We start from the raw sequence: 72,089 nt of genomic DNA on the forward strand, positions 1-72,089 counted from the left end.
GCCCCTTTTCTGAAAACATTTCATTAAATAACAAAAAAATTTTTAAAAACTAGCCACTTATTTGCCTTCATAGTTTGTTTTCCTTAAGGTTGACCATTATCCACATATCACATTTTTACCAAACTTTTTTTTTGCATCAGCATTTTAACATATTTCTTAGGGTGTCTAGTTACACCATGTTACCCTACTTGCTGCAAAATTTATGTCCAAACCTAGCCTACCTATTATGCTGTACGATTACACTACTATTTTTAACATTATCATTTCAGAACAAATGTCAGAAATCGCCAGCTCATAATTTCAAACTTTCTGCGCTTCTGATGTCATGTGCACTTTGGCCGCTTCCTGTAGTCTCTCCCTGTTTGTTATTTTAATAATATAAACGTGAGTGAAATTATTTTGAGGTGATGAATTACAATTTCCTCTATTCTAATTCTGTATGATTATCATGCAAGCAATAGGTCTACTGTGATTTAGTTTAAAGAGATAATGTCGTCTTTCTGGCTAATTGAGCTGGTATAATTGAAATTTTGTAACCACAATTTTGTAACCACTCCTTCTTTCAATTAGGACTAATTGGAAAAGCTGTTCAAAAGAGGACATCCTTTTTTTTGTACTCCCTGATGAAGGCCATGCAGCCGAAACGCGTCGGTTTAAAAAAAACGTTGTTTCTATTGAACATGCCATACTAATAAAGGCATTTAAATTAATTATATGAAGAGTGCCTTGGTCCTCCTTTCTTTTTGATGACCAAGATATATTAGTGTTGTATTTTTCATTATTCTTACAAGTTTTACCATCGCAATTGGGTTGAGGTCAGGGGATTGTGGAGGCCAGGTCATCTGATGCACCACTCCATCACTCTCCTTCTTGGTAAAATAGCCCTAACACAGCATGGAGGTGTGTTTTGGGTCATTGTCCTATTGAAAAACAAATGTTAGTTCCATTAAGCACAAACCAGATGGGTTGCGTATCGCTGCAGAATGATGTGGTAGCCATGCTAGTTTAGTGTGTCTTCAATTCTAAATAAATTACAGACAGTGTCACCAGCAAAGCATCCCCACACCATCACACCTCCTCCATGCTTCACGGTGGGAACCACACATGCAGAGATCATCCGTTCACCTATTTCACTTCTCACAAAGACACAGCGGTTGGAACCAAGAATCAAAAAATGTACCTCATCAGACCAAAGTACACATTTCCACCAGTCTAAATGTCCATTGCTCATGTTTCTTGGCCCAAGCAAGTCTCTTCTTCTGATTGGTGTCCTTTAGTAGTGGTTTATTTGCAGCAATTCGACCATGAAGGCGTGATTCACACAGTGTCCTCTGAACAGTTGATGTTGAGATGTGTCTGTTTCTTGAACTCTGAGCATTTAATTGGGCTGCAATTTCTGACGCTGGTAACTCTAATGAACTTATGCTCTGCAGCTTCCTTTCCTGTGGCGATCCTCATGAGAGCCAGTTTCATCATAGCGCTTCATATGGTATTTGCGACTGCACTTGAAGAAACTTTCAAAGTTCTTGAAATTCTCCGGATTGACTGAACTTCATGTCTTAAAGTAATGGACTGTCGTTTCTTTTTGCTTATTTGAGCAGTTTTTGACATAATATGGACTTGGTATTTTACCAAATAGGGCTATCTTCTGTAAACCACCCCTACCTTGTCACAACACAACTGATTGCCTCAAACACATTAAGAAGGAAAGAAATTCCACCTATTCACTTTTAGCAAGGCACACCTGTTCAATGAAATGCATTCCAGGTGACTACCTCATGAACATGGTTGAGAGAATGCCAAGTGTGCAAAGCTGTCAAAGGCAAAGGGTGGCTACTTTAAAGAATCTCAAATATAAAATATATTTTGATTTGTTTAAAACGATATTGGTTACTACATGATTCTGTGTAATTTCATAGTTTTGTTGTCTTCACTATTATTCTACAATGGAGAAAATAGTAAAAAATAAAGAAAAATCCTTGAATGAGTAGGTGTGTCCAAAATGTTTACTGGTACTGTGTGCGCATATATACACACACACACATACACACTACCATTCAAAAGATTGGAGCCACTTAGAAATGTACTTGTTTTCCATGAAAACATACAGTTGAAGTTGGAAGTTTACATACACTTAGGTTGGAGTCATTAAAACTAGTTTTTTCAACACTCCACAAATTTCTTGTTAACAAACTATAGTTTTGGCAAGTCGGTTAGGACATCTACTTTGTGCATGACAAGTCATTTTTCCAACAATTATTTGCAGACAGATTATTTATCTTATTTTTCACAGTATCACAATTCCAGTGGGTCAGAAGTTTACATACACTAAATTTAATGTGCCTTTGAACAGCTTGGAAAATTCCAGAAAATTATGTCATGGCCTTAGAAGCTTATGATAGGCTAATTGACATTATTTGAGTCAATTGGAGGTGTACCTGTGGATGTATTTCAAGGCCTACCTTCAAACTCAGTGCCTCTTTGCTTGACATCATGTGAAAATCAAAAGAAATCAGCCAAGACCTCAGAAAAACAAATTGTAGACCTCCACAAGTCCGATTCATCCTTGGAAACAATTTCCAAACGCCTGAGGGTACCACATTCATCTGTACAAACAATAGTACGCATGTGTAAACACTATGGGACCACGCAGCCGTCATATCGCTCAGGAAGAAGATGTGTTCAGTCTCCTAGAGATGAACGTACTTTGGTGCGAAAAGTGCAAATCAATCCAAGAACAACAGCAAAGGACCTTGTGAAGATGCTGGTAGAAACCATTACAAAAGTATCAATATCCACAGTAAAACGAGTCCTATATCAACATAACACGAAATCAACATAACATGAAAGGCCGTTCAGCAAGGAGCAGATTCTCACAAATGTTTCTCTTTGTGATCCGAACACCTCAAACTTAGATTTGTCTGTCCATAACACTTTTATTCCAATCTTCCTCTGTCCAGTGTCTGTGTTCTTTTGCCCATCTTAATATTTTTATTAGCCAGTCTGAGATGTGGCTTTTTCTTTGCAACTCTGCCTAGAAGGACAGGATCCCGGAGTTGCCTCTTCACTGTTGACATTGAGACTGGTGTTTTGCGGGACGTATTTAATGAATGAGGAATTGTGAGGCGTCTGTTTGTCATACTAGACACTAATGTACTTGTCTTCTTGCTCAGTTGTGCACCGGGGCCTCCCACTCTTTCTATTCTGTTTAGAGGCAGTTTGCGCTGTTATGTGGTAGTACACAGCATTGTACGAGATCTTCAGTTTCTTGGCAATTTCTTTTTTTCTTCTTAATTTCTCAGAACAAGAATAGACTGACGAGTTTCAGAAGATAGGTATTTGTTTCTGTCTATTTTGAGCCTGTAATCGAACCCACAAATGCTGATTATCCAGATACTCAACTATCCTAAAGGCAAGCTTTATTGCTTCTTTAAATCAGCACAACTGTTTTCAGCTGTGCTAACATAATTGCAAAAGGGTTTTCTAATGATCAACTAGCCTTTTAAAATTATAAACTTGAATTAGCTAACACAACGTGCCATCGGAACACAGGAGTGATTGTTGCTGATAATGGGCCTCTGTACACCTATATAGATATTCCATAAAAAATCTGCCGTTTCCAGCTACAAAGGTAATTTAAAACATTAACAATGTCTACACTGTATTTATGATGAATTTGATGTTATTTTAATTGACCAAAAATTAGCTTTTCTTTCAAAAACAAGGACATTTCTAAGTGACCTCAAACTTTTGAATGGGAGTATATACATAAATAAACTCAGCAAAAAAGAAACGTCCTCTCACTGTCAACTGCGTTTATTTTCTGCAAATGAACGTGCAAATATTTGCATGAACATAACAAGATTCAACAACTGAAACTGAAAAAGTTCCATAGACATGTGACTAACATAAATGGAATAATGTGTCCCTGAACAAAGGGGCGGTCAAAATCAAAAGTAACAGTCAGTATCTGGTGTGGCCACCAGCTGCATTAAGTACTGCAGTGCAACTCCACCTCATGGACTGCACCAGATTTGCCAGTTCTTGCTGTGAGATGTTACCCCACTCTTCCACCAAGGCAATTGCAAGTTCCCGGAGATTTCTAGTGGGAATCCTCCGATCCAACAGGTCCCAGACGTGCTCAAAGGGATTGAGATCCGGGCTCGTCGCTGGCCGTGGCAGAACACTGACATTCCTGTCTTGCAGGAAATCACGCACAGAACGAGCAGTATGGCTGGTGGCATTGTCATGCTGGAGGGTCATGTCAGGATGAGCCTGCAGGAAGGGTACCACATGAGGGAGGAGGATGTCTTCCCTGTAATGCACAGCGTTGAGATCACCTGCAATGACAACATGCTCAGTCAGATGATGCTGTGACACACCGCCCCAGACCATGGCGGACACTCCACTTCCAAATCGATCCCACTCCAGAGTACAGGCCTCGGTCTAACACTCAATCCTTCAACGAAAAAACCCTGAATCCGGCCATCACCCCATGTGAGACAAAACCGCGACCCGTCAGCGAAGAACCGTTTTTGCCAGTCCTGTCTGGTCCAGCGACGGTGGATGTGCCCATAGGCGACTTTGTTGCCGGTGTTGTCTGGTGAGGGTCTGCCTTACAACAGGCCTACAAGCCCTGAGTCCACCCTCTCTCAGCCTATTGCGGACAGTCTGAGCACTTATGGAGGAATTGTGCGTTCCTTGCGTAACTAGGGTAGTTGATGTTGCCATCCTGTACCTGTCCCGCAGGTGTGATGTTCGAATGTACCGATCCTGTGCAGGTGTTGTTACACATGGTCTGCCACTGAGAGGACGATCAGCTGTCCATCCTGTCTCCCTGTAGCTCTGTCTTAGAAGTCTCACAGTACGGACATTGCAATGTATTGCCCTGGCCACATCTGCAGTCCTCATGCCTCCTTGCAGCATACCAAGGCACGTTCACGCAGATGAGCAGGGACCCCGAGCATCTTTCTTTTGGTGCTTTACAGAGTCAGTAGAAAGGCCTCTAGTGTCCTAACCTTTCAAAACTGTGACCCTAATTGCCTACTGTCTGTAAGCTGTTAGTGTCTTAATGACCGTTCCACAGTTGCATGTTCATTAATTGTTTATGGTTCATTGGACAAGCATGGGAAGCAGTGTTTAAACCCTTTACAATGAAGATCTGTTTAGTTATTTGGATTTTTACGAATTATCTTTGAAAGAGACAGGCCTGAAATAGGGACTTTTCTTTTTTTGCTGAGTTCACACACACACAATCAAGTTGAAGTCGGATGTTTACATACACTTAGGTTGGAGCCATTAAAACGTGTTTTTCAACCACTCTACAAATTTATTGTTAAACTATAGTTTTGGCAAGTCGGTTAGGACAGTCATTTCTCCAACAATTGTTTACAGACAGATTATTTCACAATTCCAATGGGGCAGAAGTTTACATACAGCAAGTTGACTGTGCCTTTAAAAAAACTTGGAAAATTCCAGAAAATTACTTCAGAAGCTTCTGATAGGATAACTGACATTATTTGAGTCAATTGGAGCTGCATCTGTGGATGTATTTCAAGGCCTGCCTTCAGTGTCTCTTTGCTTGACATAATGGGAAAATCAAAAGAAAATCAGACATGACCCCAGAAAGACAAATTGTAGACCTCCACAAGTCTGGTTCATCCTTGGCAGCAATTTCCAAACGCCTGAAGGTACCACGTTCATCTGTACAAACAATAGTACGCAACTATAAACACCATGCGAGCACGAAGCCATCATACCGCTCAGGAAGGAGACGCGTTCTGTCTCCTAGAGATTAACATAATTCGATTTCGAAAAGTGCAAATCAATCCCAGGACAGCAGCAAAGGACCTTGTGAAGATGCTGGAGGAAACAGGTACAAAAGTATCTATATCCACAGTAAAACAAGGCCCATATCAACATAACCTGAAAGGCTGCTCAGCAATGAAGAAGCCCCTGCTCCAAAACTGCCATAAAAAACAGACTATGGTTTGCAATTGCACATGGGGACAAAGATTGTACTTTTTGGAAAAATGTCCTCTGGTCTGATGAAACAAAAATAGAACTGTTTGGCCATGATGACCATTATTAAGTTTGGAGGAAAAAGCCGAAGAACACCATCCCAACCGTGAAGCACGGGGGTTGGCAGCCTCATGTTGTGGGGTGCTTTGCTGCAGGAGGGACTGGTGCACTTCACAAAATAGATGGCATCACGAGGGAGGAAAATTACGTGGATATATTGAAGCAACATCTCAAGACGTCAGTCAGGAAGTGAAAGCTTGGTCGCAAATGGGTCTTCCAAATGGACAATGACCCCAAGCATACTTCCAAAGTTGTGGTAAAATGGCTTAAGTCAAGGTATTGGAGTGGCCATCAAAGCCCTGACCTCAATCCTATAGAAAATTTGTGGGCAGAACTGAAAAAGCTTGTGCGAGCAAGGAGGCCTACAAACCTGACTCAGTTACACCAGCTGTCAGGAGGAATTGGCCAAAATTCACCCAACTTATTGTGGGAAGCTTGTGTAAGGCTGCCCGAAACATTTGACCCAAGTTCAACAATTTAAAGGCAATGCTACCAAATACTAATGGAGTGTATGTAAACTTCTGACCCACTGGGAATGTGAATAAATAAATAAAAGCTGAAATATATAATTCTATTATTCTGACATTTCACATTCTTAAAATAAAGTGGTGATCCTAACTGACCTAAGACAGGTAATTTTTACAAGGATTAAATGTCAGGAATTGTGAAAAACGAAGTTTAAATGTATTGGGCTAAGGTGTATGTAAACTTCCGACTTCAACTGTACATACTTTTCACCAATTTACAATGTTGGCTATTTTCCCCCTCCTCTCCACCTGTATGGCCATGTAGGGATAGTGGGGATTGAATCCCTCTACACAGACATTCTGCGATGCTCCTCAGTGTCAACGGGTGGAGGGGGAGGAGAGGGGGTAAAGCTCAGGTTCCGGGCTGGGTCTACAGAGCATGCCGGGTGAGGAGAGGATTTGGGGGTCGGGGCAACACCACCACTTTTCATACTGGTAAGATAATCACAAAGAGAGAAAAGGGATGATTGATTTCTCTGTCACATAGGAAGTTTCATGTGTGAAAAAATATATACAAATGACAGCGAATCAAATTGGCGGCATCAAAGCTGCTCAATGACATTTTGTCATGGGCTTGCTATGACTACTAGTTCGTCATTTGTTTATATTTCTCTACTGGCTAGAATATAGAGTAGGTTATGCCCAATGGCCTCTTCTCTCTGTGTTCCTTTTGGTCTGTGAAGACAATGGGTGTTTCTTTCATGCATATTCAGTACAGATTCTGCAGAGATTTTAATTGTGTCCTATTGGTTCCTGAGATGTTAACATGTTTCTAGCAAGACATTGTAAAGATATGATACTCTGCACAGAAGCTGTGTCTGTGACAGAAACACACTCAGTGAGAGGTGGGAGCCAACTAGAGATCACCTCAGCTGGCCTTCTCAGAGCACTGTTGAAAGAGCTCCTGGAAAGAAAGAACATTTATAAGTATTGGAACATATCCATTAGGCCATCTCTTTGGCCCGTTCGGAAACATCACTAGATGAACGAGGAGAAAAGGTCAAAAGTGAATTGCACTGCTCCTTAAGGCCACTCTAGAAAGACATTTCAACCAAGTTCCAAAAAATGCAGTAGCACACTTCCTTGAGGTAATGACTAATGTAATGCATTCCTCTATATAGCTTTCACCAAGTAATAGAACAAGCAATTACAGTACATCATTGAGGAAAGGATTTCAGTTGGCCTTTTTAAAACTGACTCCATTGGGGATCCGTAGAGCTGAAATTTAGTATACTTTAAATGCCGGGATGTCATACTCATTCCTTCTTTTAATCAATTTGAATTCGCTGCACACGAGGAAGAGTCGTCGTCTTTTGAGATCCACGTGTCTTACAGAAGCTGATAATCATCTGAGGGGGACGCACTTCACCAAAATGAACGTATGGTGGGAAATAACACAATTGCACATTAGATGACGCATTAGGCGTCATCACAGTAGGATGAGCCTAGTATCCTGACATGTTGCTTACTGCATTTGTTTTTACAACACAGTACATTATTAACGCTCTAACCACTTGGCTACCTGCCGCCCCAATAGTGCATAGACGCTAGTGCATAGACGCTGACAAAATCACCCTTCTCTAGCTAGAGCGGTTGTTGAAAGAATAATGTAAGGCAGCAGTGGCCAATTGGGTTCATCAGTCAGAAACAAAACACTTCCCTTTTTGTGTGTTGTGTATTTTTCTAACCCATAACCTTAACCACAAGTCTATTTATTAAACTGTGAATTCTTCATCACTCACCACATAAGGATTTCAGCATGGCCAGAACATTTAACTTTGTATGTGTGAAGTGTCATTGCCCACAGGTAGACCTATGTATAAGGATTTCAGCATGGCCAGAACGTTTAACTTTGTATGTGTGAAGTGTCATTGCCCACAGGTAGACCTATGTATAAGGATTTCAGCATGGCCAGAACGTTTAACTTTGTAAGTGTGAAGTGTCATGACGTTTGCCCACAGGTAGACCTATGTTTAGCAGAGTCTAAATCACCCCTGCAGCTCCTGCTTGCCCATATTAAGTAAATGGACTGAACTGTGGGTCAGGTTATAGAGTATTTTACCCCAATGTACACCCTTTATAAAGATTAGCAAAAATGTAGTAAATCAATTAAAATACTGAGCAATATTTTATGCTACAAAAAAAAAAATGGGAATTTACATTTTATACTAATATAAATGTTTAGAGAAATAAAAATCCCCAAAATGTTTCATGAGTCGGAGAACACGTTCAAAGGGATGATAGACCATTCCTCTATACAGAATCCTTTGTGTTTATGGACGTTCCTCTTCAATTCAAACAAACCACAGGTTTTCAATTGGATAGAAGTTCTGAGACAGATTGCCATTGCAAAATGTTGATTTTGTAAATTAACAATTTTTGTGAATTTTGATGTGTACTTGTCTTGCTGAAAGTTCATGATACTGTTGACCTTTTTATTTAACTAGGCAAGTCAGTTAAGAACAAATTCTTATTTAAAATGACGGCCTAAGAACAGTGGGTTAACTGCCTTGTTCAGGGGAAGAGCGACAGCTTTTTACCTTGTCAGCTCGGGGATTCAATCTTGTAACCTTCCGAATCAAATTTTATTGGTCATATACACATGGTTAGCAGATGTTAATGCGAGTGTAGCGAAATGCTTCCGGCTACTAGTCCAATGCTCTAACCACTAGGCTACCTGCCGCCCCCACCTTAAGGGCCCCAGGACCAGTGGAAGCAAAATAGCCCCATAAACAAAGATCCACCACCATATTTTACAGTAGGAATGGGGTTATTTTCTGCATTCTCATTTCAGCGCCAAACCCACCACTGGTGTGCGTGGCCAAAGATATTTATTTTCACCTCTGACCAAAGCAGCAGCTACAATCCAAATGCCAATGTCATTCAGTAAACGCCAAGTGTTTACATTAGTTAATTAACATGAAAATAGGTATTCTTAGCACATTCTTTTCAGCATACAATATAGCTCAGTATTTGATTTATTTTGCTTATCTTTATCAAGGGTGTCAATAATTTCAAACCCCACTGTAAATAGGAGAAGGAACAGGTTGTAAAACACTAACTGAAGATCAGTTGGGAAAATTACCATCTGGGTAAGCTGTCAGAACCGAAACTTCTCCCTGTCACAGAACAGAAACTTCTCCCTGTAGTGTCTAAATGCCAGTGTAGCAAAGAGTGAAGTTCATATATATTTTCGGGACTGTGACTGGCTTTAGACTTAATTTCTTAGGGTCCTCCAGTTTATTGGATTACTCAAAACAACAGCCACCTCCAAGAAGCTGGGTGACATATCAGCATGATAACACTGAGATTGAGAATTTAGGTGTGTTGTGAATATGTAAGTGATATGATAAACTGATACAACAAAACATCTCCAATTTCCACAGCAGCATGTAAACCTCAGCCATACACTTTAAATATTTAAGGGTAAATGTACAAGTGATTGTTCTTTAAATAGTGGTCAGTTGCCATAATAGTCGGTCTCAAAATATCCCTTTAAAGCATCAACCCCCACACCAAATGTTCACTCCAGCCTCTTTCACCACCCAACTAACAGTCTCACATTGATCTACGGAATGAACCATTGAAAATATATACTATTTAATTCCAGTGTAAGTTCAGTGTTCTTTCCTATTGGTTTTCAAGGTTAAAAAGTTCATCAGTGCACACAATCCAGTTTCAGAAGTCTTCTGTACGACACATCTAACGGAGTCTCCTCGGCTGACAAGTTATGTCAGCTTTTGTGTTTTGTTTGGGCGGCTTTCCTTCGAGCCGTCTGGCGCGTTTCGTTTGAAGGAGGAATAGATTTAAGGGATTGGGAAGCCCTACGACGTCACATGACTAAGCTAGAGGGGGTGGAGCAGTAAGGAAGAAGAGGAACCAATTAAAAAAGCATGATCTTTTACAAGGCAGAGAGAGAGGACTCCCTATGAACACGTGTAATGTATGTATTCCAGAGGCATACATCTGATAGAGACGATATGAGGGAGGGGAGGAAAGAAAGGGCAGGGGAGAGTGCAAGGGTACAAGGGAAGGGTGAGAGGAAAGTGAGAGAGTTCACTCCCTGCTCATCGGTAGACCAGGTGTGATATGGTTCCAGACTTAAAGTTGAGCTGATGGTTGGGGACAAAGCTGTGCTGGGGGTTTTTACGTGTGCACAAGTCTTTGCCGTACAGGCTCATGCACGAGTCACACGATACCTTGGAGCAGTTCACACAGGTGTGAGACGCGCCCGGCTTGTTACAGAACCCGCACCGCGACCCCCCCAGACTTGCTCGGTCAGCATTGGCTACCGACTTGCTGGAAAACAGCTTGGTGGCCATAAGGGGTTTCTCTACCATCTGGGGGTGGGGGTGGGTGTGCTGTTGGGTGAGGGTGAGGGGATGAGGGTGCATGTGGGGGTGGGGAGAGTGGGTGTTGGAGTATACTGACAGCTTCTCCTTGACGGGGAGGTAGCCATCCATGGGGCGGGGTGATTTGGGGGTTGGGTACTCCTGCAGGCCACAACAGGGGGAGGGGTCGATGTCGCGACAGGCCGGGCACAGGATCATGTCACACCTAGGGCAGGAGGCCAGGTTGGAGCAGCCCAGGCCACAACCCTGACACTTTACCCCCAGAGAAGAGAGTCCGCCATGGGCTTTGAACGCCCAGCCATCCCTGGCATCCCAGGGTTCCCTGGATGAAGGTCTGGAAGGCGTCTGTCTACCTCCAACCCCAGGCCCACCCCTCTCTGTGTACAGATCAATCTCATCCAATGAGGAGAGGTGGTAGGAGGAGTAGGCATCAACCGAGGGCGGTGATTGGATAGGGAAGAAGTCAGCCAAGGGGCTGTAAGAAGGCGGGGCAGCCACAGAAAACATGGATATGGAGGTGCTGGGCCTGATGATCTCATCCTTCATGTCCTCCTCTGCATCCACAAACAGAGGTTCCTTCCTAAGGCTCAGAGAGGCTTTCAGGACAGGCTTACTGGCTGCGTGCCAATGCCCAGCTCCATCCGTCACATCCACTGACTTGGACGGCCTTCCCCCTCTCCTCAGATGGTGAGGGTGGCCTATGTCCACTGGTCGCACAGAGAGCCGGGCCATGTCAGCCCCGAGGCTGTCCCGCCGCCGAAGGACCTCGGCACAGCCGGCTGCGTCGTCCCGGCAGCCCCTCCGTTGCTCCAGGGCCTCCAGCTCAGAGGCTGAGCCCCGGGCCAGAGCCACCACCTCCCCAAGGAGACGACACTCTGCCTGGGCCAGGAAGAGCTCAAAGGCTAGCTGCCGGAGGTGGGCCGGGCCACCAGGGTGGTCCCGGACATGGAACTGGAGCTCGTGGTCATGGGAGTAGCCCATGGAACGCAGGAGGGAACGTAGATCGGCGTCGCACAAGACAGCCTGAAGGTGGTAGACATACGGGCCAGTGAAAGTCTAGAAGGGGGAGACACAAAGGAGGACACAATTATTAAGGACTGTTCCAGCAAATTCATTGAAATGCAATACAATGTTTAACCTCAGAGACCATATAGGACAACAATCCTGCCATCAGAACAGTCAGATGAGAGAAACAAGTCCATTCCAGAAGCTTTAGATGATGGTACCTTGATGCAGCGGAACTCTTTCTTCCAGGGGAAGAGCAGCAGGTTGGTGCAGACCGTCTCCAGGGTGAGGAAGGCTCTCTCCAGGCCACGCAGACTGCAGCCTCTCAGGCAGCGCATGGCATTCTCCACCACCTCATAGAAGCGCACCATGCGGAACCTCTGGCCCGGGTCTGGCTGGTAGGCCCCCAGCAGGGCCGTGGCCGTGGAGAGTAGGGCCTCGCTGCCCCTCTGTGATGTGCCTCTCCCAGGGCCTGCATTCCCCCCTCCATCCTCCAGCCGCCTCTCCAGGCATGCCACGTACCTCCGGAACAGGTCCTCTTGCAGTTTAGCATCCATTGGCGGCGCAGCAGTGAACTGCTCAGCCGTGACACTCCTCTCTCACTCCCTCTCTCATGCCAAGGACCGGGACGACACTCAGCAGCCCCTCTCTGCCGCCATCTCAGGACATGCACACAAATAGACTCTGCTGAGGATTTTGAGAAATGGACAAGAACACGCCTCTGGCCTCAATCAGGAAGCCGTCACCATTCTAAAGACAAAAGGGGATCAGTAGTAGTATTGAACTTAACTGCTTCCTGGTTTAGGGTAATTGGGGTGGTTAGGCTTTTGCCTGTAAGACCACCCTCTGCTTTGGGGCATCTCTGGTTATTTCATTAGCTGTCTATGTGGGCTCTCCAGGGAAAATGTGGGAAATAAAATAAGGTCAGAGTGGTTCACAGTTTGGTGGTCCTGAGTTGCACCCGGAGCTCTAGCCTCTGCCCTGTCAAAAGTAGTGAATTCAAGGTCACCAGGCAGAGAAGGTCACGATCATGATGCTGTGCATTTTTTTAAACTCCAAGCTGCAACGACAAAAGAGGGATATGCGGTAGGATATTGAACACACATATGCGCACACCACACACACTTCACTGTGCCAATAAAGATGACGTATTGAGCTTGGGACACTTCCCTTCTTTCTCTGCATTCATGCAATGCTGACATCAGGTGACACAGAAGCAGCAAAATATGTTCCAAACATGCTAAATGGCCCATTGAAACAAAGGGGGTAGAGAACATCAATCTCAGTGTGTGTGTGCACAATTGAGGGGAAGTGAATATGTATCCTAGTGAGTGACACACCCCCTCTGTTTCTGACTCTAAATGTGCAGTGTGTAGCATGGATGGATGGATGTTTTGCCCCACAGTGCACTAAATAGCTAGCTAACCATTTAGCCAAAAACTGCACTCGCATCCACTTTGCATGAATGATCAACAGAAAAAGTAACAGCTCAAAATGCAGATGGCTACATGGAATGCTGATTCATGAATATAGCAAGCTCTGAAGTTACCTATATTACCTGCATAATTGTATTAATTTCAAAATAGAGAAATATAATTGACAATGTTTTACCATGCAGTCTGACCTAAAATGTAATTTAATCTCAAATCTGCATTTCACAGCAATATCCTTTTGACATTCAAATTAGTGTTTGCGTCAGTGTAAGGTTTGGCTAACTATAAGGCTGCAAATATGCTGGCAAATTCTAGGGCAATGAAGTCCAGAGTTTTTCCCCATCCCAAAAAAATCCAGGCCAAAAATGAAAACAAAGCAGACCAAACTCTTTGTCCTGTAAAAAAGCCTGCTGTATGTAAAATGTTGTGCGCTATAGCTTGGAAAATAAATACATGTGACTCTGGATGACAACATAATGATGTTAGTTTCCAACATTTGGGCTGTTTTCCTAAATAAATTAAATATGTTTTGTGTTTCCTTCCCACGATACTAACTACTTTCACAATACTTGTATCATCCCGGCACTTGCTAATTCTGCAATTCCTTTCATCCAGATCGCTGTAAATAAAATGATCAACATGCAACAATTTCAAAATAGAAAGGCATAACTAAGAGATGGCTATATTTGAATTGAAAGGGGAATCAGCAAATCACTGCTACTGCCTTGTTTAGTATTGGCCATCTACCGTAAACATTGTCCCACAAGGAGATGAGTTGATAAATGTTCTAATCTATCGACAGGTAGTATACCCAAGTGTGTTGTGTTTTTTTGTTTTGAAGAGTGCAAATGGCACATAGCAGCAGCCAATTATCCCAGTTCCATTGATTTCCATACATTCTTGACATGAGTGAATAATCTGCGTGTGCAATTGATTATAGTAGAACAACCTACTCAATTTCAGTCTGGAGTCCTGCTTGGTAAATGTTAAACTGCATGAGCAGTTTAAAAAGGTACTAATTTGGCAAAATACAAGTCATCTGAACACAAGTGTGACAGGTGTTTATAGAGAGTATTTTTTTATGCATTGGTCTTCAACATATCACAACATATTTCAGAATAATGATTGTGAATTGGGACATTTAAACCCGTTGTTTCGACACTCACTGCTATAAATTATATTAAAAACAAACAGGAAGCAGAAACAGTATCATTTTCAACTTGTGTTCTAGGAATATAAAAATGGTACTTCAAAAGATAATTATTTTACATGAAACCACTGAATGAACCCAAAAACGTGCTATGATTTAATATTAGTGAAAATGTGTTTGACCTGGCTAAGCTATTTGGTGACCGAAATTGAAGGCAAAGGACCAGCTGCGCAAGGGACGAACTTCTAGTACTCCGCGTAGCAAGCTAGCGAACTAGTTAGCATCTGAAAACACACACCCACCTGGGTTAGCTTGCCGACTATGTTAGCCTGCGTTGTTCCCACCAGTTAACCACGACTAAAACGTTATTATACATCGAATTGAACAATAACGCCTTGCAACGTTAACAATGATCAGCTGGGTACGCAGTGGAAGTGTCATGTACAAGCCAGAGCTGGCAAGCTGTGGTGCTAATGGGCGTTAGCCACAGGAGCTAACTACCGTTAGCTAGGAACTGTTTGATGGTCCCCAGCCGCACAGAAAACGGACATCTCTGGGCCCTTCACACATGTCCAGACAGACGCGTCAAAGGCGAGCTATGCATGTTTAATGTTCTGCTGTTGTAAAACCCGTTTCATCACAGAGAGAGAGACGCCACGGACATTCAGCACCTTACCTTTTCCGCTGTACTGCTGGAAATCCCCGTGGCCTCAGTGCGCAGGCTCCCGGTTGTGACAGTTCATCCGGATCAGCTGGCGCACGGGCACTCTCCGGAGAGGGGCTTGGCCCTGCTCAGGAACGCGCCTGGAGACGAAGGTAGAACGGCCACTCGCCCGGAATAAAGACGGGTTGATTGCTGTGGGTGTCATTTAGGCTGGGAAAAGTTGAACCTTTTCAGAAGGAGGAGGATTGGAGGGAAAGAGAGAGGAGGTTGAAAAGACTGAGGGAGGCAGAGGATGGGTTTGAGTCTGTTGTAACAAGCAATAACAGAAAAAATACTTTTTTTTACAGTGGGTCCGCCATGGTTCTGTATTTTATTAGTGTTGCTGTGGACACGGGATAATCTGACTAAGACACACACACACACACCTGTTTAACCTCCCTGAGATACTGTAGGCATACTTATTTCTACTTGAATTCAAGTAGAATTGAATGTCCTGTGTTTGTGTTAACCACGGCAGCCAGCATGGTAAATAAAGAGATGTGCAGAAAGTTAATCAGCCTCTGTCTCTTTGGATCCTTTCCCCTTAATGCATTTTTATGTCAGATAGGACATCCTTTCAAATAAAAAACTGTTATTTCAATCTCTAGTTGAGTAAGGACGCTTCAGTCCTTGTATATGTTTTGATTCTTGCTACCTGGTAAATTACTAACAACCATGGATACAAGGAGAATAAGGTGAGGAACCAATCCATGTCAACCAGGTCCCTATTTTTAAAGAAACACCATTTAGTTCAATCTTTAGTTAAGTGAAATACGTAGTTTTGTTCTGGTCATAAGATAATTCCGAAAATTGCAGTTAACAGTAGTGTCCCGTCCTCTCAGGTCGTGGGAGTTGGGTAGGATCAGATAGGGTTAAAGTAGTAGAATGAGGTGGTGGGTTTTAATGAGTGTTGGGTAATGAAAAAATGATATACACGCCTACTCATTCAAGGGTTTTCATTTTTACTATTTTCTACATTGTAGAATAATAGTGAAGACATTAAAACTATGAAATAACACATATAGAATCATGTAGTAACCAAAAAAGTGTTTAAGATTTTATATTCTTCAAAGTAGCCACCCTTTGCCTTGATGACAGCTTTGAACACTATTGGCATTCTAAGGGCTATTTGACCAAGAAGGAGGTGGATGGAGTGCTGTGAGTGAGAGAGATGCCGTGGGGGAGATCTTCATGGGCTATACTCAGCCTTGTGTCAGGGTACTACATTGGTGGTTTGAAGATATCCCTCTATGTTTTGCACATACCTATGTTATGTGCTTTCTGTATCCATGTTGTGTGAGGATACTGTCATTGCATCCGTTCCAACATCATGCATTAGTCATTACTTTTTGGTGAGGGGCCACTAGTGAGCTACCAGTGAAGCTAGGTTTAAATGTCTGTAGCTTCCTCTTTCCATGTAAATACATTGAATGGCTACAATAGATTAAAACAGTGGGGCAAAAAAGTATTTAGTCAGCCACCAATTGTGCAAGTTCTCCCACTTAAAAAGATGAGAGAGGCCTGTAATTTTCATCATAGGTACACTTCAACTATGACAGACAAAATGCTGGATAAAAATCCAGAAAATATCATTGTAGGATTTTTTATGAATTTATTTGCAAATTATGGTGGAAAATAAGTATTTGGTCAACAACAAAAGTTTATCTCAATGCTTTGTTATATACCCTTTGTTGGCAATGACAGAGGTCAAACGTTTTCTGTTAGTCTTCACAAGGTTTTCACACACTGTTGCTGGTATTTTGGCCCATTCCTCCATGCAGATCTCCTCAAGAGCAATGATGTTTTGGGGCTGTTGCTGGGCAATACGGAATTTCAACTCCCTCCAAAGATTTTCTATGAGGTTGAGATCTGGAGACTGGCTAGACCACTCCAGGACCTTGAAATGCTTCTTAGTAAGCCACTCCTTCATTGCCCGGGCGGTGTCTTTGGGATCATTGTCATGCTGAAAGACCCAGCCACGTTTCATCTTCAATGCCCTTGCTGATGGAAGGAGGTTTTCACTCAAAATCTCACGATACATAGCCACATTCATACTTTCCTTTACACCGATCAGTCGTCCTGGTCCCTTTGCAGAAAAACAGCCCCAAAGCATGATGTTTCCACCCCCATGCTTCACTGTGGGTACGGTGTTCTTTGGATTCAACTCAGCATTCTTTGTCCTCCAAACACGACGAGTTGAGTTTTTACCAAAAAGTTATATTTTGGTTTCATCTGACCATATGACATTCTCCCAATCTTCTTCTGGATCATCCAAATGCTCTCTAGCAAACTTCAGACGGGCCTGGACATGTACTGGCTTAAGCAGGTTGACACGTCTGGCACTGCAGGATTTGAGTCCCTGGTGGCGTAGTGTGTTACTGATGGTAGGCTTTGTTACTTTGGTCCCAGCTCTCTGCAGGTCATTCACTAGGTCCCCCCGTGTGGTTCTGGGATTTTTGCTCACCGTGATCACTTGTGATCATTTTGACCCCACGGGGTGAGATCTTGCGTGGAGCCCCAGATCGAGGGAGATTATCAGTGGTCTTGTATGTCTTCCATTTCCTAATAATTGCTCCCACAGTTGATTTCTTCAAACCAAGCTGCTTACCTATTGCAGATTCAGTCTTCCCAGCCTGGTGCAGGTCTACAATTTTGTTTCTGGTGTCCTTTGACAGCTCTTTGGTCTTGGCCATAGTGGAGTTTGGAGTGTGACTGTCTGAGGTTGTGGACAGGTGTCTTTTATACTGATAACAAGTTCAAACAGGTGCCATTAATACAGGTAATGAGTGGAGGACAGAGGAGCCTCTAAAAGAAGAAGTTACAGGTCTGTGAGAGCCAGAAATCTTGTTTGTTTGCAGGTGACCAAATACTTATTTTCCACCATAATTTTCAAATAAATTAATTCAAAATCCTACAATGTGTTTTTCTGGATTTGTTTTCCTCATTTTGTCCGTCATAGTTGAAGTGTACCTATGACGAAAATTACAGGCCTCTCTCATCTTTTTAAGTGGGAGAACTAGCACAATTGGTGGCTGACTAAATACTTTTTTCCCCACTGTATATGCAATGCACATTTTCATGATCAACCTTTTTACAGTGGTGGAAAAAGTACCGAATTGTCATTCTTGAGTAAAAGTAAAGTTACCTTAATAGAAATTGACTCAACTAAAAGTGAAAGTCACTCAGTAAAATACTATTTGAGTAAAAGTCTAAAAGCATTTGGTTTAAAATATACTTAAGTATCAAAAGTAAATGTAATTGCTAAAATATACTTAAGTTTCAAAAGTAAAAGTATAAATCATTTAAAATTCCTTATATTAAGCAAACCAGACGGCACCATTTTCTTGTTTTAAACTTGTAAGGATAGCCAGGGGCACACTCCTACACTTTACAAATGAAGCATTCGTGTTTACTGAGTCCGCGATATCAGAGGCAGTAGGGATGACCAGGGATGTTCTCTTAATAAGTGCGTGAATTGGCCAATTTTCCTGTCCTGCTAAGTGTTCGAAATGTAACGAGTACTTTTGGTTATTAGGGAAATTTAATGCAGTACAGTAAATTGTACAAGTAAATTATTTTCTTTAGGAATGGCCAGCGTTGTGTCCAGGGGTGAATTCATTAGTACACACCCATAGCAAAACAGTTTCGAAAAGACACACTTTCCATTTTTCTTACGTCTTCATCTAGTTGTTTCTCAAGGGGAGAAGAGGTAGTACGAGGACACACACAGTAAAACCACAGTAGACTGATCTGCCTAGTCGCAATGAGGTGTGTGTGCCAGTTATCTAACAGGCCCTGAGGTAGTGGAGCAGGTCAAAGTTAGGTGGGTATTACGCTGCAATGAGGTGTGTGTGTTACCTAACAGGCCCTGAGGTAGTGGAGCAGGTCAAAGTTAGGTGGGTATTACGCTGCAATGAGGTGTGTGTTACCTAACAGGCCCTGAGGCAGTGGAGCAGGTCAAAGTTAGGTGGGTATTACGCTGCAATGAGGTGTGTGTTACCTAACAGGCCCTGAGGCAGTGGAGCAGGTCAAAGTTAGGTGGATATTACGCTGCAATGAGGTGTGTGTGTTACCTAACAGGCCCTGAGGTAGTGGAGCAGGTCAAAGTTAGGTGGATATTACGCTGCAATGAGGTGTGTGTGTTACCTAACAGGCCCTGAGGTAGTGGAGCAGGTCAAACTGTCTCATGGCTTTACAGTCGCTGAAAGTCTACACACAACTTAACATTTTGCATCCTTAAAATTTACTCTAGCCTCCCGGGTGGCGCAGTGGTCTAAGGCACTGCATTGCAGTGCTAGCTGTGCCACCATAGATTCTGGGTTTGAGCACAGACTCTGTCCCAGCCGGCCGCGACCGGGAGGTTCACGGGGCGACGCACAATTGGCCTAGTATCATCCGGGTAGGGAGGGTTTGGCCGGTAGCGATATCCTTGTCCCATCGCACACTAGTGACTCCTGTGGCGGGCCGGGCGCAGTGCACACTGACCAGTTCGCCAGGTGCACAGTGTTTCCGCCAACGTATTGGTGCGGCTGGCTTCCGGGTTGGATGCACGCTGTGTTAAGAAGCAGTGCGGCTTGTTTGGGTTGTATTTCAGAGGACGCATGGCTTTTGACCTTCGTCTCTCCCATGCCCGTACAGGGGTTGTAGCGATGAGACAAGATAGTAACCACTAACAATTGGATACCACGAAATTGGGGAGAAAAAGGGGGTAAACATAACATTTTTTTTTAAATACTCTAAAAAGGGATTATATTAGATTTTTTCCCTTACCCATCTACATAACCTACTCCACATTTTCAACATGAAAGACAAATGATAGAACACTTTCGAAATTATGTATTATGAAATATAAAATGAGGATGTATTGACTGCATATGTCTTCACACCCCAGAGTTAATTAAGCAATAAGGCACGGGGAGGGGGTATATGGCCAATATGGCTAACCCTACTTTACTGGTGTATCATGTAGGCTAACGTAACGTTAAATCAATGAGCCTCCACCCAGTCAGTCAGTGCAGGAACGTGATCATTTAAAAATATATATTTAACCTTTATTTAATCAGGTAGGCCAGTTGAGAACAAGTTCTCATTTACAACTGCGACCTGGCCAAGGTAAAGCAAAGCAGTGTTTTAAAAAAACATTTATTTCACCTTTATTTAACCAGGTAGGCTAGTTGAGAACAAGTTCTCATTTGCAACTGTGACCTGGCCAAGATAAAGCAATGCAGTGTGACACAGACAACAACACAGAGTTACACATGGAGTAAACAAACAAGCCAATAACAATAAACAAGTCAATGACACAGTAGAAAAAAGGAAGTTTATGTACAGTGTGTGCAAAAGGAATGAGGAGGTAGGCCATAATTAGGCCATAGTAGCAAAGAATTACAATTTAGCAGATTAACACTAGAGTGATAAATGAGCAGATGATGATGTGCAAGTAGAGATACTGGTGTGCAAAAGAGCAGTGGGTGGGCTATTTACATATGGACTATGTACAGCTGCAGTGATCGGTTAGCTGCTCAGGTAGCTGATGTTTAAAGTTGGTGAGGGAAATATAAGTCTCCTGCTTCAGACATTTTTGCAATTCGTTCCAGTCACTGGCAGCAGAAAAATTGAAGGAAATGCAGCCAAATGAGTTGTTGGCTTTGGGGATGATCAGTGAGATATACAGTGGGGCAAAAAAGTACTTAGTCAGCCACCAATTGTGCAAATGAGAGAGGCCTGTAATGTTCATCATAGGTACACTTCAACTATGACAGACAAAATTAGAGAAAAAAATCCAGAAAAACACATTGTAGGATTTTTAATGAATTTATTTGCAAATGATGGTGGAAAATAAGTATTTGGTCACCTACAAACAAACAAGATTTCTGGCTCTCACAGACCTGTAACTTCTTCTTTAAGAGGCTCCTCCTCCTCCACTCGTTAACTGTATTAATGGCACCTTGTTATCAGTATAAAAGACACCTGTCCACAACCTCAAACAGTCACACTCCAAACTCCACTATGGCCAAGACCAAAGAGCTGTCAAAGGACACCAGAAACAAAATTGTAGACCTGCACCAGGCTGGGAAGACTGAATCTGCAATAGGTAAGCAGCGTGGTTTGAAGAAATCAAATGTGGGAGCAATTATTAGGAAACAAAGCCTACCATCAGTAACACACTACGCCGCCAGGGACTCAAATCCTGCAGTGCCAGACGTGTCCCCCTGCTTAAGCCAGTACATGTCCAGGCCCATCTAAAGTTTTCTAGAGAGCATTTGGATGATCCAGAAGAAGATTGGGAAAATGTCATGGTCAGATGAAACCAAAATATAACTTTTTGGTAAAAACTCAACTCGTCGTGTTTGGAGTACAAAGAATGCTGAGTTGCATCCAAAGAACACCATATCTACTGTGAAGCATGGGGTGGAAACATTATGCTTTGGGGCTGTTTTTCTGCAAATGGACCAGGAAGACTGATCCGTGTAAAGGAAATAATGAATGGGGCCATGTATCGTGAGATTTTGAGTGAAAACCTCCTTCCATCAGCAAGGGCATTGAAGATGAAACGTGGCTGGGTCTTTCAGCATGAAAATGATCCCAAACACACCGCCCGGGCAATGAAGGAGTGGCTTACTAAGAAGCATTTCAAGGTCCTGGAGTGGTCTAGCCAGTCTCCAGATCTCAACCCCATAGAACATCTTTGGAGGGAGTTGAAAGTCCATGTTGCCCAGCAACAGCCCCAAAACATCACTGCTCTAGAGGAGATCTGCATGGAGGAATGGGCCAAAATACCAGCAACAGTGTGTGAAAACCTTGAGTAGACTTACAGAAAACGTTTGACCTCTGTCATTGCCAACAAAGGGTACATAACAAAGTATTGAGATAAACTTTTGTTATTGACCAAATACTTATTTTCCACCATAACTTGCAAATAAATTCATTAAAAATCCTACAATGTGATTTTCTGGATTTTCTTTTCTCATTTTGTCTGTCATAGTTGAAGTGTACCTATGATGAAAATTACAGGCCTCTCATCTTTTTAAGAAGGAGAACTTGCACAATTGGTGGCTGACTAAATACTTTTTTGCCCCACTGTACCTGCTGGAACGTGTGCTACGGGTGGGTGTTGTTATCGTGACCAGTGAACTGAGATAAGGCAGAGCTTTACCTAGCATAGGCTTATAGATGACCTAGAGCCAGTGGGTTTGGCGACGAATATGTAGCGAGGGCCAGCCGACGAGAGCATGCAGGTCACAGTGGTGGGTGGTGTAAGGTGATTTGGAAACAAAACGGATGGCACTGTGATAGACTGCATCCAGTTGGCTGAGTAGCGTATTGGAAGCATTTTGTAAATGACATCGCCGAAGTTGAGGATCGGTAGGATAGTCAGTTTTACGAGGGTAAGTTTGGCAGCATAAGTGAAGGATGCTTTGTTGCGAAACAGGAAGCCAATTCTAGATTTAATTTTGGATTGGAGATGCTTAATGTGGGTCTGGAAGGAGAGTTTACAGTCTAAACAGACACCTAGGTATTTGTAGTTGTCCACATATTCTAGGTCAGAACCGTCCAGAGTAGTGATGTTGGACAGGTTGGCAGGTGCAGGCAGCGATCGGTTGAAGAGCATGCATTTAGTTTTACTTGCATTTAAGAGCAGTTGGAGGCCAAGGAAGGAGAGTTGTATGGCATTGAAGCTCGTCTGGAGGTTAGTTAGCACAGTGTCCAAATAAGAGCCAGAAGTATACAGAATGATGTTGTCTGCGTAGAAGTGGATCAGGGAATCACCCGGAGCAAGAGCGACATCATTGATGTATACAGAGAAGAGAGTCGGCCCGAGATTTGAACTCTGTGGCACCCCCATAGAGACTGCCAGAGGTCCGGACAGTAGGCCCTCCGATTTGACACACTGAACTCTATCAGAGAAGTAGTTGGTGGATCAGGCGAGGCAGTCATTTGAGAAACCAAGGCTGTTGAGTCTGCCGATAAGAATGTGGTGATTGGCAGAGTCGAAAGCCTTGGCCAGTTCGATGAATACGGCTGCACAGTATTGTCTCTTATCGATGGCAGTTATGGTATAGTTTAGGACCTTGAGTGTGGCTGAGGTGCACCAATGACCAGCTCGGAAACCAGATTGCATAGCGGAGAAGGTACGGTGGGATTCGAAATGGTCGGTGATTTGTTTGTTAACTTGGCTTTCGAAGACCTTAAAGGCAGGGCAGGAACTTGATCTCCACTATAAAAAGCATCTAGACATTATTTAACATTTCTTTTCGACTAACATTTAGTTTTCAACAGTGGATATTTGTATAAACCTTGCTGTCTGTCTCTCCAACACTTGCTACATTGTTTAAATTTTCAAATTCGATCTCCAGCAGTCCCGTAGTAATGAATGTGTAGAAGTTGGGTAGGAGACAGACAGGCAGCGTTTCTCAGCCAGTCGAAATCATGAATCAGATGGCATAATTTCTATGGATATATACAAAGACATGTCAATTTACAAAAGGTAAAACGAAATGAAGTGCAGCTAGTTTGCAGTCTTTACAGCTTCCATGTTTGAAGTGATTGTGTTAGCTGTGTTGTCGGCTAGCTCTCCTGAACTATAGGAGACCTTTGTGCTAGAGAGCACATTTTCTATGCCAGGCAAAATTGCGCCTCATTATCTCATTGTTATGGCTCTATCCAAATAAGTGTCACAAGAAAACAATTTAAACAAAGGCAGCTACTGTTGTTATTCTTTTTGACTTGACTGTAAGTTAGCCGTATTTGGGACGCACCATAGATACAGAACAACAAGACTGAACGACTGGGTCGCGTCCATAGATACAAAACAACAAGACTGAACGACTGGGTCGCGTCCATAGATACAGAACCGATAGAACAAGCAACCAGTTGGCTTGGGGAGCAACCCTAGATCGGGACTATATTTTGTGGAAGGATGAAATAGTATGAATAAATTAATAAAAATAACGTTAATGAAAATATGTCAATCATTATTTAAATATATTGGTAACCCGTTGTATAAAAGTTATATTGCCCTCGAAGCCGGTGTTTGGAGTATATATTGACAGTTTGCCGGCACTCGACTTCTCTGGACTAACACCCTTGCCAATATATCCTGCAAACACTGTCTTCTCCGGCATTACCATTGGACTGTACACACCCGTAGCAAAATATTTTCGAAAAGGTTTTGCAACAAAGAGAGTTTCTATTGGAGAAATCCAGGAAGGTCCCGCCCTGTTCCGTTCCGTTTGCTTCTCTTTGGTTTCCAGTGAATACACCCCTGCTGAACACAGCTCAAGATGACCAAATCTGTCAAACTTCAACAGCAAAAAAGCTAGGGATGCTCCTCCTTTTCACCACCCGACAGAGGAGAGAAGAAATGGCGATGCTAGGGTCTTTTAGCTCCGCACAGCAGAATAAAAATGTTTCTGGGGGCGACAGGGACGGGACAGAGTTCGTATGTCCGGTTTGTCTCGAGATTTTTGATAGCCCTGTCACAACACAATGTGGACATACGTGAGTATCTTTACACAAATATCTAATTTTGTCTATGAACGTAGCTAGCTAGACATCATCCAAGTTCAAGCTAACGAGCTTGTCTGGCGTCAACCAGCAAGATACCTGTGTTGTGAGCTGGCTAGCTAAGGGATTGAACATGTATGTGATCCGGCAAGCTAACTACTGACAGGAAATCATATTTAACTTGCCATTTAATGTTTCCTTTTGGCTTTCAATGTTATGTTGGTAATATATTTGCATGTTCATAAATATATGCTTTACTTTCAGTTTTGTTTACATCAAGAAATGGGCTTCAATTGAATTGTGGCCTTTGTAGTTAAATTATATTAGAAATGCATTCTGTAGATATGTAAAGAACTACAACGCCCAATGTCCTCAGCGGACAGGTCTTTCGTTTGTATCAGGAAGTTAATTTATCAATAAAACAAATTCTACTCGTACCGTCCTCTAATTTCACAGAGTAAAGGAAGCAATTGTCAGTGAGGAACATAGTGGTTCAATAATCAGCGTCAATGTTTGGTTTTGTCATACCAGACGTCTAAGTTTCGTTTTCCTTCTGTAATACGATGGCTATATGTTTGCTTTCATTTTAGCCTATGAATGACTTGCAACATCTCGATCTCCTTTCCCTTCTCCCTCCACCCAGGTTTTGTCAAAGTTGTCTGCAGGAGTGCCTGCGGCCCCAGAAGCCAGTGTGTGCCGTTTGTAGGGCACCATTGGGCCACTGGGCCAAAGCCACTGACCTAGAGGCCCTCATACACACCTCAATGGCGGCCTGCAAGGGGTGTGGAGCACAGGTGTGTGTGTCCAGCAGTCTGTCAGTTTGTAAAACAATGTGAATAGTCAAAGGAATTAAGATAAGTGAGTGAATGCTCTATTATAAATGTGGAATAGTCTGTTTATGTTTTTAAATAAAGTGCATTAGCATTGATGCCTTGTGTTTTCTCGACTTTCAGGTGGGCCTGTCCCAGATGAGAGGCCACACGGCAGCATGCTCCAAGTACCAGGAGTATATTGAGGAGGGGGTCAGGACCACTGCCCAGACCCAGCCTAACATTATTGGGTGAGAAGTGGAGGGTGGTGGTACAGCAGCTTTGATATGCTGTGCAATTATCCATATATGGTCATAGTGTAATATTATCTGCCTCTCCGTATGTGTTGATCAACCCATCTTTATAGGTTCTTTGTAATGGCTCTCAATATCCTAACGTATTTATTGACTGGTGGCTTTGAATTTTGCATAAACGCTGTGATTGGGTTTCATGGAAATAACACACCCAGATGGATCATGGTTATATAATATATACAAAAGAGACCTAAACATATCAAGTGACATGTCCTCATTCCACTTCTCCTCTGTCTCCCCAGCCCTATGCCGAACCGCTTCACTTTCTCATGCCCCTACTGTAACTACCAGAACCTGGACCAGGACGGCCTGGTGGAGCACTGCACTTCCCAGCATGCCCGGGACACTCGCCACGTGGTAAGGGGTCTTCAGTGAAACATGACTCACCTGACAATTAGTTTCCCTCAAGCATTTTTCATTAATTGTTTGAAACGTGAGGACAAAGATGGTGTGTTACTGTTAGTGCATGCTATGTCTATGACGGCTTGCCTCAGCCAGGAGTGTAACATGAGATGTGGTTGCAGAGAGGGGGAGAAATAAGCATGAGCTTGACAGAAAGTCAAGAGCGAGGGAGAAAGTAAGAAGGGAAATTTAAATGGGGATGGCTTGTAAAATCCGGTACTAAGGGCCCTGTGAGAGAGTGTGAAAGAGTCTATTGCGCTGCTCCACTATGCTCATCCGTCATTCTGAACCTGCCACAGTGTCATGGTCATAGATGGCGGCTTCCAAGAAACACGGAGTGAGGTGGTGGAGGTTGGGGGGCATGAGAATGTCTAGTTCTGTAACGGTGTTTTCGTTAGCCGGTAATTGACCCGTTAGCTGGTAATTGACTGTTTTTGGCTGATAAAAATACATAAACTTGTAAAGGTGTCAACTGGTACCGGCCCGTGACCGACTGAGAAGTGTTCAAGTATTTGTATATATTCATGGACTATCATCCCATCGTCAGGTTAATCATCTTGGGCTGACTCAAACCAGGAATCTGTACAGCCATATACAGTGGTTGATTCAATTGTTTTTCCCCCCTCATCAATACCCCATAATGACAAAGCAAAAATAGATAAAAAAAAAAAATCCTTGCAAATGCATAAAAAAATAATTAACGGAAATATCAAATTTTCGCAAATATTCAGACGCTTTACTCAGTACTTTGGAAGCACCTTTGGCAGCGATTACAGCCTCGAGTCTTCTTGGGTATGACGCTGTAAGCTTGGCACCTGTATTTGGGGAGTTTCTCCCATTCTTCTTTGCAGATCCTCTCAAGCTCTGTCAGGTTGGATGAGGTGTTCTGTCAGGTCCAGAGATGTTCGATCAGGTTCAAGTCCGGGCTCTGGTTTGGCCACTCAAAGACATTGAGACTTGTCCCGAAGTCTTGTCTTGGCTGTGTACTTAGGACCGTTGTCCTGTTGGAAGGTGAACCTTTGCCCCAGTCTGAGGTTTTGCGCGCACTGGAGTGGGTTTTCATCAAGGATCTCGCTGTACTTTGCTCCGTTCATTTTTCACTCAATCCTGACTAGTCGTCCACTCCCTACCGCTGAAAAACATCCCCACAGCATGATGCTGCCACCACTATACTTAACCTTAGGGATGGTCCAAGGTTTCCTCCAGATGTGACGATTAGCATTCAGGCCAAAGAGTTCAATCTTGGTTTCGTCATACCAGATAATTTTTGTTCTTATGGTCTGAGAGTCCTTTAGGTACCTTTTGGTAAACTCCAAGCAGGCTGTCTTGTTTATTTTACTGAGGAGTGGCTTCCGTCTGGCCACTCTCATAAAGGCCTGATTGTTGGAGTGCTGCTGATGTAACAGTATAGACTTTACGTCCGTCCCATCGCCCCGACCTGGGCGCGAACCAGGGACGCTCTGCACACATCAACAGTCACCCTCAAAGCATCGTTACCCATCGCTCCACTACTTCAAGGTCTCAGAGCGAGTGACGTCAACGATTGAAACGCTACCAGTGCGCACCATCGCTAACTAGCTAGCCATTTCACATCGGCTACACAGACATGGTTGTCCTTCTGGAAGGTTCTCCCTTCTCCACAGAGGAACTCAGTCACTCTGTCACTCACCTTCCTGACCAAGGCCCTTCACCCCCGATTGCTCAGTTTTTCATAGCGTCCAAAGTTGTAAAAACATAAAGAATGATCAATGGAAACAGGATGCACCTGAGCTCAGTTTTGGGTCTCATAGCAAAGGGTCTGAATACTTATGTAAATAACAAAGTTTTGTTTATTTTTAAATAACCTGTTTTCACTTTTTCATGATGGGGTATTGTGTGTAGATTGATAAACTATTAATTTAATACATTTTAGAATAAGGCTGTAATGTAACAAAATGTGGAAAAAGTCAAGGGGTCTGAATACTTTCCAAATGCACTGTATCCAATATAGTCTTAAATCAATTTATCCGTTGAACAAATGTTTAATACAATGGCTAAATACACCTTCTAACACTAGATAACTAATTAAACATTGCTATAACTTACTCAATACCACTGATTATTTTACCAGACTCCCAACATTTTCCTTTCTTTCTCTGCCACCAAATGTGACCAACCACCTTGATTCGGTCTTATGTAGCAACATTTGAAATTGTGTTTTTTACATTGGATAAAAGGATAAAAGACTCCGAGCTAGAAAATGGTATATCATACACTACAGTTGAGGGAACAATAGGAAAGTAATTCTGCGTTGAACACTAAACTTTTGATAAACTCACTTTTGAGAAAATGGCCCTTGAATGTTTTGGTACACCTACTGGAGAGCTCTTCTTTGTCGACACCCATTCAGTATCATTCACACCCTTTTAAGCCTTAGCCTCACCCATCTCTTTAAGGATTCACATGTGAGGTCATGTGCTAAACAGAGTATTTTAGTAAATAACCAAAGATTTCAAAACTAAAAGTGGTAAGTAGTAGCCTGCAACAAGGAAGAACTCCAGGTAAAAATACACTATCTGGTCCTTGGCCTATATCCTAATCTGACCTTTGTGCCGGTTATGTTGTTCTGGTAAACACACAGTATATGAAATAACATCTATGTGTATTTGTCACATGCACAGGATGCAGAAGGTGTGAACGGCGAAATGGTTGATATCAAAAACAAAGTGTCCAGATAATAAAATATTTTATAATTATTAGATGACGCTTATCTGACACATGTTCATGAAATACAATAGATTACCGAATTCACACCTGGCTAACTTGAGGGGTCATGTAATCAATCATCTGGCAAAGTGGAGTCTTTTGTTCAAGTAGGTAAACAATGAACCGGCATAATCCCAACTCCTACTACTACCAATACAAACATTGTCATAGCTTTAGTATTAATCTGCAGGTAGCTAAAGACATCACTATTTTCCAACTGATCTGTCAATAGCGCCTGCTAAATTCAGGGCATCAATGATGTTGAGAAAAGAAACAACTTTTGTAGTTCTCGATGGCTATTGTGATATCTTTCAAAACGATGTGGTCGAAAGGAAAATAAACACATACTGACAGAAGTATGCTACATGGCAAACCAATCCAAACTCATCTCCCGGGCTTTTTCCGTGTCTAAACCAACTAGTCTCGTAATTTAACCATTTTATTTGTATTTACGGATGGAATACACATTTTTTATTAAAGCACATGAAAGTTCCCATGTTCCAGAAGGCATTTCACTCTGTGTATTCTGTCTCTCAGCGGCTTCAGCACAGGGAAACCCATCTTTTATGTTCTGGGTTTTTCTAGGTCGCACAGCAAGATATTTACCAGAGCAGACTGGAATGTCTTGTGTCAACTTGAGCTAGCAAACATTAGCTAGCTAGGTTAGCTAAGAGAACTTGCAGTAATTCAATTGGCTACCAATAACGATACTTGTATACAAGTCCAGGTGCCTACCCAACAGTTGCTTAAAATATTATTCCACTTCACAGCTGCTTCAAGAAAATATTTACTAAAATAGTCAGCCTGAAACTGATCATTTGAATCTACAGTATGCTTAAGTTATTACTGTAAAGAACGTGTTATACAGAGTAATTTTTACAAGAGGCTTCCAATTACAGTTAATACCAGTATTTTACCCATAATACAGTGCAATCTACAGAATTTATGTTGGCTTACCTGAAGACGTCATGATTATTACCCCTGTCAATTGAGTGGCCATTGTTTTGCAAACTGCCATGACGTGCTGTAGCAGTAGGCCTAACAGCGGGAACATCGCTAAAACTGGAAAATACTAAATAGAATTTCATGGGGCCCCTTAGTTGTTTATTTACCATTATTTGACAAGGTACGGTATATTGAGAGAAACATCTCTTGAAACAGTACAACTGTTCTGCCTGCGGCTATGGAATCCTGACCTGTTCACCGGGCGTGCTACCTGTCCCAGACCTATTATTTGACCATGCTGGTCATTTATGAACATTTGAACATCTTGGCCATGTTCTGTTATTATCTCCACCCGGCACAGCCAGAAGAGGACTGGCCACCCTTCATAGCCTGGTTCCTCTCTAGGTTTCTTCCTAGGTTTTGGCCTTTTCTAGGGAGTTTTTCCTAGCCACCGTGCTTCAACACCTGCATTGCTTGCTGTTTGGGGTTTTAAGCTGGGTTTCTGTACAGCACTTTGAGATATCAGCTGATGTACGAAGGGCTATATAAATACATTTCATTTGATCTTGTACACCAAGGACCCAGGAAAGAGTAGCATGGTAAGAGCAGGATAAGAGAAGATATTTAAAAGCTAGAAATAATGAATAGTTTGCAACGTTTCATTTTTATGTATTTTTTGTTAGAAGAGGTTGGAGACCCCTGCTCTAATCTAATGCCTGGTTGAGTAGCTATCGTAAATGCTAAAAACAGTACAACTCAAACTAGCTAGCTACTGTACCATGGCTGAAAGCACAGACAAGAAAAAATTAGGTGACAGGATAGAGGGAGACGTGCAAGGAGCCAACATGGTCTAAGAACACTGTAGAGAGGATCATGTTACAGAATGTGGTAATGTAGAACAAATCTAGCGTCCCCTTCTGTATGTGGCTATTCAGGGGTCTAAGAACACTGTAGAGAGGATCATGTTACAGAATGTGCGCGTTTCTCCTAAAACAGGCATAGCTCTACGCACGTTTAGCTTTCATGAGAACGCATTCAAAAGGGTTTCTATTGGGATAAGGCCAGTAACAATCTGGCCGGACATTTGACTGCGTGAGTGTGCATGTTTATTGCTGCTTTAACACTGTGATGTTTTGTCTTACTGCTTTGTTACATGTGAAAGCAAGCTAAAGGCCCATCTGTGTCTAGAGATGAACAGAGAAGTTAGTGCCTTGCGAAAGTATTCGGCCCCCTTGAACTTTGCGACCTTTTGCCACATTTCAGGCTTCAAACATAAAGATATAAAACTGTATTTTTTTTGTGAAGAATCAACAACAAGTGGGACACAATCATGAAGTGGAACGACATTTATTGGATATTTCTAACTTTTTTAACAAATCAAAAACTGAAAAATTGGGCGTGCAAAATTATTCAGCCCCTTTACTTTCAGTGCAGCAAACTCTCTCCAGAAGTTCAGTGAGGATCTCTGAATGATCCAATGTTGACCTAAATGACTAATGATGATAAATACAATCCACCTGTGTGTAATCAAGTCTCCGTATAAATGCACCTGCACTGTGATAATCTCAGAGGTCCGTTAAAAGCGCAGAGAGCATCATGAAGAACAAGGAACACACCAGGCAGGTCCGAGATACTGTTGTGAAGAAGTTTAAAGCCGGATTTGGATACAAAAAGATTTCCCAAGCTTTAAACATCCCAAGGAGCATTGTGCAAGCGATAATATTGAAATGGAAGGAGTATCAGACCACTGCAAATCTACCAAGACCTGGCCGTCCCTCTAAACTTTCAGCTCATACAAGGAGAAGACTGATCAGAGATGCAGCCAAGAGGCCCTTGATCACTCTGGATGAACTGCAGAGATCTACAGCTGAGGTGGGAGACTCTGTTCATAGGACAAAAATCAGTTGTATATTGCACAAATCTGGCCTTTATGGAAGAGTGGCAAGAAGAAAGCCATTTCTTAAAGATATCCATAAAAAGTGTTGTTTAAAGTTTGCCACAAGCCACCTGGGAGACACACCAAAAATGTGGAAGAAGGTGCTCTGGTCAGATGAAACCAAAATTGATATTTTTGGCAACAATGCAAAATGTTATGTTTGGCGTAAAAGCAACACAGCTGAACACACCATCCCCACTGTCAAACATGGTGGTGGCAGCATCATGGTTTGGGCCTGCTTTTCTTCAGCAGGGACAGGGAAGATGGTTAAAATTGATGGGGAGATGGATGGAGCCAAATACAGGACCATTCTGGAAAATAACCTGATGGAGTCTGCAAAAGACCTGAGACTGGGACGGAGATTTGTCTTCCAACAAGACAATGATCCAAAACATAAAGCAAAATCTACAATGGAATGGTTCAAAAATAAATTAGAATGGCCAAGTCAAAGTCCAGACCTGAATCCAATCGAGAATCTGTGGAAAGAACTGAAAACTGCTGTTCACAAATGCTCTCCATCCAACCTCACTGAGCTCGAGCTGTTTTGCAAGGAGGAATGGGAAAACATTTCAGTCTCTCGATGTGCAAAACTGATAGAGACATACCCCAAGCGACTTACAGCTGTAATCGCAGCAAAAGGTGGCGCTACAAAGTATTAACTTAAGGGGGCTGAATAATTTTGCACGCCCAATTTTTCAGTTTTTGATTTGTTAAAGTTTGAAATATCCAATAAATGTCATTCCACTTCATGATTGTGTCCCACTTGTTGTTGATTCTTCACAAAAAAATACAGTTTTATATCTTTATGTTTGAAGCCTGAAATGTGGCAAAAGGTCGCAAAGTTCAAGGGGGCCGAATACTTTCGCAAGGCACTGTATATTCTGTTGTCTTGCAGGTGTGTCCTATCTGTGCCTCTATGCCTTGGGGGGACCCCAACTACAGGAGCGCTGACTTCTTCCAGCACCTAAAGATTAGACACACCTTCTCTTATGACACCTTTGTGGTAAGTGGGCCTTAAGACACAGTGGTCACAATTCAGTTATTGTTTTCGGGACGTCCTGTAAAGAAAATCTTCTTTATTAATGCCTTGCTTTTCCTTCTCTCCAGGACTACTCCACAGACGAACACACTATGATCCAGGAGGCTCTACAACGCTCCCTCATGGAGAACTGAGGTGGTGTCTGCCTCGAGGAAGGAAGAAAAAAAGTGGCTTTGAGGCAAAATATAATTGCACTGCACCATCCTTGAACTGGGCTAGTGGTGTAACCATAGGAAAAAGAATAGTAAGGGTGGGTGGCGACTTCCTGACTGCATAACCAGGAAGCTTTTGATGCTTACCAAGCAACTCCTCTTATCACTTTACAATTAGCATTCCAACATAAATAAAACAATACAAGTTAAACAGTTCATGTGCTTTCTGGTATAGAAGTGGAGTGATGTCCCTGTGTCTCTCTCCGAAGAAGTGTTGTATTGTTAGACCGTTCATAATTCTGCTGAATCATGACTATTTCATCTGTTCATTGTTAGCATTGTCATATAGGCCTACTGTACTGGAGACTTCCACAGTTGTTTGTTTTCTACTGTTATGACTTGATTCTGCAATGAGAGGTTTTAACCACTAGGTGGCGGCTACCTTTTGCCAACAAAATGCAACGATAACATAGAGGACTCATCTTTCTATCTGTGCCATTTTAGAATCTGACAGCATGGGCAGTGCCTTTTTGAGGCTTCCATTTGAAAGTAGTCTGTTTTCTTCTTCCCGATTGGCTGATCCCTCCTGATGACCCAGTTGGACATGACTCCCAACAGGGTCACCAGGAAGGATTAGCCGATGAAGTTGGAAGTCCCACCCAGTTGGCTATATTAAAATGGTGGAAGCCCTTAATGGCACTGCCATGCTAATGCGGCCTTTTGGCCACTAAAGGCCTCTGTCATTCCCTATAGATGAGACATTGCTCTTCAATGCAAGCAATCATTGTAAAGTGTAAACTGCCAGTAACTATTATTCCGGGAGGAATGTGTACTCCAAGATGTATTACTTCTGCTGATGAGAATAGATGTGTTCCCTGTAGTTTGACATTGTTTACTCGCAGCTGTTTTTATCTTAATACCAAATCATTTCTGGGTAACAATTAAGTACCTTACTGTGATTGTTTTCAATTAAAATGGTCAAAAATAAACAAATGGCTTCTTAGCAAAGAGCAATTTCAAGCAAGAATTTTCCTAGGACTGTCGGAGTGGGAAGGGGAGAATTGAAAACTAGCTGGGTTTGGCAGAGAGGCTCGAACGCTCTAACTTGTTGGTCTATTAACCAATTTACTGCCTGGTGATGTCACCAGGCAGGCCAAAACTCCTCCCACCAAAACAGGCTGCAAGTTTTTTCAAACCGCTCTTTCACTGAAAGGGCATTCTCATTGTCACAATATTATTCCAACCTCATGGTGTAGAAATATATAAAACATGAAAATCAAGTTTTTGACTGCACTGGGCCTTTTAAGTGTTTTTATCTTTTTTTCCTGTATACTTTTAGATTTTCTCCAAAGTAGAGACATGGGTCTCGTGTGTGTGTGCCTTGTGAGAGACTTATGCGGGCGGAGGCTCCAGTCTGAGTGTTGGACTTCGATGCATGTGTCAAAGGAGCCCTATTTTTTCAATGTGTCATCCCTCTGTGTAACCTCGCATGGTTTCCCATGCGCATGCTACACCCCCCCCCCCCCCCCCCCCCCCCTGGTAGATGATGTTCATTTGAGAATCTAATTCATATAGCATTGATAAGTTAAGATATTAAATAAGAACCTTATACAGCCAGGCAGTATATATGTTGTTTATAATTGGACAATTGCATTTGATGCACTGCTATGGGCTCCCTGTAGGCTGTAGTTACCCATGTTTAGCCAGAGGAGGGCAGTAGAGCCACACCACCCATCCAACCTTGGAGGCAGGGTCTCATTTCCAGAATCTAGAACAGTGGTCTTCAAATCTCGTCTTACTATTGTGAGTGCAGGCTTGTGTTGCAGTCCAGCACTTACATACACACACACATGTTTTGAATAATCAACTAGATTAGGTGTAGCACTGGGATGGAACAAAAGCCTGCATACCTTGTACTCCACGGTTACACCCTTGCTTTGTCAGAGCTGGGTGGCTTTCAATAGCAGCTAAATATAACATATTTAGAAAAGGGGACGGCACTAATTTGTTCAATAAGAACATTTTTTTTTCCATGTCAAAATGTTTTCTCCTATCTGGTACTCCTGAACATGACCATTATTGATGGTGAACATTTGATTAGGACATTTAGTAAGATTCAGATGGATCACTAAAGAATGGTCTTTATTTGTGAAATTATATTTCCTTAATAAATAATTTGCTCTGCCTTTGGAGAGATACTATATCTTCCACTTTTACAGTGCTTTCACTTCATGCCGGAGTTACTGCCAGTTGTATATATTACATTTGTTTTATTTGATTACTTTATTTCATTCTAAGTCATCTCATCTCCATAGAGCTGCTGGCTGACAAAATCAGAATGTAGTTTTTTCAAAGTAAATAAGGCATACTTTTATGACTGCTGAATACCAACTATCAATCACTTAGATCATGTATTTTCAGGTAGAGATGCCTCATGAACCAACTGCTCTCTCTCCCTCTCGCACATTCTTATATCTCCTCTCTCTGTGTTTGTCCCACACTAACCTAAAGTAGCAGGCATAAAAGAAACAGACAGACTGGACAATGGATTATGATCATTGTAGTTAATTACCACGTGTTCTGTGCTAAAATGTGTAGAATATTGGCCTGTTGGAAAATACAACTCCCCACTACATCGCACAGTTCTGGCTTGGTCTGATTTATCTCTAGAGAAACTGCAATGTGGCCTTCAGCTCACAGAAAAAATAACTAAATGGAATTCAAATAATTGAACCGATGTCTGTCAATTAGTTGTTTAAAAAATGAACAATAATATACATTTCAGATAATCGCTCAGCACTACTAAGGATGTCAATTTGTTGTTTAAAAAATGAAAAATAAATGTATCCGCGCTACCAAGGAAACAAGGATGGAACTTAAAAAAGTGAGGCCTTTCTAGGTCTGGAATGTGTATGAAGCAGAGGAAAATAATATGACTAACACTGAAATCTGAAGATTTACGTTTTTGCCTGCTTTTTAAATCTTAAGTTGTAAAGACTGTAAAGAAAATGTTGAACAATCAATCAATAAATAGTTAGGTTAATACGTATGTTTTTGGAACATTCATTGTTCATTGTAATTTTGGTGAAGCTACCAACGTCTAAGTGAGCCTTGCATTTGAAATCTAACAAAAAAATTAAGAAAATTAATGTCACATACACATGATTGGTGTAGTGAATGTGTTGTTACCATGGGTGCAACTATGGTTTTAGAAGTGGGGGGGGACATAACCTGGTGGTGGTCATCTAAAGCTAATTTCCTGCATTTCTACACAATCTAATATGACCCATGGCCCTTCTAGCCATCTCTAGAACAACAAAAAGTAAGCAAAAATAACCACAGGTATCAAGCTAGGTAAAATATCATTATTAAGTATCTTTTAGGTGATTGATAAGACTGAACTATCAAAGATAATTAAATAATCAATATTGTTGTGCCTTAAACCAATTGCCTTTTAACTTTTAATAATAATGTACAAAGACTTGTCTTTATTAAAAAATCCTCTATATCAAATTTCAGCCCACCACCCAGCCAACCCGAGCTGCCTGCACGCCCAATCCCCACCGGTCTAGTCAATTACGCAACTATCCTCAACACACTTTCCTTTCTACTTTTTTTTTTATGTCTCAAGGGAAAAGTTTTATCAAAAACACACAAACAACTACACATATACATTGACATGCAGAAACAGCACAACCTTCACATACAGTGACCCCCGTAATTATTGGGACAGTGAAGCATTTCTACTTCTTCAATCAATCAAATGTATTTATGAAGCCCTTTTTACATCAGCTGATGTAACAAAGTGCTGTACAGAAACTCAGCCTAAAACCCCAAACAGCAAGCAATGCAGATGTAGAAGCCTGGTGGCTAGGAAAAACTCCTTAAAAAGGCAGGAAACTAGGAAGATAACTAGAGAGGAACCAGGCTATGAGGGGTGGCCAGTCCTCTTCTGGCTGTGCGGGGTGGAGATTATAGCAGTACATGGCCAAGATGTTCAAATGTTCATAGATGACCAGCAGGGTCAAATAATAATTTTCACAGTGGTTGTAGAGGGTGAAACAGGTCAGCACCTCAGGAGAAAATGTCATTTGGCTTTTCATAGCCGATCATTTAGAGTTAGAGACAGCAGGTGCAGTAGAGAAAGAGAGAGTTGAAAACTGCAGGTCCGGGACAAGGTAGCGCATCCGGTGAAAAGGTCAGGTTTCCATAGCCACAGGCAGAACAGTTGAAACTGGAGCAGCAGCACGACCAGGTGGACTGGGGACAGCAAGGAGTCATCAGGCGAGGTAGTCCTGAGGCATGGTCATAGGGCTCAGGTCCTCCGAGAGAAGTGAGAGAGAGAACTTAGAGGGAGCATACTAAAATTCACACAGGTCAATGGATAAGACAGGAGAAATACTCCACATATAACAGACTGATCCTAGCACCCCAACACAAACTATTGCGGCATAAATACTGGAGGCTGAGACAGGAGGGGTCGGGAGACACTTTGGCCCCGTCCGACGATACCCCCGGACAGGGCCAAACAGGCAGGATTTAACCCCACCCACTTTGCCAAAACACAGCCCCCACACCACTAGAAAGATATCTTCAAACCACCAACTTACTACCCTGAGACAAAGCTGAGTATAGCCCACAAATATCTCCCCCACGACACGAACAAGGGGGGTGCGCCAACCCGGACAGGAAGATCACGTTAGTGACTCGACCCACTCAAGTGACGCACCCCTCGCAGGGATGGCATGGATGAGCACCAGTAAGCCAGTGACTCAGCACCCATAATAGGGTTAGAGGCAGAGAATCCCAATGGAGAGAGGGGAACCGGCCAGGCAGATACATCAAGGGTGGTTCTTCGCTCCAGTGCCTTTCCATTCAACTTCACACCCCTGGGCCAGACTACACTCAATCATAGGACCTACTGAAGAGATGAGTCTTCAATGAAGACTTAAAGGTCGAGACCCAGTCTGTGTCTCTCACATGGGTAGGCAGACTATTCCATAAAAATTGAGCTCTATATGAGAAAACCCTGCCTCCAGCTGTTTGCTTAGAAATTCTAGGGACAATTAGGAGGCCTGCGTCTTGTGACGATAGCGTACGTGTAGGTATGTACGGAAGGACCAAATCGGAAAGATAGGTAGGAGTAAGCCCATGTAATGCTTTGTATGTTAGCAGTAAAACCTTGAAATCAGCCCTAGCCTTAACAGGAAGTCAGTGTAGGGAGGCTCGCACTGAAGTAATATGATCAAATGTTTTGGTTCTAGTCAGGATTCTAGCAGCCGTATTTAGTACTAACAGAAGTTTATTAAGTGCTTTATCTGGTTAGCAGGAAAGTAGAGCATTGCAGTAGTCTAATCTAGAAGTGACAAAAGCATGGATTCATTTATCTGCATCACTTTTGGACAGAAAGTTTCAGATTTTTGCAATGTTACGTAGATGGAAAAAAATATGTCCTTGAAACAGTCTTGATATGTTTGTCAAAAGAGAGATCAGGGTCCAGAGTAATGCCGAGGTCCTTCACAGTTTTATTTGAGACGACTGTACAACTATCAAGATTAATTGTCAGAGCCAACAGAAGATCTATTTTTTTCTTGGAACCTAGAACAAGCATCTCTGTCCGAGTTTAATAGTAAACAATTTGACGTCGTACACTTCCTTATATCAGAAACACAGGCTTCCAGGGAGGGCAATTTTGGGGCTTCACCATGTTTCATCGAAATGTACAGCTGTGTATCGTGTCGTGTCTTTAGTGTCATTAAATGTGAAGACTTATTTCATCAAATCATTTCTCTATGTGTAATTATTATTACGTAATTAAACTAATCATGTAAACTTTAATTATCTAGAAATTCGGGGCACCACCGAATTTTAAAAATAAAGTCTCTATTTCCCGAATCGACTTTCAGATATATTCATATCTAATCAATTAGTCTTCAATTAGTGGTTATTAATTGTTAACTTCTCTCAGTCTCATTCAAAACGTTGTACAATTCTTGGTTATCTGCACAAACCCTAGTTTCCATAATGAATCAGCAATAAACAAATTGGCTTAATTATTTATTTACTAACTAAATAATCACACAGAATTACAGAACAAACAAACAGTAGATATTGGTTACTAACAATGATAGAAATGTCACTAGTGAGCTAAGCCGATATGACGATAGACAAAGGAAGTTAGTATCATAGCTGATAACTACACTCATAGAAATTGCTAATACTTTACATGAACAACAGCTAATTAGAAAATAAATTGCAATTTAAATATTTTACGAGTATGTCTTGTTGTCTCTCTCTGTGGTTTGCTGGTCCATCTGCTGGAGAGAGTCGACAGAAAAGTCTCTGGTTGTGTTCCCCAGAAGTCACAGTCTGTCGTAGTTGTAAGCGGTTAGAATGGATACTTCAGAGTACCATTCGGAAATGTTCTCATAGAATGTTCTCATAGATGCTTCGGCGGTTGTCGGTATTGTCTGATAGGACAGAACATTACCACTCAACACCCTCTGCAACTGTTCTGCAATAAATCCTCGCAATCCCAAGGACTTCTCTGCAGCTGCCACCACAACTATTTTCTGTGACTTACGTTCCATTTCTGCAGTACAGTTGACAACCATGGCTATGAATGCTAAACAGCCCACCTTACTGAAGCACATACAGTATTCTTCCCATCACTCTCTTGGTCTCTGCCTACTCACAGGAATACTCTCAGTATCCCTTACCCTGTACACACCTTACCATTCTCTTCACTGCTTTGGCATACTGACACTTTCTGTACTAATCTAACCCTGGCAACATCAACCTGTGCCTCTCTCACCAGACACCTCTGAACTCCAGCCCCATGGGCACCCCCACATCTAACACGCAACTTTCTCCACCGATACTACACATTCGTTTGTCTCATGCCCTCCTGCACACTTCTCACATCTAAGAATCTTCCTCCTACATACTGCTGCAACTTGTGACCTAAAACACAGTAGTAGTTTCACAACAAAAGTTCTCAAGGGATAACTGACACTTCCTAACTTGACCTTGTCGGGCAAAGACTCTACCAAACGGCGGGCATCACAGACACTGGGAATCTTTAATTTCAAAGGATCCTCCTCCACACTTAATGCCACCCCTGTTATCACTCCTTTCAATGGCGCCCTGCTCCTGAGAGCAAAGCAAGTCACATTTCTTCTCCCTAATCGCGTGATCCGAAGTGCCCGCTCCCTCTGGACTGAAGAAACACAATAAATCACACTAGTTACTTTCACCAACTCAACAGTCCCCAACCTCTTCTCCAACCAACCTGACACCACATATAGATCAGCCAGAATACAATGATCCATTCACTCCACAAATCTCACACCCACTGGATCAGAATCATACTTTTCCTCCTTGAGATTAGGCCCAAACTTAGAGGTACTCACCGCAGGAACTACATTCATACTCTCATGAGGTTCCCTCTCTGAGCTACTAGAGCACGTACCCCTCTTTTTGCACTTGACCCTCCTCATCCCAGCCCTTCCCTCTACACTCAGCTCCTTCTCGGAGGTCATCACTGCACCTGCCACCACAATTAATTCACCCTCACTCATCACGCTCACTTTCCGTCTCAAGCCCTTCCAAAAGATCTGTGCGATCCTCCATTCCATATTCCCTCAAAAACATTTGACACTTTTCAAATGTTTTCCTTATCTGCCTACTTATTTTACCAGATTTTCCTTTAGGTTTGTGCAATCCCCCACTCCATATTTATTCATATGTTCCACTTTCTTAAATTTGTCCTTCTTTTGTGACCCGCCTTGCCGGTGCTATAAGTGAAGCCAGCCTTTCAGATGATTTGCCTTCACACAGCATGTGGTGTCCGTGCGGTCCTAAATCCAGCCGTCTGAACCCGCCAAACAGCCTACCCGACTGCTATGATGCCTCTTTTGGTATCACAGTGCAATGATAACTCGGGTGACAAAAATACAATTTCAGAATGTGGGGGTGTCATCTCCCCCTCGTCCCCAGTGAAAGTTGCACTCCTGGTTGTTACTAATCTGTGGAAGTTAGGATAAATCATGCTCAGCTGAAGTAGCACTGGTTCAAAGCCTAAATATGTTTTTTCATAGTAGTACTTTATATCGTATTTAAAAAATATATATTTCGTCCCAAAAACATTATACACGTGTGATAAATTTGGACGTCTTGTGTTTTTTTTTGTATCTAAATATTTTCTCTGGTAACTATTTGAGGATCTTTTTTTTACCCCTCTTCCCCTATCCCATTTTTGATTAGCATTTTTGCCTGCTTTCTATCTCTCTCTCTCTCTCTGTCTCTGTCAGATGTGCTGTCTGAAGGTGTTAGATCCTGATAAATGAAAGTATTACATTATTTTTACACTGAACCCTGAAGTCTGCCCTTTTGATATATAACTAAGTGTGTGATTTGGGGCAGAAACAACATGGATGATGGATGATCTGTGTTACAGTGAGAGAGGAGTTGGTAATACCGTATCTTCAGAGAGTATTCATACCCCTTGACTTATTCCACATTTTATTGTGTTACAGCCTGAATTCAAAATAGATTAAATGCATTTTTTTTACCCATCTACACACAATACCCCATAATGATGACAAAGTGAAAACATGTTGTTACACATTTTTACAAATGTAATGAAAATGAAATACAGAAATATCAACTACATAAGTATTCACACCCACCTTTGGAGGCGTTTACAGCTGTGAGTCTTTCTGGGTAAGTCTCTTAGAGCTTTGCACACATGGATTGTACAGTTTTTGTGCATTATTCTTGAAAACATTATCCAAGCTCTGTCAAGTTGGTTGTTGATCATTGCTAGACAGACATCAAAACTGTAACTAGGCCACTCAGGAACATTCAATGTTGTCTTGGTAGGCAATTCCAGCCTTCTGTTTTGGGTTATTGTCCTGCTGAACGGTGAATTTGTCTTCCAGTGTCTGTTGGAAAGCAGACTGAAGCAGCTTTTCCTCTAGGATTTTACCTGTGCTTAGCTCTATTCCAGATTTTTTTTTATCAAAAAAAACTCCCTAGTCCTTGCCGTGGTCAAGCATATCCATAACATGATGCAGCCACCACCATGCTTGAAAATATGAAGAGTGTACTCAGTGATGTGTTGGATTTGCCCCAAACATAACGCTTTTGTCTTCAGGACATAAAGTTAATTTCTTCGCCACCTTTTTTGTAGTTTTACTTTAGTGCCTTATTGCAAACAGGATGCATTTTTTGGAATATTTATTTTCTCTACAAGCTTCCTTTTTTCAGTATTGTGGAGTAACTACAATGTTGTTGATCCATCCTCAGTTTTCTATCACAGCCATTAGATGTTTTAAAGTCACCATTGGCCTCATGCGTTAAATCCCTGAGTGGTTACCTGCTTCTTCGGCAACTGAGTTAGGAAGGACGACTGTATCTTTGTAGTGCCTAGGTCAAATCAAATCAAATTTATTTATATAGCCCTTCAGCTGATATCTCAAAGTGCTGATCAGAAACCCAGCCTAAAACCCCAAACAGCAAGCAATGCAGGTGTAGAAGCACGGTGGCTAGGAAAAACTCCCTAGAAAGGCCAAAACCTAGGAAGAAACCTAGAGAGGAACCAGGCTATGAGGGGTGGCCAGTCCTCTTCTGGCAGTGCCGGGTGGAGATTATAACAGAACATGGCCAAGATTTTCGAAACTAGGTGTATTGTTACACCACCCGAAGGGCAATTAATAACTTCACCATGCTCAAAGGGATATCCAATGTCTGCTTTTTTCTATTTTTTTTATCCATCTACCAATAGCTGCCCTTCTTTGCAAGGGATTGGAAAAGCTCCTTGGTCTTTGTGGTTGAATCTGTGTTTGAAATTCACTGCTCGACTGACTGAGGGAAATTTCAAAAACATAATTCCACTTGGCCAATGACACAATTGTTCTATTTAAACCATTTTCAATTCAGGCTGTAATACAACAAAATGTAGAAAAAGTAAAGAGGTGTGAAGGCGTTGAATGTAAGGTACATCAATCTTGGGACCAACCATTATTGTGCCCGACTGTCTTTACTTGGGGAGAGGTGGGAGATTTGAAGTAACGTGGTAACTTGTAATGCATCCACAAAGGGAAGACCTGATTTGGCCTCACTTTAGATTTGGTTCATTAAGAAATTCTAGTGGCCATGACTGAATTCAAATGTGAGTTGGTTTCGGGGTGTGGTTTGATGTGGGTGTTCGCAGGTGGGAAGTTCGCAGGTGGGAAAAGTTATTTAGCCCATTAGCTTCAGCCGGCTGGTGTGTGAACGTGGCAAAATTGGTTTTACTTTGGATAGCCTAGCGCCAGGGTTAGTTAGGGACCGTCAATAAATTACACAATGTAAAGGAGACAACATGAACATGTTGCACACCTTTTAGTTTTCTTATTAAAATCTTTCAATGTTTGTATATGAATTTCTAGAATTTGTAGTTGGTTTGAGGTTTTTAAGTAATTGAAATCACTTACACTGTGTAATTTACCAATGGCCTCTAACTAGCCCCATAAGGATATCCAGCTGCACTCATAATTGTTGATTACTTGTGTGGGCAGGGTTGAAACCTTAGTTGTGACATATTCAGGTACAAAACTCAGTTTTGGATGAGACTGACTTCATGACCAAAATACATTTTGACAGTAGAATAAATGCTTGTGCCATAGGCCATTTTCTAAAAAAAGTTGCAGTTGCACTTTGAGCGAAAACCTATAATTGCTAAGAACCTAGGCTACTGTATGTGGAGACAAGGAACACTGAAGAGATTGTTGTATCAAGAATAAATCTAGTAGATTAGATAGAATAGGTTATTTAAGAGTCACATTGTGGATCCAAATGAAACAGTCAGCATGATGAAACAGCCTTGTAGCACAGCATGTATTGACTCTGTCCAAAGGGAGCGAATAACCCTCTCATACAGTGCCTTGCGAAAGTATTCGGCCCCCTTGAACTTTGCGACCTTTTGCCACATTTCAGGCTTCAAACATAAAGATATAAAACTGTATTTTTTTGTGAAGAATCAACAACAAGTGGGACACAATCATGAAGTGGAACGACATTTATTGGATATTTCAAACTTTTTTAACAAATCAAAAACTGAAAAATTGGGCATGCAAAATTATTCAGCCCCCTTAAGTTAATACTTTGTAGCGCCACCTTTTGCTGCGATTACAGCTGTAAGTCGCTTGGAGTATGTCTCTATCAGTTTTGCACATCGAGAGACTGACATTTTTTCCCATTCCTCCTTGCAAAACAGCTCGAGCTCAGTGAGGTTGGATGGAGAGCATTTGTGAACAGCAGTTTTCAGTTCTTTCCACAGATTCTCGATTGGATTCAGGTCTGGACTTTGACTTGGCCATTCTAACACCTGGAGATGTTTATTTTTGAACCATTCCATTGTAGATTTTGCTTTATGTTTTGGATCATTGTCTTGTTGGAAGACAAATCTCCGTCCCAGTCTCAGGTCTTTTGCAGACTCCATCAGGTTTTCTTCCAGAATGGTCCTGTATTTGGCTCCATCCATCTTCCCATCAATTTTAACCATCTTCCCTGTCCCTGCTGAAGAAAAGCAGGCCCAAACCATGATGCTGCCACCACCATGTTTGACAGTGGGGATGGTGTGTTCAGCTGTGTTGCTTTTACGCCAAACATAACGTTTTGCATTGTTGCCAAAAAGTTCAATTTTGGTTTCATCTGACCAGAGAACCTTCCACATGTTTGGTGTGTCTCCCAGGTGGCTTGTGGCAAACTTTAAACGACACTTTTTATGGATATCTTTAAGAAATGGCTTTCTTCTTGCCATTCTTCCATAAAGGCCAGATTTGTGCAATATACGACTGATTGTTGTCCTATGGACAGAGTCTCCCACCTCAGCTGTAGATCTCTGCAGTTCATCCAGAGTGATCATGGGCCTCTTGGCTGCATCTCTGATCAGTCTTCTCCTTGTATGAGCTGAATGTTTAGAGGAACGGCCAGGTCTTGGTATATTTGCAGTGGTCTGATACTCCTTCCATTTCAATATTATCGCTTGCACAGTGCTCCTTGGGATGTTTAAAGCTTGGGAAATATTTTTGTATCCAAATCCGGCTTTAAACTTCTTCACAACAGTATCTCGGACCTGCCAGGTGTGTTCCTTGTTCTTCATGATGCTCTCTGCGCTTTTAACGGACCTCTGAGACTATCACAGTGCAGGTGCATTTATACGGAGACTTGATTACACACAGGTGGATTGTATTTATCATCATTAGTCATTTAGGTCAACATTGGATCATTCAGAGATCCTCACTGAATTTCTGGAGAGAGTTTGCTGCAATGAAAGTAAAGGGGCTGAATAATTTTGCACGCCCAATTGTTCAGTTTTTGATTTGTTAAAAAAGTTTGAAATATCCAATAAATGTCGTTCCACTTCATGATTGTGTCCCACTTGTTGTTGATTTTTCACAAGAAAATACAGTTTTATATCTTTATGTTTGAAGCCTGAAATGTGGCAAAAGGTCGCAAAGTTCAAGGGGGCCGAATACTTTCGCAAGGCACTGTAGCTCAGGCACATTACAAAAAGGCTTAGTTTATAAATGATACCATCGATAACAAAATTATGATGCGTCAAGATCAAAATACAAACAATGACAAACCAACAAGGGATTTCTGAGTGTGCAATGTAGTACTCTTACCCTACATATTTGTTTGGACAGGTCAAATGTTTTATGAGGCAACAGTACAGAATGTCAACTCATTTGAGTGTATTTTCATGCATATCGGTTTTACCATTTAATGCTTTCATTTTTATGTATCTAGTGCCCTCCATTTGAAGGTGTCAAATTAATATAAAGTATGTGTATTAATGTAGTCAAATTTAGTATTTTTGTCACATATTCCTAGGATGCAAAGACTACACGAAGGTTGTGACTCTACAAACTTGTTGGATGCATTTGCTGTTTGTTTTGGTTGTGTTTTGGATTATGTTGTGCCCAATAGAAATGAATAGTAAATAATGAATTCTCATTGTCACTTTTATTGTAAATAATAGAATATGATTCTTAACACTTCGACATAAATGCTACCATGATTGCAGATAATCACGTATGAATCGTGACTGAGAAAGTTTGAGACATGTACCCCACCCCACTAACATGCTGACCTCCACTGTTATTGGTAATGGTGAGAGGTTAGCATGTTTTGGGGTATGATCTTTGTTCCTCTAACTTTCACTCATTATCCATGATTATCCGTAATCATGGTAGCATCCATATCAATGTAGAAGTGTTCAGAAACATTCTATTCTTGGCTCCCGAGTGGCGCAGTGGTCTAAGACACTGCAGTACCTTGTTTGAATCCAGGCTGCATCACATCCAGCCGTGATTGGGAGTCCCAAAGGGCGGCACACAATTGGCCCAGTGTTGTCAGGGTTTGGCCGGGGTAGGCCATCATTGTAAATAAGAATTTGTTCTTAACTGACTTGCCTAGTTAAATAAAGGTTAAATAAAATTAAAAAATCTATCTACACACAATACCTCAATTTCTGCAAATGTATTAAAAATTAACTAAAGGTTAAAATAAATACACAATATGTTACTCCAAAATTACAATTCATTATTTACCATTCATGTGTATTGGAACAAAACTAATCAAAAACACCCAAAACAAATTGCAAATGCATCCAACAAATTTGTAGAGTCACAAGCTTGATGTAGTCATTGCATGTTAGGAATATAGGACCAAATATAAATAATTGTATACTCTTATAATTTAATTTGCTAAAATGCTTATGATACCTTCAAATGGGGAGACAAGATACATAAAATGCTTTCATTTCTAAACAGTAAAACAGAAATGTATGAAAATACCCTCAAATAAAAGGTGACATTCTGTACTTTCGCCTCAAACATTTGATCTCAAATCCAAAATGCTGGACTTTAGAGCCAAATTAAGTTTTAGCTTCACTGTCCAAATAAGTAGTGTAGTTATGTGTACATACGCAGACAGGCACATGGAAGAAAGCAGACACTGGTCAGCAGTAGGCGCTATGTAGTGCAAGAGAACAGCTCTCCTCAACATAGAGACCTTAAGTTGGGGGTACAGAGAGAGCGAGAGAAAGGGTGTGTGTGTGTGTGTCTAACGGAGTCTTGATCACTCAACCTTTCTATGAAGGGTTGACAATGGAGACCAAATTAACTAAAGTTGCAATGACCATAAAGTGGCAAGATTCAGACCTTAGGCATTCAGTTCCAAACCCCATTTTCCACTCAATGTCCTCCAGTGATTTTTTTTTACATTGTTGAAAAGCAATATCCCAAGTATAAGTACACACACTAAAATAAAAAAGATATACATTTTGAGCTGTGTTTTTTAGACAACTGCAATCTTCAAGGAGTAGGGAATTGGTGATGTCATCTGTCTCTCCCTTTGCTTAAGAAGCACCTCCCTACTTTAAATCAGGTGTTAACGTAGGCGAAAAGAAGACTGGAGTGCCACTTTAACTCCATAAGGCTTCAAAAACAGTTTCCCTTCATGGCAAAACAAACTATTTCCAGGGAGAAAATCTGCTCAAAGGGGCATTGCAGAGACTGACACACACTTCAAAACAGCTCTCTTCCCCCAGTCCCTGATCTCAGTGAGGGAATCATGTGATCAGACAGGGTAGTCACCTCTGGGGTCCCTGTTTCCTTAGCAATCAGAAAAAACACTTTCCAGTGCAAGCCATGAAACATCAACAACATCTCTGCCTGGACTGAAATGCTGGCTTGCATGTGCTTTCATCAAAACAACATCAGAATGAGCATATTCACTGTTCATAGCATCCCCTACTCCCAGCCTAAACCACTATGGGGGTAAAAGTTAAAAGGAGTGACCTTAGATTGGTTTCAGAGGGCAACTTCCAATAAAATACAGACTGAGTGAATATGCCAGACTAGCGTGTCAGTCAGGAATAATCAATGACATTGATCAAATTAGCTTTCAGGAACAACACATATACATTCCGTTTAAGATCTACTTTGTAGATTTATGAATCAATTCAAATATTTCTCGCTCCTCTCACTTGATTCACATTCAAATCAAATCAAATGTATTTCTATAGCCCTTCGTACATCAGCTGATATCTCAAAGTGCTGTACAGAAACCCAGCCTAAAACCCCAAACAGCAAGCAATGCAGGCGTAGAAGCATTCAAATGTGATGTTATGACCTCTGCAGGCTGAGTCATGTCACTACAGACCAGTGATTTAACCCCTATATAAGATCTTTGGGAGCATCTGGAATGCAGCAATGAAATGCAAAACAAAGAAAAACATCCCCTCAGCTGAATAATACACAAAAATACCACTACCCTACAAGCATTTAGGAACAGCCTTTCAATCCACACAGTCTATAGGATTTCAGTTAGCTTCTTCTTGGCCAGCAATCTCACAACCAGTTTAGACGGTAATGAAAGAGGAATGACAGTCTACATTTAAGACAACTTTAACACATAGCTGAACATAAAGACCAAACTGTTATGTCTTCCAATGACCTCCATTACATTTCCATTTGGAATTCAATGCAAGTCCAGAGACTGTAGACACAGGAAAACATTTTTAAAAAGCCACTATGCATCCAGTGGCACCTTGCCTTTCCTCCCCAATTAAGGATGTGACTCCATCACTGGCATTCGAACTTACAGCATTGCTTACTGACACGGATAGCCTAGCCCTGGCACGGCACTTTCAAAAGCAATATGGCATCCTATAGGGTAAATAAATGAGACCCTAATCTCCAAATAGGGTAGTACTTTGACAAGGTTACAGTGCATTCAGAAAGTATTCAGACCACTTCCCATTTTCCACATTTTGTTACGTTACAGCCTTATTCTGAAATTGATTAAATAAAAAAATGTTCCTGAGTGGCGCAGCGGTCTAAGGGACTACATCTCAGTGCAAGAGGCGTCACTACAGTCCCTGGTTTGAATCCAGGCTGTATCACATCCGGCTGTGATTGGGAGTCCCATATGGCGGCGCCCAATTGGCCCAGCGTTGGCCAGGGTAGGTTGTCACTGTAAATAAGAATTTGTTCTTAACTGGCTTGCCCAGTTAAATAAAGGTTAAATACATTTTAAATCATCTATCTACACACAATACCTAAATTTCTGCAAATCTATTAAAAATGTACTGAACTGTCTTATTTATGTAAGTATTCAGACCCTTTGTATGCGACTCGAAACTAAGCTCAGGTGCATCTTGTTTCCATTGATCATACTTTAGATGGTTCTACAACTTGATTGGAGTCCACCTTTGGTAAATTCAGTTGATTGGACATGATTTGGAAAGGCACACACCTGTCTATATAAAGTCCCACAGTTGACAGTGCATGTCAGAGCTAAAACCAAGCCATGGGGTCAAAGGAATTGTCCGTAGAGCTCCGAGACAGGATTGTGTCAAGGCACAGATCTGGGTAAGGGTACCAAAACACTTCTGCAGCATTGAAGGTCCCCAAGAACTACCCAAAACGTTTGACTTGGGTCAAACGTTTCGGGTAGCCTTCCACAAGCGTCACACAATAAGTTGGGTGAATTTTGGCCCATTCCTCCTGACAGAGCTGGTGTAACTGAGTCAGGTTCCTAGGCATCCTTGCTCACACACGCCTTTTCAGTTCTGCCCACAGATTTTCATGGGATTGAGGTCAGGGCTTTGTGATGGCCACTCCAATACCTTGACAATGTTGTCCTTAAGCCATTTGCAACAAGTTTGGAAGTATGCTTGGGGTCATTGTCCATTTGGAAGACCCATTTGCGACCAAGCTTGAACTTCCTGACTGATGTCTTGAGCTGTTGCTTCAATATATCCACATAATTTTCCTTCTCATGATGCCATCTATTTTGTGAAGTGCACCAGTCCCTCCTGCAGCAATGCACCCCCACAAAATGATGCTGCCACCCCCGTGCTTCACAGTTGGGATGGTGTTCTTTCGGCTTGCAGGCCTCCCCTTTTTCCTCCAAATATAACGATGGTCATTATGGCCAAACAGTTCTATTTTTGTTTTATCAGACCAGAGGACATTTCTCCAAAAAGTACGATCTTTGTCCCCATGTGCAGTTGCAAACCATAGTCTGGCTTTTTTATGGCGGTTTTGGTGCAGTGGCTTCTTCCCTGTTGAGCGGCCTTTCAGGTTATGTCAATATAGGACTCATTTTGCTGTGGATATAGATACTTTGTACTTGTTTCCTCCAGCATCTTCACAAGGTCATTTTCTGTTGTTCTGGGATTGATTTGTACTTTTCACACCAAAGTACGTTCATCTCAAGGAGACAGAACATGTCTCCTTCCTGAACGGTATGACGGCTGTGTGGTACCATGGTGTTTATACTTGCGTACTATTGTTTGTACAGATGAACGTGGTACCTTCAGGCATTTGGAAATTGCTCCCAACGATGAATCAGACTTGTTGAGGTCTACAATTTCATCTGAGGACTTGGCTGATTTCTTCTGATTTTCCCATGATGTCAAGCAAAGAGGCACGGAGTTGGAAGGTAGGCCTTGAAATACATCCACAGGTACATCTCTAATTGCCTCAAATGAGGTCAATTAGCCTATCAGAAACTTCTAAAGCCATGACATCATTTTTTGGAATTTTCCAAGCTGTTCAAAAAGCACAGTCAACTTCATGTAAACTTCTGACCCAGAGAATTATAAGTGAAATAATCTGCCTATAAATAATTGTTGGAAACATTACTTGTGTCATGCAAAAAGTAAATGTCCTAACCGACTTGCCAAAACTATAGTTTGTTCACAAGAAGTTTGTGGAGCGGTTGAAAAACTAGTTTTAATGACTCCAACCTAAGTGTATGTAAACTTCTGACTTCAACTGTATGTTACTTCTAGGGAGACTAAAGTGCACCTGCTTTTACACCACAAAACTGGGAACGGAATGACAGTTTTCAGAACGCAAGTTTGGCAAAGTAAGAAAAGCCTGTGTGTGTTGATAAAGGCTTGAGTTACTCCATTGATAAACGTGGAGGAAAGACACGTTTAAAATAGCCACATCACATTATAAATGTTTAAATGTAAAAAAAAAACATGGAGACAGAAGCTCTGCTGCCATTGTCTGACCAACAGCACAACAGGAATAAATATATTTACTCACAGTATAGATAAGAGAATAATAATAACCCAACGTGGAAAACAGTTTCAAACTGTTATCTTTTCCTCTCGCTCGCTCACTCTACCTCATCTCTTCCCTCCCTCTCTTTCATCCTCCTCTCTCCTTTCCCTTACAAACTTTTGCGCTTGAGTAGACCACAACAAAAAATTCCCCATCTCCTGACATCTTAGCCGAGGGCTGAAACTTTTTAGCATTTTATTTGTTTCTTGTGTTGTTTTTGTCTTTTCTCTTTCCTCTCTGCAACTGACAGCTTCTCTTTCACCACCCACTTACACTTACTACATGAAGGGGGAGAGGGACACGCAGAGGAGTGAGAGAGAGCAGAGGGAGAGACAGCTGCCTGAAATGTAGGCCAAAGCGGTGGTGGGCATTTCCATAGAAACAGTGTTCACATCAGTCGGTGACATCATCGGTATAGGGAGGGACTGGGACTTGGAATACACCCTGATTGGTCCGACCTAAACACGATTCTCTCCGCCCACCTGCACACCATCCTGAGCATGGGAGAGAGACGGACACACTAGAATCTCACACAAAACAGAACACTTAAATGCTCTAACACAGACAGATAGAAACACATAGAAGTACGCACCCTTACACATACCTCCTGTTCTGAGAGTCCAGGTCCAGCAGAGCCTCCTGTGATACTATGAGGGTGTGTCTGGTAGCAGGCCTTGAAGGAGCCCTTGCTGCCTCTGTTGGTCTGAGCTGCTGGGGACTGGGGCATGGAGGAGGCTGAAGACGTGGAGCCTGTGTCACGGAGCCCTGTCTGCGTGACCACTGCCACAGATGCACCTCCTACCGGCAGGAACAGGCTTAGCACCTCCCCATTCTCATCCTAGCAAAGGGAGAGAAAATAAGTTGAAGGAGAAGAGTGAGGAGGGGTGAATAACTGTCCTTCCCAGCCAATTTGTGATGGGCACTCTGACAGGGGTGGTGGAGTCCAGTGAGTGTACGCACCCTGCCCTAGTGATGTCCATGTACACCAACAGAGGCCAGCTCCAGATCCTCGTTATAACTGTTCTTCAGAGGGACCGACCAGCAACCTGAGATAACACAGACAGTCATAGGTCTAGTAATGCAAACAGAATGATAATGATAATCTGAAATGTTTTCACGCCATTAGTTGTCCTAACACCTTGGACTCTTCTCTTAGCCTGGTGAAATAACACCTGTGTCAACTATTCAACAACGAGATATAAAGAGAAACTGATTGGTTGAATCAGTTGTATTGTATATGTCAGGTCTGTTGCCAGGCCCATGTTTAGGCAGGTGATGAGCACCCAACACCTGGGAAAGGACAAACAGTTTAAACACTTTCACTCCAACTAAACACCCACACACTATCTGCAGGATGACAGACTCCAGGCCCCCGAGTGTGTGTCGGTCAAAGTTGTCGTCTCTCATGATTGGTGGCTGGGGGACATAGCCACTCCTCCCGTTCAACATGAACAGAGCGTGGTTCATCTGCATGGGCTTGTCTGGAGATGGAAGAAAGGAGGACGGAGGGGGAAAAAAAAGTTCAGTCATTTTCAAAAAGGTAAACCAGTTATTCTTCATTGGGAAAAATCCCCTCTCCTACCTGAGTGTATCCATCCCCCAGTAACTCCCTCCCTCAAACAACTCATCATTCCTCCCTCCCTCTGTACCTGGGGTCTGAAAGTTGAGTGCGACCAGCTGGGATCCACAGAGCAACATGGGCAGAGGGTCGTAGTTGAAGGAGTCCAGCCTCTGTCTACGGGGGTAGATACAAGACAGCTGCTGCTGGTTGTAATGCAGGAACCTCTTCCGCTTGATCCAGTTCACATATTTCTCTGCCTTGGGAATGACGGCATGTCCCGGAAACACACCCGCTCCATCCCAATCTTTACAGGGAAAAGGAGTAGATGGAGGTGAGATATGCTGGTGTGTGTAGCACAGATGTGTCCTTACTAAGGGTACATGTTTACTGTAGATGACCAGGTCAGACAGCTCCAGAGCAATCTTCTTCCTCCTCTCTATCATCTTCCCCTCCTCCAGCTGACTGACACACACACACACACACACGCACGCACGCGCACACACACACACACACACACACACACACACACACACACACACACACTACTTCACAGACTATCAGTAGGACACTACAAATGAATAATCTTAGTCTTATAAACTATTCTACAAGCGTTTCGCTACACTCACATTAACATCTGCTAACCATGTGTATGTGACAAATAAAATTTGATTTGATTTATTCCTTTAAACCTTAATCTAAATGCCTCCCTCTCTTCCCCTTCTGTGAAGTTCATACCTTGGCCTCTGATGTCATGGTGACCTCTCTGATCTTGATGACCCAATCTTTGAGCTCCTCCTGGGTGTTGGCAGCAATGTGAATGACTTGCCCTGCCCTGGGAGAGGCTGCAGGGAGGAGGGAGAACACATACATCCTGCTTCGCTTACCATCAGACCTCGCCACTAGGGGGAGAAAGGGAGCGAGAGCAAGAGCACAAGAGAGAGGCAGCAATGAACATGCTAGTCTGGCTGTTTTGGTGCTCACTCATAACAAACAGAGTGGTATATGGCCCAGCATGTGCCTGTAGTAATGTGATTGCTGTGTATTGAACCTTTAGAGTGTATCAATACAGAGTAGATACACTGCAGAGAGGAATATAGGAACAGTGATACAACTAGAGAGAGTGGGAGGTGAAGAGTGAAGAGATAAAGAGGGCATGAGAGACAGACATCTAGAGGTCATCCAAAGGCAAGGTTGACCGTGCTCTCTACCCCCCTACAGAAGGAGGGAAACAGGAAGAGGAGGAGTCACTCACCAATCTGACAGGAAGACACATCAATACTTCCTCTCAGCAGGTCTCCCAGAGGACTGTTCTCTGTCAGCTGCTGTAGGAGAGGAGCGGTAGAAGGAGGAAGGAGAGGGGGAAAGGGGGAGGGAGGGAGAGAGAGATTGAGAGAGAAATTAAGGGAGGGAGGGAGAGACAGCGAAAAGGGCAGTCAGTTAATGCTAATGACAAAACCCAATAACAGTTTATTTCACCCTGTTTGTCTCCTAAAGCTGTAGATCAGCTTTAATATTGCAGATAGATTGTGGCTTCCATCAACGGAGTTGTCTGCATCACTTCCAATCAAATGTTTTGTTGTTTTTAGTCCCTTCCTTCAGCTTCCCTCAACCCCTCCCATCTATCTCTGAAGACCATCTAGTTTTGATTTCTATTTGTCATATATTTTTTAACTGTGCTCCAGAGCGTTCAGACTGGGGTGAAGTTTCAACTTCCAACAGGACAACGACCCTAAGCACACGGCCAAGACAACGCAGGGGTGGCATCGGGACAAGTCTCTGAATGTCCTTGGGGTAGTTCAGCCAGAGCCCGGACTTGAACCCGATCGAACATCGCTGGAGAGACCTGAAAATAGCTGTGCAGTGACGCTCCCTATCCAACCTGACAGAGCTTGAGATGATTTGTAGAGAAGAAAGGGAACCCCCCCCAAAATACAGGTGTGCCAAGAAGACTCAAAGTTCTGAGTAAAGGGTCTGAATACTTATGTTATTGTGATACTTCTGTGTTTGTTTTTTTATAAATGTGCAAACAAAACTGTTTTTTCTTAGTCATTATGGTGTATTGTTTGTAGATTGATGAGGGAAAATACAATTTAATCAAATTTAGAAGAATTCTGTGAAGTGGGAAAAGTGAAGGCGTCTGAAAATTGATGTTTTTCTATTTCAAGATTGATTGACAACAAATCATTTTAATCAAATTAAAAGTTAATGTATACATTCAATACCGGAATGTATCCTATTGCCTTTAGGCTTTAACAAAATATTATTACAAATATGAATAGGCCTGTCATAGACTAGAGGGAAGAAAGAGGGACAATCATTCATGTCCGTCAAATGAAGGTAGCTCTGGAAGAAGTACAGTCCGGCCAAAGAGCATAGCCTATCGTATAATCTACAGAATAAAAAATGATGTTTAAAATGCGAAATTAGAAACATCAATCCATCTTTACTCCAAGGGGGAGTAAACACAGCATTTGAGGAACAATGGGAAAGTAATTATTCTTTGAATGTTGTAAATTCACTTTTCAGAAAATGGACTTTGAATATTTTGGTACATACTGGAGAGCTCTTCTTTGTCTACACTCATTCAGCATAGTTCAGACCCTCTTAAGCTTTAGCCCGACCCATCCCTTTAAGGGTTGATCTGTCCTAACAAGTCAAGCACTCAAGCTAACTGGCTAACGGGAGAGAATCGTTCACTGACCATTTTACTCGCCCTAGCAGAGCTGGTTAGGCTGTTTTTATGTTATCTAGAGCGTTGGTGACTGCAACTGTGCTTCGCAATAATTAATGCTTTTTTTCCAACATTTACTGACAACGGTCATATTCAACTGGTGTTGAGCGTTTGGAAATTTGTCAGTTAATCTGCGCTTTGGCACATTCTGTCACGGCTTCTGTCACGGATTCATGCAAGATAGTAATGTCATGAGTTGAGGTTATGGTTTATTGTTTACCTAGCTAGCTACATGTCTTATTAAAAAAAGACTTCACTATGCAAGGAATCATTTCAATAGAATGTCACTGCGACAACAGTTGATAGCCAGAGCGAATTTACCAGCTATGTCTGTCTATCTACTCCGATTTCAGAGCACTCTCGTTTGAGTGTGTCAGGTGTGTGCGTACTGGTAGCGAAGTCAGGTGCAGGAGAGCAGAGGTTTGTGAACAGGCGTACACTTTATTGAGGTAAAAGTGCAAAACCCGCAAAACAGTCACAAGAATTATGTTTAACGTCTTCGGGATCGATGTCTCTTCCACAGGATGGTTGAGCTAATGTAGGCTGATGTAGGTTGTAAGGAACAAGACATATCTGATATTGGCAGAAAGCTTAAATTCTTGTTAATCTAACTGCACTGTCCAATTTACAGTAGCTATTACAGTGAAATAATACCAGGCTATTGTTTGAGGAACATGAAACATTTTTAATAAACAAATTAGGTATATTTGGGCAGTCTTGATACAACATTTTGAAAAGAAATACAATGGTTCATCGGATCAGTCTAAACCTTTGCACATACACTGATGCCATCTAGTGGCCAAAATCTTAATTGCACATGGGCTGAAATAATACATTATGGCCTATACATTTCAAAGACGATGGTGCAAATAAAATACAAAAGAACGGTTGGTTTTTTCTTTGCATTATCATTTACCAGATATATTGTGTTATATTCCTTTCACATTTCCATAAACTTCAAAGTGTTTCCTTTCAAATGGTAGCAAGAATATGCATATCCTTGCTTCAGGGCCTGAGCTACAGGCAGATTTGGGTATGACATTTTAGGGGAAAATTTTAAAAAAGGGGTTAATAATGTTTTTTAGCAATTTCTCACATGGAATAGCCTTAGTTTCAGAAGAAAGTCTTTGTTTCTGGCCATTTTGAGCCTGTAATCAAAGCCACAAATGCTGATGCTCCAGATACTCAACTAAGTCTAAAAAAGGTCAATTGTATTGCTTCTTTAATCAGAACACAAGTTTTCAGCTGTGCTAACATAATTGAAAAAGGGTTTTCTAATTATCACTTTCAATGGCAAATTGATCAACTTGGATTAGCTAACACAAAATGAAATTGGAACACTGACAATCTGACATTCCTGTCTTGCAGGAAATCGCGCACAGAACGAGCAGTATGGCTGGTGGCATTGTCATGCTGGAGGGTCATGTCAGGATGAGCCTGCAGGAAGGGTACCACATGAAGGAGGAGGATGTCTTCCCTGTAACGCACAGCGTTGAGATTGCCTGCAATGACAACAAGCTCAGTCCGATGATGCTGCGACACGCCGCCCCAGACCATGGCGGACCCTCCAACTTCAAATCGATCCCACTCCAGAGTACAGGCCTCGGTGTAATGCTCATTCCTTCGACGATAAACGTGAATCCAACCATCACCCCTGGTGAGACAAAACTGCGACTCGTCAGTGAAGAACACTTTTTGCCAGTCCTGTCTGGTCCAGCGACGGTGGGTTTGTGCCCATAGGCGACGTTTTTGCCTGTGATGTCTGGTAAGGACCTGCCTTACAACAGGCCTACAAGCCCTAAGTCCAGCCCCTCTCAGCCTATTGCGGACAGTCTGAGCACTGATGGAGGGATTGTGCATTCCTGGTCTAACTCGGACAGTTGTTGTTGCCATCCTGTACCTGTCCCGCAGGTGTGATGTTCGGATGTACCGATCCTGTGTAGGTGTTGTTACACATGGTCTGCCACTGCGAGGACGATCAGCTGTCCGTCCTGTCTCCCCGTAGTGGTGTCTTAGGCGTCTCACAGTAGACATTGCAATTTATTGCCCTGGCCACCTCTGCAGTCCTCATGCTTCTTGCAGCATGCCTAAGACACGTTCACGCAGATGAGCAGGGACCCTGGTCTTTCTTTTGGTGTTTTTCAGAGTCAGTAGAAAGGCCTCTTTAGTGTCCTAAGTTTTCATAACTGTGACCTTAATTGCCTACCGTCTGTAAGCTGCTAGTGTCTTAACAACCGTTCCACAGGTGCATGTTCATTAATTGTTTATGGTTCATTGAACAAGCCTGGGAAACAGTGTTGAAACCCTTCATAATGAAGATCTGTGAAGTTATTTGGATTTTTACGAATTATCTTTGAAAGACATGGTTCTGAAAAATGGCACTTTTTTTTGTTGGGTTTATATGTATATATAGATATATATACATGTACATATACACATATACATCTCTGGAAAAAATTGAGACCACTGAAAAATTCAGTTTCTCTGGTTGTACTATTTATAGGTATGTGTTTGGGTAAAATTAACATTTTAGTTTTATTCTATAAACTACTATCAACATTACTCCCAAATTCCAAATTAAAATATGGTCATTTAGAGCATTTATTTACAGAAAATGACAACTGGTCAAAATAACAATAAAGATGCAGTGTTTTCAGTCCTTGAATAATGCAATGAAAATAAGTTCATATTCATTTTTAAACAACACAATACTAATGTTTTAATTTAGGAAAAGTTCAGAAATCAATATTTGGTGGAATAAACCTGATTTTCAATCATAGCTTTCATGCGTCTTGGCATGCTCTCCACCAGTCTTTCACATTGATGTTGGGTGACTTTATGCCACGCCTGGCTTGTGACCATCCATCTTCCTCTTGATCACATTTCAGAGGTTTTCAATGGGGTTCAGGTCTGGAGATTGGGCTGGCCAGGGTCTTGATTTGGTGGTCTTTCATCCACACCTTCATTGACCTGAGAGTTGTAGCTATAGTTATAGCTCTCTTGCTCCTCCCAGTGGCATTCTGTGTACAACTCATTTGCGATTTTTGCTCGGCTCATACATAATCTGAGGTAGCAACTGCGTCAGATCTACAAATCAATGAGCTAGAGACGTATACATTTGGTTTGCAAATCGGTGAACCTGCGCAGCATTCACTCTATTCGATGCATACGGAAAAACGGATTGACGCAAATCAAATTACCCAGCTGCCATTTAGAAACAAATCGTCAAAAAAGGTTTATTTAAAAAATGTCTTCTGGCTGTTTAAAATCGGCCAAATCTTGAAAATGAGGTCATGGACATGTGTTTGGTTCAGGTTTACACCATTAGGTTTATACCAATGGGCGCTCTGGATTTACCAACGGACAATCTGACAACTCTCTGAATTTACAAACGCCGAGAAGGCACTCTGGCACTCCAGATTGAATTGACGAACGCGCCCAGGACGTTGGTAACTAAGTGTGTTGGTGGACAACATTTTATTCGTTTTTTTTGCCGACGTTTAGTGACACTGGCCCTATTCAACGGGTGTTGAGCATTTGTAAATTCATCAGTTATTCTGTGCTCTGGCACACTCAGACGAGTGTGACGAGTGCTCTGAAGTTAATAGTAGATAGCCAGAGTGAATTTACGAACCCACCCTAAAATGAATTTATAACATGTATCCTCATTAAGAATGTAGTATACAATATGTTAGTATGGGTATTTGAACACATCTTTACTCTCTGGGGGGGGGCCATCTGTCCTTTGAAAACGAACAATAGACAGATGAAGATAAGAGGAACAAAAGCAAAACCATGATAAATATTATAAAATCTACATCAAAAGACAATTTACCATTGGCTCGAGGCGCAGAATTGACCTGCAAACTGTACAGAATAAATACAAATATGTTATGTATGCCAGTAGAAAGGAGAATGTCAAGATTCAGACAGAGAAATAAGAAAAATTCTACACGAAGCACAGCGATCGCTAGCGCATTTGAAATAAAGTTGCTTCCTGAATGACAACTAATTAAACTTTATTTACATATCGATTGTATCCATGTGAACATATTAAAAATGCCATGTTATCATTATATAGTCAACAAAACCAAATGTTACAATTCAAATAACTATCTAGCCTACTAAATATTAAAATCATAATAACACTACCTGTGAGTCTCTTTGACCATGATCTCTGCTCATTGTCAATTTGCTTGTAAAGCATACACAAGACAGACGCCCAAGGTCAGAAGTTGAGGTTGCTTGTAAAGCATACACAAGACAGACGCCCAAGGTCAGAAGATGAGGTTGATGGAGTCGTCTGGATAGACTGGAATCGTTGCGCACTGGGTCCGAATTTCTGGCCACTGTGCATACTCAAATTAGTTAAAATAATGTTGCCTACTGTCCTACATGGTTCTTCCCTAAAACAGTTGTAATTCACTGATTTCTGGTAAGGTCATGTTCGAAACATGGAAACCGATGAGAAATAGGATCACTTTCTGAATTACAGTAAATACTACATTTTCAGCCTGCAATGCAAAGGTGACAGCATTGAACCATGTTAAAACGGTATATGAAACAACTCATGCAGCCAACTTTCACAGAATATCACAGTACAACTTTGGAGGTACAGCACATTAAACCATTTCATCACAGGACAAAAAAGTAGTAGAACATTTAATGAAGTTTTACAACATAATTATACAATTGAGTCAAGTTTTATTATCAGTCTTCACATAATTAATTAAACACACACACACACACACACACGCTACAACCTCACATGATAGCAGGGACAAAACATCAACAATTATTTTTCAAACAATTATCTGTACATGGTTATTTTCACCATAAAAAATGTGTAATCCTGGAGAAAAGAAGCTCATCGAATGATTGACAAAGAAAAATACATTTACAATTCAGTTCACAGGGTTTCACTACTGCGGTCATTTAGACTTCCTTCTCTTAGCCTGGGTAGGGCTGGCACCCGTTTCTGAAAGGACAGAGGAGCGAGAGGGGGACATGTTTGATGAGACAAATCCCTTTACAATAAAATGTAAACTATATGTAAGAGTAAGTTGTGTATGAGAGAGTGTTTTGTGCTCTTAATCAAGTCTGCGTGCATGCGCGTGTACCTTTAGCAGCAGCACCGGCTCCAGGCCTGGCCGGTCTCTTCCTCTGCATGCTGTCTGCCACAGTCTCCTCCTCCACCTCCTTGTCGGCCCGCGAGCTCCGTCTGCTAGGACCCTTCGACTTCTCCACGGCAGCCCTGATAGATGCCCGACAGAAAACAGAGCAAGAGACACAGCAGAGGAGAAAGAAAAGAAAAGCAGGAGAGATCAGTTACAAAGATAAAAGAAGAAACTTCAGTAGCTACTCAGTAAAAGTTGGAATATCGCTCCGGTATTCCTTCAAGTTGGGAAATCGCTTCGGAGTGGGCTTTCCTCATATCTTTTTTTATTTAACCTTTAACTAGGCAAGTCAGTTAAGAACAAATTCTTATTTACAATGACGGCCTACCACGGCCAAACCCAGATGACGCTGGGCCAATTGTGCGCCACCTTATGGGAAATCACGGCCGGTTGTGATACAGCCTGGAATCGAACCAGGTTCTATAGGAACGCCTCAAGCACTGCGATGCAGTGCCTTAGCCGCTGCGCCACTCGGGAGCCTGTCCACCACAGATACTGTCCGTCTTCACCGTAAATAGTATCCGATAAATAACAAAATGGTGGATAGATAACAAAATGGTGGACACGACAGGGCTGCGTCCTGGCAGTGCTCACGTGTAAATACATACCTTGAGACTAAGTTAACGGATGTCTTTCTTTTCTTTGCCCATCTGTGATAGAAGTGGAAAAACAGCAGTCAACTAAACTGTGATAATGCTTGACAAAATGGTTTTATTCCCCCAACATACTCTTAGTGACAATCATCGCCAGAAGAAAGAAATCCGACATAGCCATATTCATACTCAATTTAGCACAGTCAGTTCTTATGCAGTGGAAGTACTTGTCGTCTTTTGACGTTTGGATATAGTTTACATGCACTATATAGATATAAACATACACAAAAGGTATGTGGACACCCCTTCAAATGAATGGCTTCGGCTATTTCATCCACACCCGTTGCTGAAAGGTGTATAAAATTGAGCACACAGCCATGCAATCTCCATAGACAATCATTGACAGTAGAATGGCCTTACTGAAGAGCTCAGTGACTTTCAACATATTTGGTATTTGATTGGGATCCCCATTAGCTGTTGCAAAATCAGCAGCTACTCTTCCTGGGGTCCACACAAAACATAATACAGAATGACATAATACAGAACATCATTAGAGAAGAACCACATTAATTTAAAAAAAAAAGGCACACGTAGCCTACATATCAATGCATACATATAAACTATCTGGTCAAATAGGGGAGAGAAGTTGTGCAGCGAGGTGTTGCTTTATCTGTTTTTTGAACCCAAGTTTGTTGTTTATTTGAGCAATATGAGATGGATTGAAGTTCCATGCAATAAGGGCTCTATATAATACCGTACGTTATCTTGAATTTGTTCTGGATTTGGGGACTGTGAAAAGACCCCTGGTGGCATGTCTGGTGGGATAAGTGTGTGTGTCAGAGCTGTGTGTAAATTGACTATCCAATCAATGTGATTTAACACATTAATGTTTCTTATAAAATGAAAAAGTGATGCAGTCAGTCTCTCCTCAACTCTTAGCCAAGAGAGACTGGCATGCATCAGACCCTTTGAGTTCTATTAGATAGATAGCTCTGAATCCATGATTTGGCAGAGGTTGAAAAGCCACAGCACTTACGTTTTTTCAATCACAGGTTATGGTCAATAATATCAAAGGCTGTACTGAAATCTAACAGTACAGCTCCCACAATCTTCATATCAATTTCTTTCAACCAATCATCAGTCATTTGTGTCAGTGCAGTACATGTTGAGTGCCCTTCTCTATAAGCATGCAGAAATGTTGTTGTTTTTTCCAACAGTTTGCTAAAAGCTGGCAGCAAGCTTATAGGTCTGCTGTTAGAACGAGGTAAGACCACTCTTGGGTAGAATAATAACTTTAGCTTCCCTCCAGGCCTGAGGACAAAGACTTTCCTCTAGGCTCATATTAAAAATATGCCAGATAGGAGTTGCTATAGTCAGCTACCATCCTCAGTAGCTTTCCATCTAAGTTGACTATGCCAAGAGGTTTGTCATTATTGATCATTAACAAAAAAAAATCCACCTCTCCCACACTAACTTTACAAAATTAAATGAAATAATCATGAAAATAATTGCCAACATCAAATGGTTTTGTGATGAATAAGCCATCTGATTTGATGAAAGATGGAGTTGAATTTGTCTTTCTGCCATTAATATTATTTAAAGTACGCCAAAGTTTTTTATCCATCATTTTTTATAATCATTGATCTTGGCTTCATAATATAGTTTCTTCTTTTTTGTTGAGTTAAGTCACATAATTTCTTATTTTGCATTTTCCTCATCAATCCATGGAGCCTTAACAGTAGGTTTCTTAACCGGTGCATGTTTATCAATAATTGGAAGAAGCAATTTCATACATTTATCGAGTGCAGCATCTGGATGCTTAAAAATCATATCAGACCAACAAATGTTTTTAACATAATCCACAAGATTCACAGCAAAATCTTTTGTATGATACACTATTTTATACACTATTTTAGGCCCAGCTGTAACTTTGGCTTCCTGGATATAGCCATTGTATTGTGATCAATGCACCCAATGGGTAGGGATACAGCTTTAGAACAAAGTTCTACAGTATTAAAAAACATGTGATTGATACATGTGGATGATCTTGTTCCTGTATTGTTTGTAAACACCCTAGTAGGTTGATTAATAAGATCTTCTCTAAGCATTACAGGGATATGGCTCTGAATACACTGCTCAAAAAAATAAAGGGAACACTTAAACAACACAATGTAACTCTAAGTCAATCACACTTCTGTGAAATCAAACTGTCCACTTAGGAAGCAACACTGATTGACAATACATTTCACATGCTGTTGTGCAAATGGAATAGACAACAGGTGGAAATTATAGGCAATTAGCAAGACACCCCCAATAAAGGAGTGGTTCTGCAGGTGGTGACCACAGACCACTTCTCAGTTCCTATGCCTCCTGGCTGATGATTTGGTCACTTTTGAATGCTGGCGGTGCTTTCACTCTAGTGGTAGCATGAGACGGAGTCTACAACCCATACAAGTGGCTCAGGTAGTGCAGCTCATCCAGGATGGCACATCAATGTGAGCTGTGGCAAGAAGGTTTGCTGTGTCTGTCAGCGTAGTGTCCAGAGCATGGTGGTGCTACCAAGAGACAGGCCAGTACATCAGGAGACGTGGAGGAGGCCGTAGGAGGGCAACAACCCAGCAGTAAGACCGCTACCTACGCCTTTGTGCAAGGAGGAGCACTGCCAGATCCCTGCAAAATGACCTCCAGCAGGCCACAAATGTGCATGTGTCTGCTCAAACGGTCAAAAACAGACTCCATGAGGGTGGTATGAGGGCCCGACGTCCACAGATGGGGGTTGTGCTTACAGCCCAACACCGTGCAAGACGTTTGGCATTTGCCAGAGAACACCAAGATTGGCAAATTCGCCACTGGCGCCCTGTGCTCTTCATAGATGAAAGCAGGTTCACACTGAGCACATGTGACAGAGTCTGGAGACGCCGTGGAGAACGTTCTGCTGCCTGCAACATCCTCCAGCATGACCGGTTTGGCGGTGGGTGTCGTGGGATAATCAGAATTTGTTGGTAACATATGTAAGATGTTTTATATTAATCAAATGTGTGTAAAATTACTTCTCATCAAGAATGTTATTTTTGTATAATACTGTGGCAGGGTTGCAGTATCTGTTCTATGTCAAGACTAAGTTGCAGGGCCGCTGAGAGGGGAGAGGTCAAAGTATCATCATGTGTAAACATATCTTTTGCTCCACTGTGTGTGTGCCAGTTCACTCCCTAGTTTTCACATCGGAGATGGCAGTATCTGGAATCATTCTCCTCTCCGTGAGCTTGTCCAGGATTGGTTGTATTTAGAATTGGTTGTATCTAAATGACAATTTGATATATGCCTGTTGATATGGAGGGTTGGTTTATGGTTCTGGGGTTTGAGTAAGGAGACAAAGCTGAACGATTTATTATGTCTATGCTGTCTTATCCTGTGTGTGTGTCTTTACTATAAAGGACCTCATTTACAATGTGGAAGGGGCTCTCAGAGAATTCAGGGGGAGACACTGAATTTATCTGAGAGTCACAGGGTTGTGATAGAGCTCATATAATTAAAGATGGACTTTTATAACTAACTCTGACTTGTGTGTGTGGTTTGCTCCCATGATTTGGTAAATAGAGGAAATTTCCACAACATGGGTCAGTCATGGTGTGGGGTGGCATTTCTTTGGGGGGCTGTGCCAGAGGTAGCCTGACTGCCATTAGGTACCGAGATGAGATCCTCAGACCCCTTGTGAGACCATATGCTGGTGCGGTTGGCCCTGGGTTCCTCCTAATGCAAGACAATGCTAGACCTCATATGGCTGGAGTGTGTCAGCAGTTCCTGCAAGAGGAAGGCATTGATGCTATGGACTGGCCCGCATGTTCCCCAGACCTGAATCCAATTGAGCACATCATGTCTCGCTCCATCCACCAACACCACGTTGCACCACAGACTGTCCAGGAGTTGGCGGATGCTTTAGGCCAGGTCTGGGAGGAGATCCCTCAGGAGACCATCCGCCACCTCATCAGGAGCATGCCCAGGCATTGTAGGGAGGTCATACAGCCACGTGGAGGCCACACACACTACTGAGCCTCATTTTTACTTGTTTTAAGGACATTACATCAAAGTTGGATGAGCCTGTAATGTGGTTTTCCACTTTAATTTTGAGTGTGACTCCAAATCCAGACCTCCATGGGTTGATAAATTTGATTTCCATTGATCATTTTTGTGTGATTTTGTTGTCAGCACATTCAACTATGTAAAGAAACAAGTATTTCATTCATTCAGATCTAGGATGTGTTATTTTAGTGTTCCCTTTATTTTTTGGAGCAGTGTATATATGGCAACACCTCCCCCATAATAATTATTGTCTCTTCTATAAATGTTATATCCTTGTATAGCTACTGCTGTATCATCAAATTAATTAACTAAGTGAGTCTCAGAAATGACTAATATATGAATGTTATCTGATGTTAGCAAGTTATTGATTTCATTAACCTTATTTCTAAGGTTACATATATTAATATGGGCTATTTTCAGCCCTTTCCTGGGTAGCTTATCAGAGATAAACATAATACTGAAAAGAGCAAGCAAAGCAAGAGAACAAATATACATTCAGCACATATATACATTCCATTAATCAATTGGTGTGTGTGTGTGCTGCGGGGTTGAGGCTACGAACCCATAGGCTTGGCTCTCATCCCTTCCAGATTTCTGGGAGGGAGGGTGGACAATGAGCCTGTCATAGCGGATGTACGCAATGTCCCCACGCGCTCTGGCAGCTATCATGACTGGGATCAGTTCTTTCCTCTTCAGGCACACAGCTTCAGGATAGTCCTGGTTAAGATATGCATTCCTCTCAAGTTCTTGGCTCTTTCCAGAACAGCTACCTTGTTCTTGAACCTCAGGAACTTGACCACTATCGGCCTGGGCCTATCACCAGGGCCGGTAGTGGGTTTTCCAGTCCTGTGGACACGCTCCACCTCCAATCTTCCTGTGGTCCATCTTCAATTTCTCAGAGATCATTTCCCTCACTTTGTCCTCAAGACTCCACCCAGGTCTCAGGTGGAGATTCTGCAATTCCGTCCACAACCATGTTGTTTCGCCTTGATTGTCCCTCAAGATAGTCTGATTTATCTGTTACCATGTTATCATGGATTCACACACAGGACTGATGTCCTCTCTCAATGACTTACAGATTGCTGCCGTTCTCCTGTTTCAACTCGTAGAGCTGACCCTGGGAGAACTGCAAACTGTTCTTCAGGTCGTCCATTCTTTTATTAGTAGAATCCACCATTATTTGGACAAAAAACTTGAAGCTATTTTATTTTTGTTGTAACTCCTTGTAGGTCTCTTTTTGTTTGTTTAAAAGATCATTCACGCGTGATAGAGAGACACCAATGGCACTGTCCTCAATGGTACAGCCGCCGGCTTTGGTCTTTGTCATGGTAGCTAGCAACATATGTTAGGCTGTTACTCCTCACTTTTCCAGACAGGGCAGGTCACAGAGAAATTTGAAAACAACAAACAGCAGGGCTCTAGACAGCCACAAACCCGGGACAATCCGCAGTCCCAGCCACAATGGCTAACCAGGTCGCAGGCTGCGTTCAAGAACACCTCGCTAGGTTGATGTCCAGCTATCTAGCAGTTAGGCTAGCTGCGACTCCAAATAGCTCCTCAGACCCGTCCTTGGTCGGCAGGATCACTGGAAAGATACAAGCAGTCCCAGCAATTGATGCCAACTGCGTCGTGGGATCCAACATAAGAAGCTAGGTAGCTACCGAGAACTTTCCAAAATACTTTAAACAGCAAACTTTCCAAACAAACAAAACCGAGCTCTTTCCCGTTCCATGTACAACAGGAAGTGACGTCTGTGGCTGCAGAAAATAGTAGAAGTGGCACTGTCATAGGATGCCACCTTTCCAACAATTCAGTTTGTCACATTTCTGCCCTGCTAGAGATGCCCTGGTCAACTGTAAGTGCTAATATTGTGAAGAGGAAACTTCTAGGAGCAACAACAGCTCAGCCGCAATGTGTCCACATACCTTTGGTCATGTAGTTTAACAAGTGGCTCATCGATTTTCCTCAAGTACCCCCACCGCCCAACCAAATGAACTACCTGAGTTTCAGTAGTTACAAATGGCAAAGCATTTCTGTTTACAAACATGGCACTTACTGTAGACTAGGCCAATTACTAACAAATACTTAAAGAATAGTGAAGTAACCTTTTACAGGCAATGGAATAACCCAATTACCTCTGGCATGACAATTATTTCTTTCATACTGACATTTTGTTAGTCTGAAATGTCTTGAGAACCTCACCCTTGTTCAGTCACAGTGGCAACTTCTTCTGCTGTAGAAGGAAAAAAAGACAAACAAAAAAGTTACTAAATATCACAAGATGCATGCTATGTTCACGGCATACAGTGCATCATAAAAGCACGGTCCAAGACCTGTACAAGTATCTTATAACAAAACCATTTTCAGATTTGGTCTCAGACTATAACATTATTTAATACTGTATATACAAAAGTATGTGGACTCGGCTATTTAAGCTACACACGTTGCTGACAGGTATATAAAATCAAGCACACAGCCATATAATGTTTTATACAAACATTGGCAGTAGAATGGCCTTACTGAAGAGCTCAATGACTTTCAATGTGGCTCTGTGATACAATACCACCTTTCCAACAAGTAGGTTTGCCAAATTTCTGCCATGCTAGAGCTGCCCTGGTCAACTGTAAGTGCTGTTATTGTGAAGTAGAAATGTCTAGGCGCAACAACGGCTCAGCCGTGAAGTGGTAGGCCACACAAGCTCAGAGAACGGGACCGCCGACTGCAGAAGTGCGTAAAAATCGTCTGTCCTCGGTTGCAATGCTCACTACCGAGTTCCAAACTGCCTCTGGAAGCAACGTCAGCACAATAACTGTTAGTCTGGAGCTTCATGAAATGGGTTTCCATGGCCGAGCAGCCGCACACAAGCCTAAGATCACCATGGTCAATGCAACGTGTCAACTGGAGTGGTGCAAAGCTTGCCGCCATTGGACTCTGGAGCAGTGGAAACGGGTTCTCTGGTGTGATGAATCACGCTTCACCATCTGCGATTCCAATGGACGAATCTGGGTTTGGGGGATGCCAAGAGAACGCTACCTGCATACAATGACATTCTAGACAATTCTGTGCTTTCCCCAAACTGTTGCCACAAAGTTGGAAGGCCCTATCTCACTTCAGCATGCACAAAGCGAGGTCCATACTAAAATGGTTTGTTGAGATCAGTCTGGAAGAACATGACTGGCCTGCACAGAGCCCTGACCTCAACCCCATCGAACACCTTAGTGGAAAGCCTTCCCAAGCTGTTATAGCAGCAAAGGGGGGACCAACTCCATATTAATGCCCATGATTTTGGAATGAGATGTTTGACGAGCAGGTAAATGCATACTTTTGTTCATGTAGTGTAACTTGTGCTTCTATGCTGTAGTTGTTTCATTTTATGGTGCCATCTAGATATACCACCACCTTTGCATATATTCCATTTGTACTCGGTTGCCAAGTCATATTATGTCATTGCCATGTCATTACATAAAGGGTCCGGAACATCCACCATTTTGTTATAGATCAGTTAGTGTGACAGTACTTACCAGTATTTTCAGTAGCAGATGGCTCCTCTTGCTGTAGAGCTTCAGGTTGGATTGACACTGGGAGGAAGGAGATGGTGGAGGTTGTTATTATCACTGAAAGGTCGATATGTGGGGGATAAGTTACTCAATCATGGATTGATTGATATGTACAGTGCCTTGCGAAAGTATTCGGCCCCATTGAACTTTGCGACCTTTTGCCACATTTCAGGCTTCAAACATAAAGATATAAAACTGTATTTTTTTGTGAAGAATCAACAACAAGTGGGACACAATCATGAAGTGGAACGACATTTATTGGATATTTCTAACTTTTTTAACAAATCAAAAACTTAAAAATTGGGCGTGCAAAATTATTCAGCCCCCTTAAGTTAATACTTTGTAGCGCCACCTTTTGCTGCGATTACAGCTGTAAGTCGCTTGGGGTATGTCTCTATCAGTTTTGCACATCGAGAGACTGAATTTTTTTCCCATTCCTCCTTGCAAAACAGCTCGAGCTCAGTGAGGTTGGATGGAGAGCATTTGTGAACAGCAGTTTTCAGTTCTTTCCACAGATTCTCGATTGGATTCAGGTCTGGACTTTGACTTGGCCATTCTAACACCTGGATATGTTTATTTTTGAACCATTCCATTGTAGATTTTGCTTTATGTTTTGGATCATTGTCTTGTTGGAAGACAAATCTCCGTCCCAGTCTCAGGTCTTTTGCAGACTCCATCAGGTTCTCTTCCAGAATGGTCCTGTATTTGGCTCCATCCATCTTCCCATCAATTTTAACCATCTTCCCTGTCCCTGCTGAAGAAAAGCAGGCCCAAACCATGATGCTGCCACCACCATGTTTGACAGTGGGTAAGGTGTGTTCAGGGTGATGAGCTGTGTTGCTTTTACGCCAAACATAACGTTTTGCATTGTTGCCAAAAAGTTCAATTTTGGTTTCATCTGACCAGAGCACCTTCTTCCACATGTTTGGTGTGTCTCCCAGGTGGCTTGTGGCAAACTTTAAACAACACTTTTTATGGATATCTTTAAGAAATGGCTTTCTTCTTGCCACTCTTCCATAAAGGCCAGATTTGTGCAATATACGACTGATTGTTGTCCTATGGACAGAGTCTCCCACCTCAGCTGTAGATCTCTGCAGTTCATCCAGAGTGATCATGGGCCTCTTGGCTGCATCTCTGATCAGTCTTCTCCTTGTATGAGCTGAAAGTTTAGAGGGACGGCCAGGTCTTGGTAGATTTGCAGTGGTCTGATACTCCTTCCATTTCAATATTATCGCTTGCACAGTGCTCCTTGGGATGTTTAAAGCTTGGGAAATCTTTTTGTATCCAAATTCGGCTTTAAACTTCTTCACAACAGTATCTCGGACCTGCCTGGTGTGTTCCTTGCTCTTCATGATGCTCTCTGCGCTTTTAACGGACCTCTGAGACTATCACAGTGCAGGTGCATTTATACGGAGACTTGATTACACACAGGTGGATTGTATTTATCATCATTAGTCATTTAGGTCAACATTGGATCATTCAGAGATCCTCACTGAACTTCTGGAGAGAGTTTGCTGCACTGAAAGTAAAGGGTCTGAATAATTTTGCACACCCAATTTTTCAGTTTTTGATTTGTTAAAAAAGTTTGAAATATCCAATAAATGTCGTTCCACTTCATGATTGTGTCCCACTTGTTGTTGATTCTTCACAAAAAAATACAGTTTTATATCTTTATGTTTGAAGCCTGAAATGTGGCAAAAGGTCGCAAAGTTCAAGGAGGCCGAATACTTTCGCAAGGCACTGTACCTGGGGTGATCTGGATATTCTCCGAAGGTGCTGTGGCCTCTGGTGGGGCTGGCTGGCTTGGAGGCTCCATGGCTGTGGGGACAGGCTGAGCCACAGTAGGGGTAAGGGCCGCTGGGGAGGATATGGCTGGGGAGGATATGGCTGAGGAGTCCCTGGGGGGGTTGGAGGGTCCAGTGGTGGCAACAACAGGAGATGTAGATGGGGACAGATTTGGTATCAGGACTGGGGCTGAAGGAGGAGCCAGATCAGCAAGAAATGTAGCAGTGGTAGGAACAGGGGCAGTAGTAGTGATTGGGGTGGTGACAGGGACTGAGACTGGCAGAGGGGTGGTAGGTTTAGAGGCTGGAGCAGGAACAGGGGACTGGGCTGGTGGAGCAGGAACAGGGGACTGGGCTAGTGTAGCAGGTTGAGCATGAACAGGAGTTGGAGCTGATACGGGAGGAGGAGTAGTGGTGACTTTCGGAGCAGCAGCAGAAGTAGTCCGAGTCTGTGCTCCAGACACTGTGGCCTCAGTCTGGGTGAGAGATGCAGGGGATGTATGAATGGGCACACCCCCAGCGTTCAGACCTGTCTGGTGCTGGTAAGCCCCCCCTAAAGTCTGGGCTGGCCATTCCTTAGAAACCTGCTGGGAATCTGGTGGACTGCTCACTGGTGCAGAGCCAGGAGCCTGGAAAGGCTTGCCCTGGGCAGCCAAGGAGGGGGAGCATGGAAAGGGGGACCCTAGGGGCTGCTGGAAGGGAGACGAGGCAAACGTAGAGGCTGTGGGATAGGGGCTTGGACGACGGGAAGGCTGCCCAACTGGTGGGGTAGATTTCTGTCCGGTGAGCGCCTCACCAGAGGTCTCTGGTTTGGGAGTGGTAGGGCTTTGCTGCTGGGGAGGAGGCAAGTTACTAACAGGGGAAGCCTGTCTACTGGCCATCTGGACCTGCTCAACTAGCGTTCGGGCAGGCTGGGTGCCGGCCACACTGACCACAGAAGCCTGGGTCCAGGCAGAGCCTTGGGACGGGGTTGGTGCGGTGGTCAGCTGGATATTAGTTGTGGACACCTGTATGGGCCCTACCATGGTGATCGGCTGGGACACCATTGTGGTGTTGGGGGCCACAGACGCAGCGGGGACCTGGAAGATTGGGGTACCAGTATTAATAAACACAGGCGTGGTAATGAATTGGGGCCGGGGGGCAGTGGTCTGCTGGCTGAGCTGCTGTGGTCTGATGTTCTTACTGGGCATGGCCACCATAGTGGAGACGATGGCTGGGGGGGCCTGAGGGGTGGAACTGATAGGGTTGGAGGTGACAAACACGGTTATCTGGTTGGGGGAGATGGTGGCAGAGGACGCAGGGATCTGCAGGACTGTGGAGACACTGGCCAGGGGTTTAGGGCTGGGGATTAATTTGGGACTAACTGCAGGGT

At 42.4% G+C, this 72,089-nt stretch overlaps 3 protein-coding genes and 1 long non-coding RNA gene across 7 annotated transcripts in view; 1 reads left to right on the forward strand and 3 right to left on the reverse strand.

Moving 5' to 3' along the window:
* Nucleotides 1-7,857: 7,857 nt before the first annotated feature.
* On the reverse strand, nucleotides 7,858-9,160 carry LOC118944869. Its single transcript, XR_005040270.1, has 2 exons — nucleotides 8,576-9,160; nucleotides 7,858-8,495 (listed from the first exon to the last, which is right to left on the reverse strand). It is a non-coding gene; the product is annotated as an uncharacterized LOC118944869 (long non-coding RNA).
* Nucleotides 9,161-9,578: 418 nt separating this feature from the next.
* Nucleotides 9,579-15,733, reverse strand: LOC110508398 (spermatogenesis-associated protein 2). 2 transcript variants are annotated; one of them, XM_021588906.2, is made up of 3 exons: nucleotides 15,225-15,733; nucleotides 12,187-13,025; nucleotides 9,579-12,016 (listed from the first exon to the last, which is right to left on the reverse strand). In XM_021588906.2, the coding sequence occupies exons 2-3, from the start codon at nucleotides 12,520-12,522 to the stop codon at nucleotides 10,676-10,678; spliced, it is 1,677 nt and encodes a 558-aa protein (XP_021444581.2). In that variant the 5' UTR covers nucleotides 12,523-13,025; nucleotides 15,225-15,733; the 3' UTR covers nucleotides 9,579-10,675. The 2 variants fall into 2 exon arrangements, with proteins under 2 accessions (XP_021444581.2, XP_021444582.2); XM_021588907.2 differs by lacking the exon at nucleotides 15,225-15,733 and adding an exon at nucleotides 14,851-15,218.
* An 8,862-nt stretch (nucleotides 15,734-24,595) lies between these two features.
* On the forward strand, nucleotides 24,596-33,174 carry zfp313 (zinc finger protein 313). The gene is given in 6 exon segments (NM_001124518.1): nucleotides 24,596-24,752; nucleotides 25,402-25,552; nucleotides 25,712-25,818; nucleotides 26,124-26,238; nucleotides 32,805-32,912; nucleotides 33,017-33,174. Coding segments are annotated over 6 exon segments (684 nt in total). The 5' UTR covers nucleotides 24,596-24,615; the 3' UTR covers nucleotides 33,083-33,174.
* A 26,999-nt stretch (nucleotides 33,175-60,173) lies between these two features.
* LOC110508399 (nuclear receptor coactivator 6) overlaps nucleotides 60,174-72,089 on the reverse strand; it is a 39,387-nt gene continuing 27,471 nt past the window's right edge. For all 3 annotated transcript variants that reach the window (XM_021588911.2, XM_021588910.2, XM_021588908.2), the window contains 6 exons: nucleotides 70,680-72,089; nucleotides 68,898-68,954; nucleotides 67,579-67,609; nucleotides 61,312-61,353; nucleotides 60,647-60,780; nucleotides 60,174-60,504 (listed from right to left, as the gene is read on the reverse strand). The exon at nucleotides 70,680-72,089 is cut by the window's right edge and continues 1,678 nt beyond it. In XM_021588911.2, the coding sequence (XP_021444586.2) occupies nucleotides 60,458-60,504; nucleotides 60,647-60,780; nucleotides 61,312-61,353; nucleotides 67,579-67,609; nucleotides 68,898-68,954; nucleotides 70,680-72,089 (1,721 nt within the window). In that variant the 3' untranslated portion in view covers nucleotides 60,174-60,457. The remainder of the gene's footprint in view (nucleotides 60,505-60,646; nucleotides 60,781-61,311; nucleotides 61,354-67,578; nucleotides 67,610-68,897; nucleotides 68,955-70,679) is intronic.

The sequence above is a fragment of the Oncorhynchus mykiss genome, chromosome 28 (assembly GCF_013265735.2).
Source record: "Oncorhynchus mykiss isolate Arlee chromosome 28, USDA_OmykA_1.1, whole genome shotgun sequence".
In the NCBI taxonomy this organism is placed as follows: domain Eukaryota; kingdom Metazoa; phylum Chordata; class Actinopteri; order Salmoniformes; family Salmonidae; genus Oncorhynchus; species Oncorhynchus mykiss.

Excerpts from the sequence above, each read along its gene's own strand:
- LOC110508398 (XM_021588906.2), bottom strand. The coding sequence starts at position 12,522 with ATGGATGCTAAACTGCAAGAGGACCTGTTCCGGAGGTACGTGGCATGC. Across the intron at positions 12,017-12,186 it reads AAGAGTTCCGCTGCATCAAG|ACTTTCACTGGCCCGTATGT; the intron begins GTACCATCATCT and ends TCCCCCTTCTAG.